The 60,948-nt window shown below is 41.8% G+C and overlaps 5 protein-coding genes and 1 long non-coding RNA gene across 6 annotated transcripts in view; 3 read left to right on the forward strand and 3 right to left on the reverse strand.

The window, feature by feature from the left end:
- Positions 1-537, forward strand: part of LOC115728099 (histone H4) — a 621-nt gene extending 84 nt beyond the window's left edge. The window contains exon 1 of the mRNA XM_030658431.2: positions 1-537. This exon is cut by the window's left edge and continues 84 nt beyond it. Within this exon, the coding sequence (XP_030514291.1) occupies positions 29-340 (312 nt within the window). The 5' untranslated portion in view covers positions 1-28 and the 3' untranslated portion in view covers positions 341-537.
- On the reverse strand, positions 403-4,448 carry LOC115728097 (probable receptor-like protein kinase At2g39360). The gene is made up of 2 exons (XM_048284592.1): positions 4,248-4,448; positions 403-4,060 (listed from the first exon to the last, which is right to left on the reverse strand). Exon 2 carries the CDS (start codon positions 3,972-3,974, stop codon positions 1,494-1,496), a length of 2,481 nt encoding a protein of 826 aa, XP_048140549.1. The 5' UTR covers positions 3,975-4,060; positions 4,248-4,448; the 3' UTR covers positions 403-1,493.
- Positions 4,449-10,052: 5,604 nt separating this feature from the next.
- LOC125316383 lies at positions 10,053-29,386 on the reverse strand. Its single transcript, XR_007199608.1, has 4 exons — positions 29,376-29,386; positions 16,921-16,928; positions 15,125-15,134; positions 10,053-10,188 (listed from the first exon to the last, which is right to left on the reverse strand). It is a non-coding gene; the product is annotated as an uncharacterized LOC125316383 (long non-coding RNA).
- An 8,009-nt stretch (positions 29,387-37,395) lies between these two features.
- Positions 37,396-39,481, forward strand: LOC125316382 (40S ribosomal protein S15a-2-like). The gene is made up of 3 exons (XM_048284595.1): positions 37,396-37,643; positions 38,784-38,944; positions 39,140-39,481. The coding sequence occupies exons 1-3, from the start codon at positions 37,514-37,516 to the stop codon at positions 39,236-39,238; spliced, it is 390 nt and encodes a 129-aa protein (XP_048140552.1). The 5' UTR covers positions 37,396-37,513; the 3' UTR covers positions 39,239-39,481.
- A 5,474-nt stretch (positions 39,482-44,955) lies between these two features.
- Positions 44,956-46,173, forward strand: LOC115726544 (probable membrane-associated kinase regulator 4). The gene has a single exon (XM_030656458.2). The coding sequence runs from the start codon at positions 45,028-45,030 to the stop codon at positions 46,123-46,125; it is 1,098 nt and encodes a 365-aa protein (XP_030512318.2). The 5' UTR covers positions 44,956-45,027; the 3' UTR covers positions 46,126-46,173.
- Positions 46,174-56,144: 9,971 nt separating this feature from the next.
- LOC115726542 (ankyrin repeat-containing protein ITN1) lies at positions 56,145-60,673 on the reverse strand. The gene is made up of 4 exons (XM_030656456.2): positions 60,427-60,673; positions 59,105-59,605; positions 58,183-58,592; positions 56,145-57,652 (listed from the first exon to the last, which is right to left on the reverse strand). The coding sequence occupies exons 1-4, from the start codon at positions 60,446-60,448 to the stop codon at positions 56,822-56,824; spliced, it is 1,764 nt and encodes a 587-aa protein (XP_030512316.1). The 5' UTR covers positions 60,449-60,673; the 3' UTR covers positions 56,145-56,821.
- Between the last annotated feature and the right edge of the window lie 275 nt (positions 60,674-60,948).

A 60,948-nucleotide genomic window follows, 5' to 3' on the forward strand; every position in this document is an offset into this window, starting at 1 on the left:
GCGTTTCGCGGCGAGGAGAAGAGCGAGAATGTCGGGGCGCGGGAAGGGAGGGAAGGGGCTGGGCAAGGGAGGCGCGAAGCGGCACCGGAAGGTCCTCCGCGACAACATCCAGGGGATCACGAAGCCGGCGATCCGCCGCCTGGCCCGGCGGGGCGGCGTGAAGCGCATCAGCGGGCTGATCTACGAGGAGACTCGCGGTGTACTCAAGATCTTCCTCGAGAACGTGATCAGGGACGCCGTCACCTACACCGAGCACGCCCGCCGCAAGACGGTGACGGCGATGGACGTCGTCTACGCGCTCAAGAGGCAGGGCCGGACTCTCTATGGGTTCGGCGGTTAGGGCGGGTTTGAGGGTGGTTAGCGAGGGAAAAAGCAAGTCTTGCTGTCAAGAAGGAGGAAGGAGGGAAGTTTTCTCTTTAGGCTGTAGATTGGGAGTGAAATTAGGGTTTCGGTGGGGATTGGATTCTTGTTTTTTGAAGGGTAATCTTGTAAAGAAAGGATCTTTGAATGGAATTGGAATGGGTGGGATTTGAGAGATACTGTTTGTCCATAGTTCTGTGTGTGTACTGTAAACTTTCCCTTAAGCTTAAAAAGCTTCATTTCACGGCATTTTCTGATTTCTGGTGATGTTGTTCTTGCTTGATTCTAATCCGGAAGAAGATCCGCTGTACTCGATTCAAGCACATTCTTCTCCCTCACTAGTTAAATGGGCATTTGAGCAAGGAAATCTAATCCTAACTGCAGTAATGAATTGAAGAAATCGAAATGGATGGTTGGTTCAAATTTGCAGTGAGCTCCACCTTTCCTCTTTGCAGTAACTGCTGCAATGGCTTGCTTTTGGGTTTCAGATCACTCATCCTGAAGTTGCAGAAGTCAAAGACGGAGCTTAAGATTACCTGCTGCCTAAAGTGAAATTCACTATAAGGAAATTGAAAGAGGAGAAATTGAAGCCTTCCCTTGGTAATGCAACAATCTCTTCATGTAATACACGACCGAAATCCGACTACTTTCAACCATTCCGAATTTCCTAACAAGTATTACAAAGTTCCTGAGCGCCTGATGCGCCATTCGCCTGGCAATTTCCTCTCCTCTTGCGTCCGCAATGGCATCATATTCGCGCTTGCTGCAAGGCGAACTGATATGGGCTTTACTTCATCTTTTGGTCTTCTTTGTTACTAGAAGATGAACCTGGCCTTCTGATTTGAATTCCTAACTTCCAGGTTGGCAAAACCCATCACCAGTGTTCTTTTCCTCTATTCATACAAGAAGAAAAGGGTATCCTGAAGCTGAAATTTTCTGGAAAAAATTTGGAAAAAAACAAAGATTGCACCTAAAGGAGAGTACTATGTCCAACGTCTATTACAAATGATGCTCATATTTGTATAATTCGTGAAGTGAAATGTCATGTTGACACTAGCATCCAAATCTGGAATGCTGCTGCACATCAGAGGCTCCATTTGAAGCAGACCTGGTAGAAGGTTCGCACCCAGGGTCTACCTCATTTCCTCTTTCACCATATTAGCGAAAACTTTGCTCATCGAGACTCCCGCGAGATTGCCTAGGCTTCCCCTGCTAAATTGAGTGGTCGATGCACTAGTAGTAGTCTCCTGATAACCGACCCAATCTGCTTTTGGGACTAGCCCATCTTCGTCGCTTTGTTTCTCTTCCTTTACTTGGAGTTGAAGTGCACTCCCCAGGTTCCACAACACATCTCCCATCGAAGGCCGATTGAGACCACTTTTGGCTAAGCACTTTTCAGCAATCTCCATGAACTTCCAGAGGGACTCTTCACTTGCTTGATCCACAAGATAAGTGTCTATAGATTCTTGGATCCGCCCTCTTTCTCGCCACTTCATCGCCCACTCTACTAAATTCACCTTTTCTCTAGGAAGCGATGGATCGATAACTGCTCTACCACAAAGGATTTCAAGCATCACGACCCCGAATGAGTAGACATCTGATTTTTCCGTGAGCTGTTGCCTGGTCAGGTATTCAGGATCCAGATATCCGAAGCTCCCTTTCACAGCTGTGCTCACATGTGTCTGGTCTATCTCAGGACCGCTCTTTGAGAGCCCGAAATCAGCAACCTTAGCCATCAAATTCTCATCCAATAGGATATTTGCCGACTTGACATCACGATGGATGATTGCCTTTGTGTAGCCGGTGTGAAGGTAGTGAATTCCTTTAGCTGACCCAATGCAAATCTCCAGCCGTTGCTTCCAACTCAGCACAGGAAGATCCGAACAGTACAGATGACTCTTAAGGGTCCCATTTTCCATGAATTCATAGATAATGATCATCTCGTTCCGTTCGTCGCAATACCCAATCAGCGACACCAGATGGCGGTGACGAAACTGAGACAACATCTCGATTTCTGTACGGAACTCCGTCAGGCCCTGTCGCGACTTAGATTGCCCCCTCTTCACTGCCACCTTAGTCCCATCTCTGAAAATTCCCTTGTAGACCTTGCCGAAACCTCCTGTTCCTATAATCAAATCTTCGCTAAAATTATTTGTAGCCTCTTCAATCGCTGTGAATGGGTAGCGATAACGGAACTTTGAGGTGGAAAATACTGCCAAGCCGTTCGAGTGCGTATCTCCTGTCTGGTTCATGTTCATGACAAAATTGTCCTCCTCCTTTGAGTGACCCACAACTGCTAGCTTTCTCCTTCTTCTGCAGACTAAGAAGAGCACTAAAACGAAGACAAGAAGGATGGAAATCCCGCCGGACAAGCCGGTGATCAGAATGATTTTGCTTCTCGAATTTGTCTTTGAAGAACCGTTCTCGGAATCTGAAGTTTCAAGACTCCCCTGAGAATTACTTATCTTCATGATCTCTAGCCCGTTGAGGATGGCCATGGGGTAGTAACTACTCTCAGAAGAAGGGCCAACACTAACACTCATTGCACTACTACTGATGGAACTTGTAATCACATCAAAAAAATACGGGGTGCCGATGATGTTGGATGTCAGTGTGCTGAGATCGAAATTTGCGTAGGCAAACCAGGAATTGATGTAGACATTGAAAAAGAACGGCCCAAGAGAAGAATTCACAATGTCGCAGAAGTGGAATCGGACTAGATAGTCGAATCCAGCATCGACACTGAAGAGCCAAGTTAAATTGGCGTTAAGGCGAGGGTCACGGTCCGAATCCAACTTGGTGGCTGTCCCATAGACCGAAGCAGGAGCAATGTTCTCAGTAACATGCCCATTCTTATAGGTGACAGCATCAATGTTCGACACAGTTGATACCGCGCTGTGCTTCAAAAACGTGTCATCCGAGACCCAAAGACGCCACAACGTATCCTTCTGCGGATGCACAGTTTCATTGCCCATGTTCACTCTCAAAACAGTCTCTAGTGCCTGATTCTGCAGATTGTGCTTGACTCCAGGCGTTTCGACGACACCGGCACTGTCAGGAATCAGCTCAATCGGGAGAGAAATGACTTCCAAAGCATTCACGAAGGCAAAAGAACCGCTATTGGGCATGAAAGTAAGAACGAGCTGATTAGTGGTGATGTTGAATGAATATTCCTTTACAACCGAGCCCTTGTCTAACTGGTAATCCTTGAGAAGGGTGAAATTCTGTGCGTGGACGGAGAATTTGGCCGTGCTCAGATTGTACTCTCCAAAGACAAAAGGGAAGAAATAGAGGCGAATCAAGTGCCTGCCCTTTTCCTTTATCGGAAACGTGTAACGGGAGGCTTGGTCGAAGATCCTTGCGGTCAGATACAGAGTCGAATCATAAGAGGATGAGAGAGAACTCACGTTCGTGCTAGCGAGAATGTTTTGCGTAGTCGAAAGTATGTCGGAGTAGAAGTTATCAGCCAAAAAGGTGCGATTACCTATGGATGAATTCCTGGGGGATCCACAATCTATCAGATAATTATCCACAGGAACAAATCCTGAAGCTACACAAATCAAGCAGAAGAGGTATGAGCATGAGAGGATCAACTCAAGGCTCAGATTCCTCATCTTTGGCACAACTCGGAGAGGTGGATAACCAAAAGGGGCTATACAAAATGATCGCGGAACGATTCCCAGGACACGGATTCGCAGAACTTGATCATCACAGGCAGTCGGATACGTTCAAATATCACCAGTTAAAGGTAACACAGCTGAAAAAAGGAATTCGAGGGGCACGAACCAATATGCGAATTCGGTATCTCCCTACAACTTCTCCAGTGGCAAGGCTTCGAATTCGATGAAGAGCTGCGAAGGGCTATCAAGAAAGGATGGAAAGATCACCCGAGCTGACATCAACCTGGAGAGAGATGCAACAGGACTCCAACTAAAGAAAAGCAAACTGGGCTCCCCCCTCTTCAGCTGATTGATCAAAGTGAATAACAAAAAGCAAGAACCCGCAAGTCAGTGCCGACAAAGCACAACCACCATAACAAATACAATTGACAGCAGCCCGCGTTGTTCCCCTTTGTTCATTTGCTCATCCTCTGTTGACTTACTTGACAAATTCTTGGATTTGGAAAGAAAAAGGAGTAAAGAAGAACAAACCAATCATGGGAAAAAGCAGAAAGTTAGTGATAAAGTTCAACGCGTTTGTTACCGGACTATGAAAAGGACAGCTATGGAGAGATGGCTCCCTCACCTTCAGCTTCTCCACGTGAAGAGGAGAGTTGTTCAACGTTCGACTCCATTGGTGTCTGCATCTGATTTTTCTTTTCTTGAATCGTTGCAACTTGCATGGTCCATGAATCAATCTTTCTTGGTTTAGGTGAACTTTGATGGGTCAATCTCACAGCCTATGGTCTAGGAGTGCAGCCACTTTCTTTGACCTTAATTTCAATATCTATCTTAAAAGAGAGAGAGAGAGAAAAAAAAAAAAAAGAACTCAATGTATTGAGATTAAGGAATCGATTGTGTCATTCACGCCATTTGTTCACCCCATAATTTTTATCTGGCTCTAACTTAAATATCATAACTTTTTAATCGATTACTTGATTGTCAAAAATTTTATGAAATGTTCACCACAAGTGTCGGAAGTCTTACATGACAGAATACTTGTGACAAACGTTTTTTTAGATATTATGGTACTCAAGCAATCGATTGAAACGTTATAACATTAAAGTGATTGATTGAAATATTATGGAAATCGAATAATCGCTTAAAAAATTCTGATATTCAAGTAGGCGCCATTCAGAAATCGTGGCACTTGTGGCGTCATTGTCATAAGCAAATTATGACATTTTCACACCATTCTTGTGGTTTCATGTTTGACTTTATACAAACCAAAACATGTCAAGTTGCATAGCGGCGGCGTTATTAGTACCAAAACCAAATGCGATCAGTAGTGGGGTTCTGCTTCTATATGATTGTAGCTTGTGGTAACAAACGTTTCAATTACTTGTCCACGAAGATCAAATTCGGATTCACATTGGACACCTAACACGTGGAGAAAAATATGGACACTTCTCTTGAGGTCATGCTTCTAGATGCATTGAACGATAGTAATGATCTTGTAAGCTCGAAGATAGGATTTCAACCAAGGACCGCTTCAATATTAACAAGGTGAAGCGATTGCTATTCTCGAGTAACATTTTTCAGGATAAAATTGTTCAAAAAGTCCTAAATCTATTGTACTTTAGCCAACTCAGTTCTAAAACTTTTAATTTTGTCAATTGAGTATTAAACATTTTCACTTTTTGATAATTGGGTCCATCCGGCCAATTTTATTTGGAAATCACGCACGTGGATACCAACTTTCCTACATAGCACACATGTTGACCATTTTATTTTTATAGCATTTGAGTATTTTCTAAATTTTTGTCTTCTTTTTCCTTTTTTTTTTCTTTGGTTTTTTCTTCTTAATATCATCGGCGAGGCCGGGCCTCACCTTCTATACGGGTTTTAGTGAGTTTTTAAAAACTCATGAGTAAACTTAACAATAATATTTTGGATGTATGAGATGAAACCAATTATGCATAAGGACTCTATATAAGTGTTATAACTTTCGTACAATGCTCATTTGAGTGCCATTTTTTTTTTCGATTTCTTGAATCCCTTGACTTTTTTATTACTTGAGTGCCGCAACTTTTCAATCGATCTTTTGAGTGTCATAACTTTTAAAAAGCGTTCACCCTAGTATCAAAAATCCAATGTGATATGGCACTCATGATGAGTGTTTTAAAAAAGTTATGATACTCAAATAATCGATTGAAAAATTACGTGACACCCGGACAATGGAAAAAAAAGAGTCACGGTATTTAAGTAAGCACCATACAAAAATTATAACACATAATTGTTCAAAAAAAATTATGGCATTTTGATGAGCATCGTATTAAAAACTGCGACACTCAAAGTGTTAGGAATCATCCACTATACATCATGAAAAACTATAACCTTCTGTAAGCACTAAGTACCAATTGGAAAAATTGGTACAGGAGCAAGCCAACGAAAGCCAATTCAAAAGCCAAACGATTGACTTGATATGATTATGCCGGGGGAGCACGAGCATGTCGGGACGAAGCTTCCTTATATTTCCATCACGATCGCAAATTGTTTGAATATGCAGAGACATGACATCGTACTGGCTGGCTGACTTGTCTTGTCTGTGCGCATTACGCGGTTTCCCACAACCACCTGACCACTCTCTGCGCAATTATCGGACCCGGACGTGCGTCTTGCGACCCCGTGGAATCTGCTGATCCAGGGGCCAGCGCACAGATTTTGAGCTTGCTCGATTTGTCCGTCTCCCGCTAAGCACGAATTGAAAGGATCATGTAGTTCACAATTTGCTTTTCGTGAAAAGTGAGGGCGCGCACGACTATACTTTTATAGCAGATATTTTATTCTAAAAGTACTTTTAAAGCATAAATTCATTTGGCAACTTTTAAAACAGAAAATTATTTGATTACACAACTTTATTTTTTTACTTTTAAAATATATTTTTTTTGCTCCAGAAATAATTTTGCAGCAAGAAATTAAAAAAAATTTAGTTCTCTCTGGAAGTTAAAATTAGGAGTAAAAATAAAATAAAAATCAACTTATCGTCAGAAATTAATTTCTAGAGCAGAAGTGTTATCATGCGGAAGTTGCTACGATTGCATTTCATGGAGAGAAAATATGACAAATTATTTACGAATTTAAATCTGTTATACAACGTGATTCTTGAATTATTGATCTATTTAAGAAAAGTGATCCAAGATTCGTTTGATTTTGTGCATCTGATTCAACATTATCTCGACTTGTGGATTCTTTTTCTTCTTGATTTCTATTCTCTAATTCAATCAATTTTTTTTTCACTCGAAAATAGAAAAAGATCCCTTTTATTCTTTCTAGCGATGTTTTTATTTTCACTAACATTTTCATTAAAAATTAAAAGAAGTAATTGGATTGATATGATCCACGGTTTCATAATATGTGTCATAAAATATCACAAATTCTGGAAAGAATCAAAGTTTTAGATTAGATATGGGACGACTTAGTATTTCTTCATTCATTCTCATCCAATCAAAAAGATCTTTTTTTTTTATGCCGTAATTCCCTCATCTTGGGAGACTTTAAGATGAAAAAGAAGTATGATCCATGAACTTTAACCCGATGCGTAATATCGCCCTTGAATTTTTAATTTATTTAATGTGACCTTTTGAATTTTTTGTATATGTTCAATTTGTTTTAAGGACCATATGAGAATGTTCAATATTTGTCATTTCATTGATTCAAATTGACGGAAAGTGTGATTAGTGAGCTTCCAATCATGTAAATTTAGACGGTGGACTAAACAAAAGATTACACATGGACTACCCACGTAAGATATTCACCTAAAGTAAGAATATAATAATTTCTCTAATTTGTTTGATTTGGAAAAATGATTATCCATGTTAGTTGATTATTATATCCTAATTTGAGCTGAATATCTTACGTTTACTCGTACCATTGTCTTTTTGTTCACCGACCATACCTATCGGCTTAAAACCCAAATCGGCAAATTTAGTTAACTTGACTTAATGAAAGGACAATATTGAATGTTTTCATATAATCTACAAACTATATTGAACATTTACTAAAAATTCAATAACCCAAAATTAAATAAATTAAAAGTTGATGGAGTATATTATCTATTGGGCCAAAATTTATGAATTATTTGTGTAATTATTCCTTTCATAAATGAGATCAGGTGAACGACAGGTGAAGTGATACTTTCGGAAAGGAGTACGGTCTCATCCTCATGCTCCCATCCCCAACTTCTTTGACCATCCAGCACGTTATAGGATGTAACCCCATGCATACATTTCTAGGATTCATCTAGCAGGTATGGAATTATTTTACACCATCAAAAACCAAATAGCCCTTCATTAGCGAATCTCTAACAACCTAAATTACCGAATCCACCAAAAACCTAAGACCCGAAATATCCAAGCGCGAATCTCTAACAACCTAACAACCTACCCGACCCGGGTCGGGTTTCGTGTTTTCTCTCTCTCTATGTGTGTGTGTGTGTTTTTTTTTTTTTTTGGCTGAACGACTAAGTTCTATTGGAGTGTAATGCATATTGTAGTTGAAATTCGTAATTGTGACCTAACAATCTAGTGCTACTTATAATTGAGGTTAACATGCCAATGTACTTGATTGGGTACATATGACTTGCACATTGAACGAGAGGACTGTGCCTTCCGATATTCAAAACAACTGAAGCTAAATATGGCGAGATTGTCCTATAAATAATCAGCAAAACACGTCACAAGCTGAGGCCAACCGCACTTCTTGAATGACTGATAAATGCTGAGAATTCTAGTGATTCCTGATGAGCCTAACAATTTTATGAAGTCAATGAAAGAACACAGCCCCATTAGAAAACAATGTTGGCTAAGTGAAGAGAACTTACTCCACACAGATCCGAGGCTGAGCAGCATTGTTCTGGCAACCACAAGCATGTTGGACAGGATACCACAGTGTCATTGTAAAATGATGACAGTGAGAAACAGCAAGTGGATATTCTTTAGGATTCAAAGAGACTTTTAGGATAGACTAATCCATGATATTTCTAAAGCATAGACTAATACATGATATTTAGGATTCAAAGAGACTTTTAGGATAGACTAATCCATGATATTTCTAAAGCATAGACTAATACATGATATTTAGGATTCAAAGAGATGTTCACAAAGTTCTACTCCAACAAAAAGAAACTACTTCATCGTTGACTTTGATACTTGGAACTGCACTTTGCAAAGAACCACCACCGGCATACCACCATCTTGACTGCAAGCCCAAAGGAAACTACGTCGTACAACGGAAGTGACCATGAACTAGATAAATCCACTAGCTATTGGTTAGTAGTAAATGGAACTCTGCTGAATTTAAACAACATATTGAGGGAACATGCTTCGTTCATGCAAATTCAAAGTATTAACAATTTTTCTCATAAGAAAACTTTTACAACTTTACCATCTTTACCAATTCTTTTGTCAATGGAACATCATATGTGTGTCCCACAAAAACAATAACCTGGTAAATATCAATTGCTATAGGTACAGCACCTAAAGCTGAATAAAATATTAATAAATCAAGCATTGTACGCACCAGGAGGAATTCTCGCAGATCTACCTCAACATAACAACTTATGCCATTTATTGCCAGCCACTAAATTTGGCCAAGCTCTTTTTAATGCAATATCACATGCCACGATGTTTAAATAGAGGTGGCAATCTTCTCTTAGGAGAATCAAATGCACAACTCAACCAAACTTTGAACATGCTATTCCCACAGAGAAGTTTCAAACTGGTTTAACACAAAATATGTACAAAGTAAATTCATAATAAGAATATCGACAAAAAAAATCACAATAGGAACAAAAAATTGGATTAATAAGTACCAATCTCCAACTTCATCAATCATCAAGAGAAATCAATGTTGAGTTTGGTTCCATGGTCGTAGTTGGCAACTCTACATTTTAAATTCACGATGAAAATGAGAACTAACGTATACTTTGCATTAGCATTGTGTAAATATTCTACAGCCATATTTTTTCACCTGACTCAAAAGATTTCGAGCTCTTCTAAGTGTTTCTCAATCGAAAGTGGAAGCAGCGTAGATCATAACCAATCTTGAGCACATATAAGAGCCTCCACCATGCTTGGGGTCAACGAGCTACGAAACACATCAAGCACACGACCTCTTGTGCTAAATGCGGTCTCTAATGCTACGGTCAAGATGGGCACGGCCAAAATATCTTTGAGCAATTGAAAGAAAGGATAGGATATCTCAAAGAATTTACTTTCCACCAACTCAAGAGATCAGAGTTAGCGTTATAACGTTCATATCCTTCCTCCAAATACTGGTCCAATTCATATTTTTCTTCAAAATAGTGTCGTCCAGTTTGGCTAAGATACTTTGTAGTCATAAAATTAGCACCAACCATAGAAGACTTTAAAGTGCTTATCATCTTTGTGTTCTTTAGCCTCAAGTTTTTTTGGGGGCATACACCAAAGAGGTATCGCACGTCATAGATGTTATTATTTTATCTCGTAAAGTTTCCGCCTAGTTGCTTTCATAAACATCATTAATCATCTATTTCATATATTGCCACTTATGTCGCAGGTCAACTACGCAAGCAATGAACAAGGTAAGATTGATGTTGTTCACATTGCCAAAATACTCATTAAATTTGATTTTCATTCTCTTAGTCATTTCTTGTAAACTTTGATCCTCATTCTCACAATACCCGTCAATGATTCCATGAATCCCATACACATCCTTCGCCATATCATTACTAGAGACATAAGAAAGAGCCCAAAACTTTTAAAGTCATATCATAAAACAACTTTAAGAAATGAAGAAAATGACAAGCATACTCCCAATTATCACTAGTGGGCAACTTTTTCGCCTTGGAAAGCTCTTCAACAAATTTGCTATCTTGAAATTCCAATGAGCTGAAGCTGTTTGAAACTTTAAAGCTGCTTCCAGCATCATGTCTGTCAAGTTCCAACGAGTCTCCACATCCAAACACACAAGACACTTGGACTCAATATTCTCTAGCTGACTTAAAAAGTCTAAGCGTCACAGAAGAAGACCTCACATAACGTACAGCCGAACATTTTCTCACAATAAAATCATTTTTGTCTTTCAACCCCTCTCTCACAATCAAACTCAATATATGAGCATAACACCTCACATGGAGTAACTCACCTCTCAATACTGAAGAATTCCTCGCGTTAAGTATCTTTTTCAAATATTGAATTCCTAAGTCATTTGAGCTCGTATTATCCATGGTGATACAAAAAACGCTTTGAATCTCCCCCTCAATCAAGCATTTCTCAACCGTTTTTCCTGTTATCTTGGCAGAATGACCAGGATTTGACAAAAATTCAATATTTTCTTGTGTAACTTCCAATCGACATCAATAAAATGAGCAGTGAGACACATATAACTCAAATTTTGACAAGATGTCCATGTGTCGGTTGTGCGATAGACTCTTGGAGATGTCTCGGAGAAATATTTCTTTAATTTACTTCTTTCCTCCAAGTATAACTTGTAATACTCATGCCTCAAAGTGTTTTGCAATGGGATTAAAAACTTCGGCTCGATTCTATACACAAATAGCCAAAATCCCCCATTGTCTACGAGCTTGAAAGGTAATTCACCTATAAGAAGCATGGTTGCTAGGTCTTTTCGACTTGCATCTTGGTCAAATTTCCATGGACTAGAAACTACCAACACCAACAATTTGACCCAAGGCTCTTTTTTGCCTCTTCTCGACATTTGCATGAAGGTATTCGTTACATCTAGATAAATGACGATGCATCTAACTAGTTCCTTCACCACTAGCACAACCAGTATGGGCCCCACAATATGAACATTCAGCCTTTTGTGGATCGGGAATCTGTTTTAAGTGCCCACACACTATAGATCTTGTCCTTTTTCTCGTGACATTAGAAGCACTCTGTTTCAGACATCTAGCAATCCTTCTGTCTATGAAACTTAGAACCTGTAAATTATAATTTCAAAAATAATATCTCAGACAAAAGAGCAAACTTGATCATAAGAGACACTGAAATTTGAGAGAATTAAAGGTAATTGACATAGCACAACCACAAGCTTTAGGTGTAACCCGACAAAGGTCAAAAGATTCACAGTTTAAGTATCCTAACACTGTCGGAACTGTACAGCTTGAGTGCAATCAAAAGAAATGGCTCCTTAGCGCGAATGATTTTTTCCATGGCAATAATTGTCTCTACTAATCTAACAAAGTTCTTAAAGGGGGACTGTATCAAAAGTAGCAAGAAGTGAACATTCCTCACAAGCAAAGAATTGACATCATGTTAACTCTACAAGAAGAAGACAAAAACTAAAATTAATTGTAAACATCATGTTAAGGCCCAGACAAACCAAACTAAAATAAGCTAAATATATTGGAGAGATTAAGAAGTACTTCTATGCTTCAGCATCTAGCCTGTTGGGCAGACAAAAGTGAAGTCCAATGGGTAGAAGAAAAGAATCACGTACTTCTACTCTGACAGCTTTACCTGAAATGCAGAATACATATGCAAAATAAGAAGAACTTTCATGAGAGGCTGCATAATTTTTTTCTCCAGGAATCTATCGGTTAAATCTCACAGTTCTAACTGTAAAAAAACCAATAAAATGCTTGAGGACTCCAGGAAGTCTTCATTTGAATAACCTACATTGACGAACTCTGGACCAAAGACAGCCTCTGCCTCAAAATTTGGTGCCGCATTTCCAACAAGTGAAAATCAATGATATGTTGAATAAGTATCACAAAGTAAACAAGAGCTTGGACAATTCAGTGAGTACGAACAATTGCCTACTCAAAATGACAATGTAATTGAAGTTACCCCAAATCTGCTGGAGTGTAAAAGTATCTCTTGTCCAAAGAAGGTCAAAACAACCAGAGGGGTACAAAAAAAAACATAGTAAACAATTCGCCTCTAGAAGTTTACGAAATACCCAATTTGACATTTCAGTGTGCCTACGTAAACTCGCACTGGACATTGGGAACGAGACAAAGAGAAGGACGAATCTCGAGTCGACGAAAGACCGCCGAATAAAACGAAGCCTATGGAGAGCGTGATTCGACATTGAAATAGATTTGGCAGCTCGGGAAGTGGGCGCAACACATGCATCGCATCGCAGAGACGTGAATCATCATCACCTGCTCAGAAGTTTGCGCTGTAACTGGGGAAATGGAGAAGACTCGCAACGAAAATCCAACCCCTCCCGATTGAAGATTTGCCACTGTTGGGTGGGAGAGTGGCTGCTTATGGCGACTTGGGTGGGCGGGAAGCTTCTGGCGACTTCTTCAGAATCGAGGCTGAGTAAAAGGAAGGAGCCGAACTAATTTCGTGGAGGAGAGTCGATGCCGAGGATGTGCTGCTGCGCGACGTTTGATTTCTGGGTGGAGGTGAGCAAGGCTGTGCATTTGTCCTGAGGGTACGTGGAGGCCAGGCCCGGGCCCCGGCGCCTGGGACCGGGGCCACCTGGATAAACTCGGGCGTTGACGCCAAGGTCCCGGGCCGGCCCTCGATGGACTCACGTTCGGCCGCCGGATCAGCAGCCCGGTCTTGATGGACCTGAGCCCGGGCACTTGTACCCGAGTCCCGGGCCCCACCTCGGTTGACCCAAGCCTGGGCCTAGGTCCCTACGAAGCCCGGCCGCCGGGGACCTGGAACAGCGGAACGGGCCTCTATAGACCGGGGCTGGGGTGCCGAAGTGTCGGGCACGGGCACGAGGCTCTCGGGCTTGGTTTTGATTGGATCCAAGACTCTTGCACGTGCTCGGGCTCGAGGGTTGTCAATTTGAGCTTGGGACTCCGATGCACGTGCCGGGATATTTAACAATATCAACTCGAGCTCCGTACAAATCACTAGGTATAAAAGTCCCAACTCGTCGATCATTTATTGGAAAACATTGTCACATCGCAGCAACTCCAAAATCTTTTGGTCGATCGGACATCATTGACAACACAGAGCAGCTGCTCGTAGATTATTTAGTTATTGGGATAATCAACCACTCTTTCTTTTTCAACACCCCCAATGTGCAAGATGCTGTCATTTTCCATCTCTTCCTTCCTTGCCGTTGCTATGAATACTCTCTCCTTCATCAATCGAGCCACCCCGCAAGCCAAACTATGCCTTGCCGCGGGAGAAACGCCAATCTTCCCTATGATCGTCTCCCGCACAGTCCCCGTCGGTTCATTGTTGTCTATCCGTTGACACTTAAAATAATCCAAGAAAGACTCGTGACGAGCACGTGAGGAGGCGATAATCAGCCACGGGAAGGAACACCGAAGCAATGTACGTACCAATCAGAAAGGTACCACGTGTCGAGGTAAACTCGGGCGCCACTTCCTTCTAGAGCAAGAAAAAGCGCACGGAGGGAGGCCACGATCGAGGCGGTTGGCGGTAATCCCCACGAGGTAAAAAGAAAAGGCGCGAAGACCGGGAAACCGTCATCCACGTGGCTTATGGAAAAGAGCAAAGCGTGGGGCCAAAGGAAGAAACCATTCAACAGTTACCAAAGAGCTTGCCTATAAATACCTCGCAATAACAAGATACGGACACACAACAAATCCACAACACTTGCATTTTCAAACTAGCTCTTAGCCTCTAGCCTTTAGCCTAGCCTAGCTATAGTTTTAGATTCCCGTCGTCGATTCAATTCCGGCGAGCATTATATCCAGAGTTAGGTGTCGTCAATTAGATTCCGACGTCTACTCACCGGGTTGAGCATCGTCGATTGAATTCCGGTATTGCACCTTTCACCCATCTTGTCCGATGGCGTCGATTCAATTCCGGTATTGTGTCCTACAATCCCCCGTTCGGTGCTGTTGATTAAATTCCAGCATTGTGTCCTATATCATCCCCGGTCCTGTCGATTCAATTCCAGGGTTGCGTCGAAATTTGTTACCTACTACTATTGTGCATATTGGGCCGTCGAAGTTGTCGAAAGCTTGTTTGTAACACGCCTTTTGTGTAAATCTATTGCATTTGACACTCTCTGTCCAAATCTGACCCATAACTCCTTTTCGGAAAATGAACGGATTAAGTTCGATAAAAGATTCTCGCGTTAGTAACCCTTTTTTTTTTTTTGCCATAGTCATTTTGGGCCTAGAACCAATAACCAAGAAAGCCACGTCGAAGGATTTCGACGCGCAACAATCTTTTTTGGCACGCACGGTGGGACATTTGGTGTCGGTTCGAGAAAAGTGCTATGCCACGCACACGAGGACGTAACAACTTAGACGGTGGTGGAGACGAGCCCCGTGAAGAGATACAACGAATGGAGTCATCCACGGCTCATCAAGAGGACGTCGAGGTCTCTCGATAGAACGTCGAGGGACCGAGGAGAAATCCGGAAATGACGTCTGTCATGTTAACATCGATAAGGCGTACCATCGAAGAAGTCCAGAACGAGTTTGCTAATTACATGGTCCAACAAATGACCGAGGTTGTCGGGCCATTAATCATCAACAAGTATCACGAATGTGCCTCGGGACAGCATGGGATTACAATTAACCCACCTCATGTTCAAGAAGGGAATGGTTCCATACCGGCAACAAGTGGCGGGTTACCAGCAATGACACCACCAAATGTAGGCCCTGAGGGACAGAATACTCGGCCTTTAGCGCATGCGCGGATTCTACAATGAGGGGAAGCGTTACCGGCCAACGAACCTAGACCTCCGGTAAATGCGCACACGGGTATGTTCCCTAGACATCCTATTTGACAAGATATACCTGCGGATACTGTTATGTTTCTGGGACACCCCGGTCGACAAGACGAGAATATTGCTTGTCGGGAGGTTGTTGCCCAGCATAACCCCGTCCCTGTCAATGAACAACCTGCACCCATGATCATCGAAAATCAGGGCGCAAGCCCCTTTAGGGGGCAATGGCATGCTAGGGGGCATGACCAATTTCCCCAAGTCAGAGGGCCAAGGCGGTTTGGACATCGGGCTATACGACCTGGATATCACGAGATGAATCGGGCTCTACAACCACCAGGTCCCGAGCCTATGTTTCAATTTGTGGTGCAACTTATGTATCATGCACCATAACCTGGATATCAAATGCCATATCAACCGTAGTACCATCAGCCGGTGTTCGACCGGACACTCGTATACATTGACCAAATGGTAGGATACCGGGCTAATGTTTACCGAAAACCGTACCCAGATTGGATGGATACGATCCCGTATCCAAGAGGATTTAAAATACCCGAATTCACACTGTTTACTGGCGAGGATGATCAGCCCACATATGAACATATCAACCGTTTTTTAGCACTATGTGGAGATGCTACACATGCGGATCACTGGAAATTAAGGCTCTTTCCATTATCTTTGTCGAAAACAGCCTTTACATGGTATACCGCACTACCACCCAATTCGGTGTTGATATGGGAGCAGATGGAACGTTTGTTTCATGGCCGGTTTCAAAGGGCGGTGTCGAACTTGTCAAGAGCGGATTTGTCAACAATGAAGCAAATGACAAACGAGACGGTCGACCGCTTTATTGCAAGGTTTAAACGGGCTAGGAACAAATGCTTAGTTCCTTTACCGTAAAAGACGTTCGCCGAGTTTGCTTTCAACGGATTGAAATTCGAAATACGAGATAGGATGGTGGGGCATCCATGTGCGGATCTGTTCGAATTATCCACGATGGCAACAAAGCACGAGAGTCCGCTCAAGGAAAAAGACAAAAGGCATACCCGAAGAGGAGATGTAAGTTTTGTCGAGCCACCTGATTTCGACGAAGAATTAACGGATCCTGTCGAAGTGGCCATCGCCCAATTAACCATCGATAAGCCATACACTTGCCAAGCACTAAAGCCAGCAAGGATGAAAGAAAAGTCAGCCATAATGGCTAAAGCAAAAGAGGCAGTGTACTATTCATTCGATGCGAATCGGACGGAAGAAATTTTCGACATATTGCTTGGTGACGGACAAATCAAGCTAACTGAAGGACAGAAGATACCGTCCAAAGAAGAATTAGCAGGGAAGAAGTATCGCAAATGGCACCATTCATGGAGCCATAACACATCAGATTGTTTAGTCCTTAAAAAGAACATTCAAGAAGCAATTCGACAAGGAAATATCAAATTCGGCGAGGACAAAGGGAAGTCCCCACTGGATGTAGACATTGATCCTTTTCAAGTAATGACTGGAATTGTGTCTTTAAAGCGATTGAATAAAGGGCATACGTCAACAAATTTATGCGCTCATTGCAGGTGAAAATTGGGAAACATGAGTACACCCGAGGAAGGGTACCAAAAGAGCGGTCGAATTAGTCGGAGGGACAAGGCGCCTTTTCACATCGAAAGTGCCGGACCTCGGAGAAATCCCAACCATCGGAGAATTTACAAGTCATTTAAGTAGAAATACGATGAAGGGGATCCTACAATTGGTACTTTAGGTGAGCCAAGTGGCAAGTTTGATTATTACGTGAGCTGTGGTCCACCACCCCCACATCCTCAAGAAAGAGTCTATTATGGATGGGGAAAGGAGTTCGACAGAAATTTTCGACGAGGCCCCCATGAGCCACGTCATCGACGCACTCTTAAGATACCGGGCGACCCTGTAGAGGGATCGTGGTATAAGGTGACGGAGGACCAAGAAAAGGAGAAAATTTTGACCCGAACTTAGAAGAGAAAGGTGCAAAGAAAGAATATGGTCCGCATACTACGGCAATAGGAGATTTCGGCAAGTCATGGGTCGGTGCCAACAGCGCTTAACCACACCAAACTGCGTAGGACAAGAAATCTGATTTGGCAGCGACGACTTGAAGAGACACACCCGGCTCAAGAAAAAGAGGACAAAGGTACAAAGCCAGAGAAAATATCTACGTCTAAGTCCCGGTTTAAAACCCCTGTTAGCAGGTCAGTATCCCCTCTAAGCTCTTGTATGGTACGAGTTAAATTACCACGCGAGTTTCGATTTGAGTCGACCTCGACTTACGACGGCGACAAGGAAACGACGCAAGAAAAGGAAGGGGCTCGTTTTTGCTTCAGCGATGAAGAAACCATGGAATTCGGAAAACCCATGGAAGATCTCTCAAATCATTTGAGGTCGCTCAATATAAATGCCAAGATCAACGGGCGGCCAGTAATGAAAGTACTCGTAGATGGGGTCAACGCTAAATCTCATTCCATACCGCTTCTTCAAGAAAATAGGAAGGAATGATGACGAAATAATCCCATCGAATATACAGCTGTCTGATTTCACCGGTGAAATTACTCAAGTAAAGGGAGTATATGTCGCTGACCCGACCGTTGGATCTAAAACATCGAGGACGTCCTTCTGCGTCGTCGACGCCGACGGGTCTTATAACTTGTTGTTGGGACGGGATTGGATACATGGAAACCAATGTGTACCATCAACATTTCACCGTATGCCGACATTCCGGAATGGGGACAAAGTAGAATATGTAAAAGCAAATCCTCGGACTTGTGTGACCTGGACCCGTATATCCGGTAGGGACAAGGTGATGCCGGATGATTGCCTTCACGTATCTAAGCCGCTCGAAGCGGACTCAAGAGATATTGCATTCTGCCATTTCGACAAAGGGAGCACCGAGTGGATCCCGAGAAAGGAACCGGTGGAACCAATCGACCCTTTTTCCGATGGAAGCTCAATCATTTGCACAAAACCTCGCTAAGAGGTATGCGGCCTATAGGGCCGAGCAAAATGATCAAGCTAGACAGCTTGCAGATGACATTCTAGATTTCGAAGAATTCCCAATTAAGGAGGAAGAAAAAGTAATTCAAGCTCAAGACCCACTGGAAGAAGTCAATCTCGGAGATGAGGCTTGCCCTCAACCTACTTATGTGAGCCAACTACTCGATCGGCGATGCAAGGTTCAAATGGTAAATTTATTAAAGAAATATAAGGATTGTTTTGCCTGGAATTACCACGAGATGCCTGGCCTTTCGAGAAATATAGTGGAGCATCAATTGCCAATTAAGAAGGGATTTCGACCACACCAACAGGCCGCTAGAATGTTCGCTCCCGAAGTAATCCTTAAAATTAAGGAGGAAATTGAGCGTCTCCTTTCGGTCGGATTCATAAGATCAGCAAGGTATGTCGAATGGTTGTCGAATATTGTGCCTGTCAAGAATAAGAATGGCAAACTCCGAGTGTGTGTTGATTTCCGCGACCTCAATGCGGCCACCCCGAAAGATGAGTACCGGATGCCCATGGCCGATATGTTAATCGATTCGACCTCCAACAATGAAATGATGTCCCTCATGGACGGACATTCCGGGTACAATCAGATATTTATAGCGGCAGAGGATGTTCACAAGACAGCATTCGGATGCCCCGAGGCCATTGGTACATTCGAATGGGTCGTCATGCCTTTCGGATTGAAGAATGCCGGTGCTACGTATCAAAGGGCAATGAATTACATTTTCCACGATATGATTGGGGAATACATGGAGGTTTATATCGATGACGTCATCGTTAAGACAGACCAGGTAAGTCATCCGAATCACCTAGAGCAAGCTTTTGAGAGAATGCGCAAATTTAAGTTAAAGATGAATCCTTTGAAATGTGCTTTCGGGATAAAAGCTGGCAATTTCCTTAGTTTTTTGGTTCATCAAAGAGGTATAGAAGTAGACATGAATAAAGATAAGGCTATTCTAGAATTTCCATCTCCCGATAATAAAAAACAGCTGCAAATGTTAATCGGGAAATTAAATTTCTTGCGACGTTGTATAGCTAACCTCTCGGGAAAAATCGAAGTTTTCTCCCCGTTGCTCAAATTAAAGAATGAGCAAGAGTTTGTGTGGGAAGAGAGACATCAAGTGGCTTTCGACGGGTTAAAAGAGTATCTCATTAAGCCACCAAAGGCTGGACGGCCACCGAAGCCGTACTTATCGCCCGCCGATACAACGATAGGGAGTATGATGGCTCAAGAAAACGATGATGGGAAAGAGCAGGCCGTGTACTACATGAGTAGGATGCTCAACGACGCCGAGACGAGATATACGTCCATCGAAAAACTATGTTTATCATTGTACTATGCCTGTACAAAATTACGGCATTATATCTTGCCGACTACGGTACATGTAATTTGCAAAACAGACGTGATTAAGTATATGTTGTCCAGGCCAATCATTAGGGGCCGGATTGCAAAATGGGCGTTTACTCTGATAGAAATCGATCTAATTTATGTGCCGCTCAAAGCAGTAAAAAGGCGGGCAATATCCGATTTTATTATCGAATACCCATTAGGTTTAAAAGTCGAGGATGATGAAAATTATCTTGGTATTGCACCTTGGATATTTCGATGGATCGGTGGCATCCGGTTCAGCAAGTGCGGGAATCATGGTTATATCACCTTTTCGACGGAAAACAAAACTCATATTCGGGCTTGACTTTGAATGCTAAAATAACCAAGCCGAATATGAAGCCACGATCGTGGGACCGAATGTTTTAATTGACATGGGGATCAGGTCAATTAAAGTGAAGGGCGATTCTCAGCCGGTGATCAAACAGCTGAACGATGAGTATCAATGTTTGAATGAAAACATTATTAGACATCATCGCCTGGCAAAATAATTGTTGTCGAAATTCGTCGAATACGAGCTAATCTATGTCAAGAGGAGTGAAAATTCAGAAGCTAATGAATTGGCTCAAATGGCGTCGGGATATCACATATCGAAGGAACTAGCGGACCACATCATTACTCGGGTAAGGACCTTACCATCGATAGATACTCGGGTAATGATGATTGAGCAATCTGAAAGCTCGGGAGAAACCGGCGGCCAACAAGATTGGAGAATCCCTTTGGTAAACTACTTGAAAAACCCGGGTTGCGCAAGTAAGGACTTTAAAAGAAAAGCCCTAAAATATCTATTGATCGACAACGAGTTGTATCGAAAGACGATCGACGGATTGCTTCTCAAGTGCTTGGGGCATGAGGAAGCGATCTTGGGTCATGACGGAAGTCTATGAAGGGATACGTAGTGCGCATCGAGCTGGATTGAAAACGAAGTGGTTGTTAAGGCGACATGGATATTTTTGGCCAACAATCACCCAAGACTGCATTGACTACGCGAAATGGTGTCAATCATGTCAAAGGCATGGACCAATCCAGCAAGTACCTGCCGCACCGATGAACCCAATTATTAAACCGTGGCCTTTTCGGGGTTGGGCAATGGACATAATAGGGAAAATTTACCCTCCCTCGTCGAAGAATCACGGTTTCATTTTAGTGGCCACAGATTACTTCACAAAATGGGTCGAAGCGGTGTCGTACAAAAGCGTGACACAAAAAACAGTTAAGGAGTTCATCGAAGAGCGTATTATTCATCGATTTGGGATTCCAGAGACTATCACTGCCGACCAAGGGACAGTCTTCACGGGCCAAGAAATACTGGATTTTACTAAGTCGAGGGGTATTAAGATGATTCATTCGACGCCCTACTATGCCCATGCTAATGGCCAAGCAGAGGCTTCCAATAAAATAATCATCGGATTGATTAAAAAGCATTTGGAGGACAACCCAAGGGAATGTGACTCACTGTTGTCGACGGTGTTATGGGCTTATCAAACCTCCAAAAGATCGAGCACCGGAGTCACTCCTTATATGCCGACATATGGACAAGAGGCAGTGTTACCCCTGGAGATTACGGTGCAATCATTAAGAGTAAAACTCCAAGATGGTATGGCTAAAGAGCGATACGATGAAATGATGTACGCCAACATTGATGAATTAGGAGAGAACCGAGCCACAACCTTGGAAAAATTAATGGTTCGGAAGCGAAGGGTTGCCAAGGCTTACAACAAACACGTGAAAGCTAAGCATTTCGACGTGGGAGACTTGGTGTGGAAAACTATTTTGCCTATGAACCTCGATAGCGAGAAGTTTGGCAAGTGGTCGTCAAAGTGGGAAGGACCATATTTGATAACGGACGCCCTCCCGGGGAATGCGTACCGAGTAATGGAGATCGATGGAAGGGAACTACAACGTTCGATTAACGGGAAGTATTTGAAAAAGTTCTATCCATCGATGTAGGAAATGAGAGAAGAAAGCGAGGAGTAAGAAAGTTCAATTCCATTCATTCAAAAAACCTTTTTACATTCTTCCTCTCTTTCTCTCTCTTTCTCTTTCCTTCTTTCTCTCTCTCTCTCTCTTCCTCTTGCTCGCTCGCCCCAGCAGACCCTTACTGGAAGTGCTCCCTGAAACGAACCACGAAGCCCTGCAGGTGGCACTCTAACTTGGCGTTCTCTTCCCTCGCGCGGTGGTGAGCTTCGACTAACTCCTCCAATGCCGCCTCCGGCTTGTCCTTCTCGTGCTCCAGCCCCTGAAGGTGCTCCTTCGACCCTGCGAGAAGACCATTGGTAGAGTCCAACACGGCCTTCAGACCCTCCAAAGGGACCCCAATGGAAGCCAAGGAACGGGTTTCGTAGGCTTCAGCCGGTTCATGTTCCTGCTGCTCGGATTCCGTCAAAGGCCTTCGCAGGTGTCGGTGGGCTGGCGGTCGGGCGGTCGGAAACAATGTTCCGAAGTTGGAGAATGCTAGCGTGAGAGGCATGGAGGGCTTCTTGGATGTTGCAGAGTTCCTTATGCACCACCTCTCCGTTCTCGATCTCTTCGATCTTACACCAAACTTCATATTCGGTGAGATCGTGCTGAGACATGGTCGCCGTATTCCGGCAAAACTTTTCCAGCCCATAGTCGAAGAGTGTGATGAACTCTTCGTAGTCCGACTGGAACGGGTGGTCGGAGGGAAGATTTTGGGGCACGGAGCGGTTGAGCAGGGCGTGTAGCTTATCAAGAGCCCGTGGTTTCACCACCAGCATGGTATAGGTGTAACTCGGAAGGGAGATAATCTCCCTCCGGATAGCCGAGAACTCATGGCTGAAGTATGTAGGGGGAGATGAAGCCGAAGAAGAAGACGCACGCTCCATTAAGGTTTTGAGAAGTTTTCTCTAAGAATGAAAGGCAGAAGGGTTTGGATGAGTACCCATTCCAGGCAAGAGGTCCTATTTATAAATAAAAGCCAAGGAACGGTTCATCCCACGATGCTAAGTATCCGCCCACGACCTTCCGATGATCGAGGCGGTAAAGTTAGTGGACGGTTATCGAGGCGAGGAGGTATATCGCGATTGGTGAAGCACATAAGTAACCATAATGACGCGAGTGGCGGGTTTCCCGCTGGCTATTAACCACGTCGAACCGTCATGACGATTTGAATTTAGAAGGAGAATCGAAAACGACGTCTTTCATTAAATGCCGCATGGAAAAAGGATGATCTGGAGAAGATCATGTCATGATGAACTTTGGAGAATTGACACTAAGACCGGCAGTTCAATGATAGAATAAGATGATAAGGACAGGTGACATTAATGGGGGACTAGCAACAGCGGACTACAACACGTGCCGTTCAAGACTCAAGACGAAACTATAAAGTTGCATTTCACTGTTGCAATTGGCGTCAACAATTGCCTCCTTTCGATGATTGGCCTGCATCATATCAAGGTGCGGTGATTCGCAAATTGCCTCTTGCTGTTTGATTGCCTTCAATTATGCGGATAGTACTTGCGGGGTGGTACAACCGTCACTTTCCAAGGTATCAAGAACACTGCGTTGATAAGCCAACTCGTTGTCAGCAAGGAGAGAATCCATTTCCAACTTGTCGATGATCGCTAGCTCACACTGTCGTGTCCTGAAGGACCTTAAAGTTGAGCCAAATGTGAGGAGAAGTTCATTAATGGCAAATCCAAGGGCACGACATTGGATCGGATAGGGCAAATGAGCCGGGAAAGCGAGGAGAGCTTTGATCTCGTCATCAACAGATGCTTTGTTACATATATCGGCATATCCTCCTCCTAGTAAATCATGCGGGCGTAACCACTTGCCGCGAAGATATGGATAGTCACAGCGAAGAATATTCGATGGGCCAGGTGAGGCACTCGCCATGTTCATATGAACAACCCATGATTTGTTGGGTAGGTCATCCGTGCGGCCGTCGGAAGCCGGTGAATCATTTGGAGAGGAAGTTAGATCAATACTTACATCAAGCGAGAATGCAAAGAAGTACCCACTTTCATTATCGAGTTGTTTATATCAACAAGGGGTTTACCTTCATCGATTGGTTGCTCAAGTATAATGCTCGGTATAAGGAAAGAAACAGGTCTTCTTAGAGGATGCAGCAAGCCTAATGAGTTTCAACAGACTTTCGGAAGAACGTCCATCTGACCGGTTGAGAACAAAGAGGAGCGATAGGAGAGCCACCACTTGTCTAAAAATAAGGTACTACAAGGATGGCCAGAGAAGTCGACAAATACAAAGCGTCCGAGAACAGCATGTACAACTTCGATATGGCCCATCATGTCGGTTACCTTTTCCTTGCAACCAGAAAAGGGGAAATTCATGGAATACACCACCGGCATTGGAATCCCCCGAGTAAGCCCAAATTGGCGAGCACAATAATGAGGGTTATAAATCTCGAATCCCGATGAGAATTTGCCGCCACCAGACAAATTCATGGCTAAGTCAGCTGGGACTAACCCGCTCATCCGGAAAAGACGAGAATCGAGATCTCTGCTGGAGGAGCTATAGACATCATTATCGACGGGCAGCCTGGAAATATCAAAGCTGGTGAGAGACAACGGTTCAATAAGGAAGTCATACAAAGGGGTAAGGTCGTCGGGAGCACGGTGAAGGGTCTGATTGAACGCCATGGGCACATTGTTCCTTTTAATTTTCGATGACTCGGTTGTCGAAGTGAGCGCTTGATCAAAAAACATATAAGGAAAGTATATTCGGAGCCAATGATGCGGAATCCATAAAGGACCGGAAAAGGGGGCGGGATGTTTGTCCATCAGCGAAGATTGAGCATCCGATAACCCCAGATATAATGCAGCCAGGAACATCCGGCCTAGGTCAATATCAACACCACATGCCGGTTCATAGGCCATATCAAGGAATTCCGAGGAAATTCGACATGTGGGGAGACAAAAGACATATTTGCAAAGCCAACACGGAAGGAAGGCTGTATGTTCCCCGAGAAGAATGAGTCCCGAAGATTTAGCATGACGATCCATGAATTCGCCATATGGCGGGTCAAGGACAATAGGACATCTATCCTGGCTTGTGCCCGGATGGTAGCTGCCTCTCATTCTAGTCGTTTGTACCGGTTGTAAAACCGATGGTCGAAGGTTAGATATGAAGAAAATCTATAGTTACTCGACAACCAAGCAGAGGTACAAATGATAGATTGCTCAAAGGGTAAGATTTCTTTAGAACAGAGGGGAAAGCAATTAATCAGTAAAGAAGGAGGTGGCAAACTTGTGAGATGCGGACCCAAAATTATGTGACCATTCTTGGGTTGGTGATTCATGAAGGATAAGGAAAGTTCCCTTTTGACCTCATTGTGAGAAAAAGCCTCGAAGCGCGACAAGCAAGGAGCTGCGCGAGTACTCATGTAAACTCTATAGCAAAGTTTGTGCGGATTGGCATTTGGAGGCAATCATTATTTATAAGGGATTCTAAAGTAACCGACTCGGGATTGTGATGGCGATTACTCGGACGTGGGCAATTACATGGATCGTGGCGGAATGCAATACGGAAAATAAGGAGGAAAAAAGGGGAAATTTTATTAACAAATATCGGGATACAAGGCCGTCTTGATCCCCTCAAGCAACTCACAGAGTAAACGTTCAAACTTCTTATTTTTATCCATATACATATTCCTAGTGCGACGTCGATCTATTTCTGCCTGCACAACCCGAGCACAATCGGCTCATTTCTTCTCTTCTAAGGAAGGCGCGAACGTTTTCGGTTGATCTTCTATGGAGGATCGACGGGGAAATCTTGTCGATCGTTGACTTCGAGTCTCCTTTAGTTCTCTCTCTATCGCTAGCCTCTGTTGCTCCAGGGCGGCTTCCTTCTCGTCTAAAGCGCCGAGCTCGTCAATAGCGAATTGAAGGGACCGTTCTCCTTGAGTCACACGTTGCCCCGCTTCTTGGGTCTCGGAGCTAGGAGAAAAGAGCCGATCGGGGAAATTCGACAGAGCAAGCATCTTGTCCCGACACCGTCGAAAATGCACGAAGGGAGTAGGAAAGTGTTCCAAGAATACTTTCAGCCGGCGAACTAGACCCACGGGAAGCTTCGCGCTGACTTCCTCTTTGACCGACCACTCCATCACAGATTGGATGCTTTGAATATTCGATGGGTTGTCGACAAAGGAGGCCACCCCTGAATGAACAAGGTCTAAGGAGCAAGACAGCATAATTCCCAGTTTGCTGAAAATCTCCGAGTCGGGCGAGTTGTTTGATTGAGGCATACTCGGGTGATCTGAAGAACGAGAAGATCCAGCAAGATAGGTTTGAACGTCTTCGACGGGCGACGTAAGAAGAGAAGCAGCGGGAAGATCCCAAATAACATTTGCAGATGAAGGGTCTTCAAGTGTTGAGGGACCTTCAGCTATTAAAGGAGCTTCGACCATCGGGGCCGAGACAATGGCAATGGTCGGCGAAGAAGGTTCCCTTTGAGGCTTTGTAGGCAAAGGAGCCGTAGGTTCAGACGAACCTCCAGCAACGGTAATGTTGCTGGACCCCCCAACGATTGGATCAAGATCCACCAAAGGATCTTCAGGACGAGCGATTGGAGACGCTTCGACGTGCTGAGGGACTATTGGAGACTCCACCGGAGATTTGCTCTTCTTCGCTCCCATCTTTCGCCGTTTAAGAGAAGTGAGCGTCTCCTCATCAGCTTCGTCATCGGAATCGTCACCTAACAGCGAAAGTAAAGCAAAAATCACCCCGGGCCGGTAATACTAAGAAAATTAGGAAGAAAGAAACTCACCAGAAAAAATCGTCGGACGTTTGCGACCACCGATTGAGAGAGCTCTCGGTTGCACCCTTTTCCCAGTTTTCTTTAAGGCATGACCAAAGGATCGTATCCAGGCTACTCGAAGGATGGATGAGATGGCATCTTCGAAAGGGCTTTTGAAGGCAAAGGATGTCCACCAGGTCGTAAACTTCGAAGTCACGCCGGGACTAGAACGAAGTGCTGATGGGATGTCCCCCGAAAATCGCCGATACATCATGGTTGTAACTTCGGCAAAGCAGGTGAACGGTCCATCGATCTTGATATTATAGATCTTCTTGTCCATCGATGAGAAATCCATGAGATAAGGGATAGACATAGGCACTGCCTGTCGAAGACCGAACCGCCTGGCACAATATTGAGGAGAATATGGTTCAAAACCAGGATAGAACCTTCCCTTAAGACATAGCCGGATTGGAAGGTCTCGAGGGAATAGGACAAAGGTCTAAAAGTCACGCTGGTTGAACCGTTTTAAGGTTCGAGAGTTGAAACAAGAATTGAATTCGCTTGAGCGGTAAGGAAAGAAATCTATTCGATCGGCTTCATAAGACTGAGGCTGTCGAAGGAAGAATCGAAAAGGTTGAACATCACCGGGGACTTTCGAGGGGGCAGCTTGGAGTAGTCGTATACCAAGCTTCAAAGGAACCATGTTAGGGTTGACGGAAGGGACGCTCTCAAACATGAAAGGGAAATAGAATGCGACCCAGGCTTGAAGAATCCAGAGCGGACTGACAAAGACACCATCCTCTTCGGAATTCGACATTAGTCGAGCAGCATAAGAAATACTCATGTACAGAGACGCCAGAGCAAGAGGGCCAAGAGCAACAAGATTCCCTTTTACCAAAAGTAAGGCAAGGTCATAATAGTCCTTAGACACTTTGAGGGTTGGGCTAAAGAATAGATACTTCGACAGCCAAAAAAGAAGAAAAGTTGTTCGTTCTTCGAAGGAAACATCCCCAGATGTTTTACAATGGGCATCGATGAACTTCCCATAAGCAAGAGTATCGTCAGAAATGGGGCAATCTTTGGTTTTTCCCAAATTCTTGACCGAGGCCCCATAGGGAGAGAGACCGGCTATGGCAAAGGTATCTAGAAGGGTTACAGACATGGGACCCCACGGGAAGAAAAAACAATTGATAGAGGAGGACCAGAAGCTTGTGACGGACCCCGGTAAGCCTTTATTCAAATTGTGGGACAACATGCTGATCTCAATTGCTGTCCTGATCCGCGCCGTTTCCTAGAGACCAACCGTTGGAATATCCTCTTGAAGCCTTTGGAACCAAGTATAAGCCCCGTCATCAAATGACGGAAAACTCCTAAATCGCTGAGCCGGCATGGACCAAATGTCCTTTAGTAGATAGGCTTGAATGGGAAGCTGCTCATCGGCCCGCATTGGGAAGCAAGATTGAAGAGATGATGGAATGTGGTGGTGATCATGGAGACCGGGCCCGAGAATGAGACCGGCATGCTCTCGTTGAGTGTTCAACAACTTGAGGAAACAGTGATCAACATCATCACTATTGATGATCCCATCGAAGCGGACGATGAACTGGTGAGGAAGGAACTCGGGGGTTTCGGTTACCATGAAAGCTTGGAATGCTCATAAAAAGGGGTTTAGGGTTTAAGGAAAACCGCTGATGAAGAAAGACGACAATTGAGAGCTTTTTTAAGATCCTTAAAAGCGAGATGAAGAAAAGACAGTGCACGGTACGAAGTCGAAAAGGTTGCGTTTTGGAAAAAGAGATCAAGGGGAAAGCGTAATCATCATTTGTACATTTGGAGATTACCGAACTAGAGGAAGATATTTTAAAAGAGGTAAATCTTCGATTTACATCTTTTAAAGGGGGCATATGTTGACACTTAAAATAATCCAATAAAGACTCGTGACGAGCACGTGAGGAGGCGATAATCAGCTACGGGAAGGATCACCGAAGCAAGGTACGTACCAATTAGAAAGGTGCCACGTGTCGAGGTAAACTCCGGCGCCACTTCCTTCTAGAGCAAGAAAAAGCGCACGGAGGGAGGCCACGATCGAGGCGGTTGGCGGTAATCCCCACGAGGTAAAAAGAAAAGGCGCGAAGATTGAGAAACCGTCATCCACGTGGCTTATGGAAAAGAGCAAAGCGTGGGGCCAAAGGAAGAAACCGTTCAGCAGTTACCAAAGAGCTTGCCTATAAATGCCTCGCAATAGCAAGATACAGACACACAACAAATCCACAACACTTGCATTTTCAAACTAGCTCTTAGCCTCTAGCCTTTAGCTTAGCCTAGCTATAGTTTTAGATTCCCGTCGTCGATTCAATTCCGGCGAGCATCATATCCAGAGTTAGGTGTCGTCGATTAGATTCCGACGTCTACTCACCAGGTTCAATACCGTCGATTGAATTTCGGTATTGCACCCTTCACCCATCTTGTCCAATACCGTCGATTCAATTCCGGTATTGTGTCCTACAATCCCCCGTCCGGTGCTGTTGATTAAATTCCAGCATTGTGTCCTACATCATCCCCGATCCTGTCGATTCAATTCTAGGGTCGCGTCGAAATTTGTTACCTACTGTTACTATTGTGCATATTGGGTTGTCGAAGTTGTCGAAAGCCTGTTTGTAACACGCCTTTTGTGTAAATCTACTGCATTTAACACTCTCTGTCCAAAATCGACCCGTAACTCCTTTTCGGAAAACGAACGGATTAAGTTCGATAAAAGATTCTCGCGTTAGTAACCCTTTTTTTTGGGCCATAGTCATTTTGAGCCTAGAACCCATAACCAGCAAAGCCCCGTCGAAGGATTTCGACGCGCAACACTATCACCACATTCCCGGTTTCCAGTATACAATCATGGTCGGAGAAACTTATCTGCAACTTCATAAGAAGCGAGCGGCTAATTGATTACCGTAGATTTGGTCAAGATAGCAACTGATTGACATGCAAGAGTTTAAAAACCAAAAATTCATGTAGTTAATTTTTACGAATGAATCGAATTCCCCCAGGTAGGTAAGAACTTCAAATATTAACTCTATTATGATCCATAGAAAGACGGAAAAAAATCTGAAAGTAAGTGATGACAGCATAATAGTGAAGTTCCAACTACAAATCATAGGAGGGCCTCACTTTGACTTTTAATCTTGTCTTTTCCATCTTTGCAATTTGTGGCTGAGATTTGACCATATTAGCTTTCTAATCAGATAGCACCGTGATGCATGCATTTTCCTCACATTTGGATTTCCAAACAAAACCCCAAAATCGACAAGACCATTCTACCCTTCAAACCTTAAACCATTCTTGCCTTGCCCCTCTTTTTCTCGCCCTGCTCTCTTCCGGGCCTTGGATGGGCTCGACCCGGGATCAAGGTTCGTTGGCATTGGGCTCAACTCAAGGTATGCTAGTGACTCGACCTCTGGTTGAACCAAGCTTGACTTGAGCTCGACCGATCCGGGTCAAGCTCGACGATCAAGGTTAAGTTGAAAGCTGGAGTGATGATCGATGGCTCATGGCTCGGTTGGGGTGGCCGGTGGCAAACCGGCAATGAAAAGGTCGGTGTCGGCGAGGCTAAGGGAAAGAGGGGCTAAGTAGTAAGTCGGTTAGGGTTTTGGCCAAGTGGTTTTCATTGTAAGTGGATTTGAAATGGCGGAAGAGGCAAAATCCGAAGGAAAATGACAATTCATAAATAATTTGAAACGCTGATAGTAGGTTTTCGGTTAGTGTGCATTATTATCACAAGTGTCGTATCCCCGTTCCATTTCCCAATGCTAACCGGTATTCGGATGTGTGCGCCTCATTTGCCAAAAAGAATAGATATACTCATCTAAGAAAATAATAATAAAAAAACAATTGATCGCAAAAATGTAATCTGGAAAATTTGCATGATCAATAACCGAAAGAAAAGAATAAACCGTGGCACAAATACTTTGTGTCATGAAAAAATCTAAACTTATACATTTGTGACATATACCTTCTTGGACAAGTTCAGGGTTTTATATGACACAATAAAAAGTTCGGGGAATTTGTATCATAATGGAAAAGCTTAGTGTTTTTAATGACGCACCACAAAAATTGGAGTATTTGCGTTGTAATGGGCATAGTTTCTTATTGATATTGGTATCTATGGAGGAAAAAAAAATCAATATCACTAAAGATAGGCAGAAGTACACATGGAGTTCCAGTATTTATGTGTATAGTTCGCTTTGGTGTCAATATATTTTTATTTTTTGGATCACCTAAGTGCTAATTCTTTTGAAAAACGATTATTTAAATGTTACCTCCGGTGAACGTCATTGGAAATCTTATGTGGCTCACTAGAGTATCCTAGTCACCAAAAGAAAAAACCAAAAATTAAAAAGAAAATTCCACATAGTATTAAAAAATTAAAAAATTGAAATCGGAGGTTGCACCGGCGAGGGTCGCCGAGTTAAGCGAGGCCAGCATCGCCAAGCGACGGCCAAGGCCATGCAACCCCTCGCCGACCTCACTGAGGCCGGCGTCGCCTTGCCTTGACGGGGCTTAATCTTGCCTAGATCTGCGAGGTAGAGCCCTCGCCAGCCACCAACGAGGGTCGCTGGCCCATCTCCCACCCTCACCGTCCATTGCCAGCGGTGGTGGGGTGGTAGCGGGGAGGGCTGTGCAACCCCTCACCGCTGCAATATCCGATTTCTTTTTTTATGTATATTTTTAGCTTATTTTCTAGTTATTTAGCTTTTTTTTAAAAATCAATATTAAGTGGAAATTGTTTTTAATTTTTGGCTTTTTCTTTTGCCATGTGCACTTCTTTTTTTTAAAAACAAATCCACGTAATATTAAAAAATTAATAAAAAATGTCACGTGTACTGTTTGATCGAAATTGGCACTTAAGTGATCTTTTCTAGCCAGAATTGACACTTAAGTGATTATTTTTAATCCGATTTGGAGCTTAAGCAATCCAAAAAAAGGTATTGGTAGCAAAGTGAGCGCCGTATATAAATTTTTGTTTTTTGGATCACCTAAGTGCCAATTCTTTTGAAAAACGATTATTTAAATGTTACCTCCGGTGAACGTTGTTGGAAATCTTATGTGGCTTGCCGGAGTATCCCATCCACCAAAACAAAAAGCCAAAAATTAAAAAGAAAATTCCACATAGTATTAAAAAAATTAAAAAATAAGCTAAATAACTAAAATTAAAAAATAAAAAATTGAAATCAAAGGTTGCACTGGCGAGGGTCGCCGAGTCGAGCGAGGCCAACATCGCCAAGCGACTGCCAAGGCCGGGCGACCCCTCGGGCGAGGCCGGTGTCGCCCTGCCTTGATGGGGCTCAATCTTGCCCAGATCTGCGAGATCTAGCCCTCGCCAATCACCGACGAGGGTCGTTGGCCCATCTCCCACCCTCACCGTCCATTGCCAGCGGTGGTGGGGCGGCGGCGGGGAGGGATGTGCAACCCCTCATCGCTGCAACATCCGATTTCTTTTTTATGTATATTTTTAGCTTATTTTCTAATTATTTAGCTTTTTAAAAAAAATCAATATTACGTGCAAATTGTTTTTAATTTTTGGCTTTTTCTTTTGCCATGTGCACTACCTTTTTTTAAAAACAGATCCACGTAATATTAAAAAATTAATAAAAAATAGCACGTGTACTGTTTGACCGAAATTGACACTTAAGTGATCTTTTCTAGCCGAAATTGGTACTTAAGTGATTATTTTTAATCTGATTTGGAACTTAAGAGCTCCAAAAAAAGGTATTGGTGGCAAAGTGAGCGCCGTATATAAATATTGACACTCCATGTGTCCTTTTGCCACTAAAGATATGCAATTCGTAGCTTATAAATGACTTACACAATGTGATAAAAAAATCACTTACACAAAACCCACAAAAGTTAGCCATAGATGTTGATCTTTATACTCATAAGTAATACTTTTTATATAAAGATTAAAATAATGAAAAACCCCAAATTAATACACATGTGACAACTTTACCTAAACTAATTTTTTTACCACAAAAAATTTTAAATTGGTACACATGTGACAAATTTACCCTCTATTAGTTTCTGTTAAATTGGGTTAATACCACGAAGAATTCAAAATTGATACAACTATGACAAACGGAGAGTAAAAATCTCAAACTCATACACCTGTCAATTGCCATGTGTCATCTAACTTAGGAATTTGATAGCAAAATTTAACGAAAAATAATAGATAGTATATTGTCATAAGTTATTAGTTTATGATTTTTGGTGATCAAAATATTAGTTTGAACAGGCGTATTAGTTTGGGATAACCCCTTTAAATAACAATCAACAAAACTCTAATACCAACTTTGGGCTAACAAAGCAACCTAGAGGAAAGTGAATAAATTGTACTAATAAATTTGAAGATTATGCAGAAATCAACAACCAATACTCGGGAATAAGGAGAAATAGATAATACCATTATGTGGTGAAGCTCATGTGTAACAAATTGAATAAGAACAATTAACAAAATGGCACACAACAAATTATAGTGGTTCAACTTTATCCCCAAATCTATGTCCACTCTTCAAACTAATAGCCTCAACCTGGGTTGGAACACACTAGTAATCACCAAGGTAAGTTACAATTAGCAAGTACCAATCCTATCAGAAGATAGATCATACAATCATGACTCAAGTATTGCTATCATACACTTAAGCTGTGTTTAGTTGTCCAGACATTTTTGCTAGATAGGATAATGTTAAATAGGACAAGAATAGGATAGGATTTTAAATATCCCATCTGATGTTTGTTGACGCTCAGATATAACATGAAGTCAAATAAATATTATCTAAACGAGTGTTTGATTTGCAGGATTAAAATTAAAAAGCAAATAATGGAAATCATAAATATTATTCATCCTTCTACAACCCACTACCCATGTCGGACGCCGCTCTTCCCCATGACTTTGAGGACGCCAATGAGGACACCTTCTCCTTCTACCTTTCGTCGCCCTTGACCAACTCAAGGGATTCTGTCCGCTCTACCTCTAACTTCGCTGCTTCGAGACACCCCCGAGTTCGAGTTCTCTGTCAGTCTCGCCATCTCCGCCTTCCTCTTCTATGGTCAATCCATCCCCTTCGAGGAGTGTGAATACGGCTTCAACAGCCGCCTCAATAGCTTCAGTCGATGCGGCGCGCAAATCCTGTTTAGCCCAGTCACTCAGCGAATTTCCAGGCGGGTCAACACCTTGAAATAGATAACAATGATCTTCTCCAGCCCTGTTCGACTGCAATCCAGCACCTTGTGCCCTCGCCCCCACCCGATGCCCAGCACTGGCGACTTTCCAGTGATCACAACAAGCAACTCCCACAATTGCCAATAGCAGCCAACATCGTCGTGCCCGAAGCTTCATAGACAAACCTTCGGTCGTTCTTTGATCTCCAGAAAATTCACGACCAATTTACTAGCCTCACCAATCAAATTTAATTCAGTTGCGGATTGTTCATGGAGTTGAGTGACATAAGGAAGAGGCAAGATCGGCGAGCTTTGGCACCGCTTTTCTCGGCGGTCAAAAACAGGAAGCAGGTCGTTTCCCATAGGAGGAGCGATGGGCATTGAAGTCTGATGATGGTGGTGCTAGGCAAAATAGAGGTAGACTGATGTGGGGGAAATAAACATGGTTTTTTCTTTTATCAGTTTTTCTTACTTCACGTATCCTATTCGGGTCTATCCCACCCCGTAGGTGGGATTTTTTTATCTGGACTATATTTGGGCTATATCCAATCATATCCGGATTTTGTGTCACTCCAAACACTAGATAGTCTAGAAGTTATCCAATCTGGAGTTCTATCCGGCCCAACAAATGCTGCTTTAATGCTCGATTACAATGGAGCAAGAACACTCTACTGAAAAACTTCTAAGAACGGAATTTGATTTATTTCATCTGTTCCATGACCAAAACTGGGGTTACATGTTACACCACTATTTAATCATAAAGAATGCAACAATTAACACTTTCACTTGTTTTCTTTTCGTCATACCCTTTTTGGCTTCAATACTCCTCTTTGTTATAGACATCTTTAATCTTTTCATTGGAAAACGTCTCGAGAAGCAAAGAGCCATTAGGAGTCGGGAGCTGCTGTTCTAAAACAGGACTGCCCATACAGCTTTTTTTTTTTTTTTTTTTTTGGTGAACATCAGCAAAGGTTTCCAAAATAGGTTCTGCCATTACTGTAACATGGACGGTCACCATGAAAATTTCAACAAAAGTTGTTTCTAATTCTTTGATGATTTTTTTTTTGATTTTTCTGCTGCGCTGTTCCAATTGCCAACAATTTTATACGTACTTTTGTCTCTAATGATCATCCTCATACGAATGTTACACCAGCATCGTTAATGACTTGATATTATCACACATGCTACTCAAAATCATAATGAGTAAATTATCACCATTTAGTTGATGTCGTTTACGGCCAGGCCGTACGAAAGTGACGTGTGTGATCTGATTTCGAAGGAAGTTGCTAAAAAAAATTAGCTATCAGACATCTCATGATGACGAGCTAATAATTACAGAATCACCAAATTCTTAAGAACACAATGTCATATTTAATTTGTTCAAGCTGAGCTTTATGTTAATTATGGATATCATCACAATCCTTTAGATAGCATCCCACATTTATTGTAGTAGATATTAAATTAAGGATAATTTTGGAATCATCAAAATTTTTAGAGATGTTTCTCCAACATATTCAATAGTTAATATGTACCTTTGAGGGACATTATCTTTGGATAAAAGAAAGAGGTCAATTATTTCGAAAAAAATTGCACTGAGGGGGGGCAAAAAACTTAAGATTTGGGATACATTTTTCAAAATAATGACTGCTTCCGAAAATGAATAAGGGAAAAGTATTCTCATCCCACACGAAAATAGTTAGGCATAAATAATTATAAATAATGAAAAAAATTTACATTAGTTAATTAAGCGATATTATCAATCATTTTTCAAATTTTTTTTTTCATGTTCTGAATTTTCCTTGAAAAAAAAAACACCATAGAAATATCGATTCCTTTGCATCGTTTTAAAATTTATATCAATAGCAACTTTTTTTCATGTTCCTGTAAAGCAACCTAGGAGTTTTGGTTTCCTAAAAAAAAAAAAAACAAAACAAAACTGAGGTTGTAATATCTCAGAAAAAAGGGATTAAAAAAAAAAGAGAAGCCAAAAATAGAAAAGGAAAAAAAAGAAAAAAAAAGTTAATACTATGAAAAATCTCAAATTGGCACATATGTAACAAGTTTACCCCAAATTATTTTTTGACCACGAAAAATTTCAAACAAGTACACCAGTGACAAATTTACCAAAAACTATCTTTTTTACCACAAAAAATTCAAAACTAATACACCTATAACTAACTTACCCCAAATTAATTTTTTGACCACGAAAAATCCAAATTGGTATATCTATGACAAATCTACTATAAACTAATATTTTTACCAACAAAAAGCCCTAAACTAGTACACCTATGACAAATTTACTCTCCATCGGTGTTTGCTAAATTGGACTAATATCACGAAAAATCTCAATTTGATACACCTATGACAAGCACTAGGTAAAAGTTTTAAATTGGTACACCCGTCAATTGCCATATGTCATTCAACTCAATAATTTGACTGTAAAATTTAAACAAAAATAAACAGAGGGTAAATTTAACACAAGTGTACTAGTTTGGGGTAAATTTATGACAAACATACTAGTTTGGGATTTTTTGTGGTCAGAAAAATAATTTGGAATAAATTTATCACAAGTGTGCCGGTTTAGATGTTTTAGAGGTAAAATAATTAGTTTATGGTAAATTTGTTACAATGTACCAGTTTTGAGTTTTTCGTGGTATTTCCCTAAAAAAAAGGAAATTCCGAACTTTCTAAGGCTCCATTTATTTCATGAAAAATGAATGATTTAAAAAACATTCTCCTAAAAATGATCGCTTGTATTGCTTAAAAAATTAGCAAAAAATATATTTTCTTTAATGACAACAATTTATATCTAAACACTTTGTGTGAATGATAAACATATTTTCTGTTCATTTATTTTTGTAACCTATATAAGCAACCATCCATAGAAAAATTAATATTTTTCAAAATTATTCATTTTCCGCAAAACAAACGGAGCATAAGTGAAAATGTCTATTCTATCTTGTTTTTTTGGAGGGTGCTTCAGTGAATTTCCCTTCATGACATCCGTAACGCGACTTGACAATGAACATGTAGAACTTTACAGGATATGATGTGCTTTTGGTTTTCGTCTATGGAGACCGGAAGCGCGATTTGAATCATCTAATCTAAATTTTTGACAACAATACCGATGTTAGGTTGAGACGAGACGAGACGAGGACGAGGATGTGATGATTTGCGGGCGAGGAATGGTGAATATGAGAAGGAGGCGGGGGCCAAATTCATAGGGAAAAAACTTGGAGTTTCTCTTTTGCCCACCCATGACCGTTTGGGGCCACAAGGCCCATTATATTTAACATTGGGCCTAAAAGGCCGAATGAAATAAGATATTGGGCCTGAGAGCAAGGCCCAAACGGGCCAGTGCTCTCACGGTAACGAATTTACGATAGAGGCCTTGAAGGTTCGCGAAAATATCTAAAGTGCCACGTCAAGGTGGAGAGCGAGAACGGAAAGCCCTCGCTGCTCGCCGCGGGTCTGCGACTGCGATTTCTGTCGCGGAGGTTTTGCTAAGCCTCCGGTCGCTCGTGAGCAGAGAGAGAGAGAGAGAGAGATGGGACGAAGGATACTGAACGATGCGTTGAGGACGATGGTGAACGCAGAGAGGAGAGGGAAGGCCATGGTGGAGCTGCGACCCATTTCCAATGTGGTCTCTTCTTTTCTCAAGATCATGAAGGACCGAGGTTGCGTTTCTACTCCTTTAGCCTCCTCCTTCTCTTTGCTCTCTGTTTCTTTCTGGGATTGTTTTTGTCAATCGAAGATTTTCTCTTCAATTGCCTCACTGTGCGATTTCCTTTATTCGATTACTTCGTAGTGGACGATGCGCTCAATATTTGATATTTCAGTGTGGAGGGGAGTGGTGTCGTTGTCCTCATCGAGCAAGAATAAGCGGAGCGTGTTAAGAGTTTGCTCTGTGTGAGACTGCTTCGTGGGTGTCCACTGAAGAGGAGTATGCACATTGCTTAGCGTTGTCTTGTGCTCGTAGAGTATGTAGTTTGAGCTGCAGCTGCTGACAATCGGAGGATAGTTCTGCACTTCAATTTAGAGTGATTAGGTCTTCACACGTTCGTGACTTTGTGGTTGGACAATGCATAAGAAGTAACAGGAGAAGGGTTTTGCGAAAAATATGATTTTGAGGGATGATGGGATCTAGGCTGCTACTATAAACTTGGTCGACTGACTTTATAACAGTTTTATGTTGTGGACGAGACATGTTTCCGGAACTGACCAACTTAAGGGACTAACTAGAGCTTGGAAGAAATTGGCCATGTTGAGAACCATGGTGCATTTGAAAATGTCAGCGATCTTACTTCAAGTTTATCTAGCATTTTTTCTCGAGCTTTTTAGTAAACAAGGCTTCAACTTTATTCCTTTGGTTGGAATTTATGGAGAGGAAGGATTCATTACTACAAAGATATGTCAGTGAAGTGCTTTAAGGTCGGGTGGTAACATCAACTGTCTATATGCTTGCGTAAAAGAACTACCATAGATCGATTGGTTGTTCTTGTAATGTTTTTCTTCGGGCTGAATGGTGGTAGGATTGAAGGCGGACCAGTTGGAGAAATTTATAAGTTTATGATTGAGTAAAGAAAGATGGGACGATTTTCATCTGTCTCTCTTTCAAGTGAAGCTTGATTGTGTGACCAAGTTTGTTAACTAATTCTATTGCTGGCCCATATACTACTTTAATTCAGCTGACTTACTAATTATGAGAATCTGTTTGGGGCTTGCCAGATCTATTGAGAAAATCTTTATGTAGTGAGATTTTTTTTGAAGGGCTGGTTAGTATATCAACGTTTTCTGTTTTGGTTTTGTTTCCTTAGGATATGTGAAGAGTTTCCAAGTTCATGATCCCCACCGGGTGGGGAGGATAACTGTCGAATTGCAGGGCCGCATAAAAGATTGCAAAGCTCTCACTTACCGGCAAGATATCAAGGCTAGAGATATTGAGCAGTTTAGGTTGAAAATGCTACCAACACGTCAGGTACTTGAAAATTTGACTTCTTGTCTGGTCTACTTCTTGATGGATGCAAGTTTATTGATGGTAATGTCTTGGATGGTAGAAGCTAGTTCTTGTGCTAGGGTGCAGTTGACACACTTGTTTTTAGCTGAAAGAAATCTTTGGTAATTGATTGTTTGCTCTCTCTGTCTCTGTCTCTTCTCTCTGTCTCTCTCTCAGTGGGGTTATGTTGTTATTACAACACCTGATGGCCTTCTGGACCATGAAGAAGCCACAAGAAGGAACTTGGGAGGCCAAGTAATTGGTTTTTTTCATTAACCATAGTGTGCTCTCCAAATACAAGATGGATCCCGAAGTGATTAACAAGAGAAGACAATGCTGTTGGGCAATAAGGCAATGATTTATAATCTGTCTACATGCACTGATGAACTCGATTCAAGCTTCAAACTGTTTTTGTTGTATTAGTTTTAGATATGATGAATGGCAAATGACCATGGTTTCTCATTGTCTTAAAGACATTTCACCATTTCTTATGATTATTTGACTGGTTTGACGTTTTTTGTAAGCAGGACTTGGTTCTCGATTCACAAAATGAACATGATAATCCCACAATCATGTATGCCTGAAGGAAGCCAAGTGCAAGTGCTTAATTGGGCTTTGTTGAGGGCGAGCTGATATAGCACTCGGGCTAAACATAAGTACATGAGAAGCATGTAACTACGTTTAGGCTAAGATCCGTATAGTGGATATGTTTTGATAAATGACATATGCTCTTATGGAAAGGGAAATCTGCTATTGCATGTAAGTCATACTACATGTGCTATATTTGATTGATAAGGGAGAAGATTATAATTATCTCTATTTACTCATTGTGTGAGTTCTTAAGGTAATTTATGAATTTATTACCTCATTTTGTACCCTATGTTACTTCTGACTATGTTCTCAAAGTGATGCATCAATGTTGCTACTTTATCATGTTACCAACGGTCATGAAATTAATATGGCTTTATTGAACGTGTCTAGGAAAGCAGTTTTTCTAAAATGGAGAGAAACATGAGTGCGAAGGAAGATTGTTGTTTTATATCTACACATGTATTTACTGATTGACCAATTATATCGCCTTTTGTGGGTGCAAATATAATTGTAAATGGCAAAATGAAACCGTCAAGTGTCAATATTTGTATATAGCGTTCACTTTGGTGCCAATATTTTTTTTTATCACTTAAGTGTTAATTTTTTTGAAAAATGATTATTTAAGTGCCAACTCTAGTGAAATCATTGGAATTTTTTGCTGTTGGCACTAAAATGATTGTTTTTTTTTTTTTTCGATTTGGCACTTAAGTGGTCCAACAGTCTATGCTGGAAGCGTGTGTGAGTGAAACAATAAGTCATGATTAATTGTGTACTTGCTTTATGTGACACATTAGCTGAATTATTTACAACATGAAGCTAGAGAAAATTTGTTATGCATGGAATATATTGGTAGCGAATGGAGAGATTACAATCATCTTCAAAAGTTCAGTCTAAAAAATGGAATTATATTGATCTGTCTAGGTAGTTAATTTCAATGCTTCTGGAAACAAACCAACGTTAGCAAACTCCAAGGTTCTGGTTAACTTTCTTGTTGAATTTAGAGATGGTATCACCATCGTAACTTAATTATAACCTGCCTTTACAAGTCCAGCAGATAGCCGTTCAATGTCAGTTCTTCCTTACATTCTCTTAAGTATCAAAATCATTTGCTCACTTAATCCGAAGGGCAAAATATATGCACTGAAAATCTCTTGGGAACCTGTCTTGTTTATCTATTACAACCGTGAGTTCGTCATTCCATTTTTTTTTCCTTCACTTTTCCTTAGAATGTCAGCTCTGCATTAGAATGTTGCTGTTCTTGTCTGATTTCTGCACTTGTACAAATGATACATATGAGCTTTGTGTGAGATCTGTGACCCAGCGATGTTTTTCTTTGTCTTGAGTGAAGAGTTGCTAGAATTGCTTGTCTAGTCCGGCTTGTAAATATCTTTGAACTTGGGCTGTCGATAGGGTGCGCAGGTTTCACAGGGGATAGGTCATTTGCCTTAATCCTGGAACCTACCTCATTGTTATTGACTCCAAGTTTTCGGAACTTGAAGACTACCTTGTAGGCTCTTGGAATCACCTTAGAACACGGGTTCCAGGATACCTTGTATCCTTTTCAGAAACAAACTTGTTGAGGTAGTTATTAATGCATTGTACATTCAACAAAAAACGTACGGATTGCATGATAAAATACATGTTCAGGTATTATAGTCACATAGCCCTAACACGATAGCGACATCGAGAGTAGAAGACAGAAAAAAATCAATTTCCATCTATCGTTATGATATAAGAGTTTACATGAAAGCTTGTCTCAATTTATTGAGAGCATAAATTGGAATGTCTCGTCATAGACATGGCCAACACTCATAGAGAGGGAGGTAATGTGCAGTTACAGATTTGTTCCCTCTAATAGAATTGGGGAACGGAATCAACTAGAACTTCCTCACATATAAAGGTGGAAAATCTCACAAACGAAAAAATAGTCATTGACAATAAAGCATACATGTGGTTATTGGATAAGCGTAAAGATTTTCTCACTCAATTCACTCTAGCAAGTCATCCTGAAGGGCCTGAACCTTTCAACATGGTAACACATGCCCCTTGTGCAGTGCCGGGCAGTATGACTAAAATTTTGAAACCCAACTATATTGAACGGTTCTGAAAATTTGGAATTTGGAACCTACTTTGCAAGCTTTGGTATGCACCCTAAAAACCTACTCTAACTATGCCAGTACTATAGGGTTTGCAAGCTTCACAGTTTCTCCTGCACATCCCTGGTTGTGGAGACTTACAGAATTGTAGGGTTGTGATCCTTAGTTGTTTTGAACTGGTGATTTGTTTTATCTGTTAAAGGGCTAGAGAAACAGCAATTTGCATGCCATGAATAGACTATAGTACAGTGTTCTTTTCTTTTCTCTTTGGGTTCTTAAGAATATGTATCTCTAAAAGGTTCTTTTGAAGACTTGTGAAAAGGGTTGCTGGCTCCTTGTAGCTATTACAATCTTTGATCTAAGCTTTTGGCTCACTTTTCAGATACCCAGTACCGACGGCTAAGGATGGTAGTAGTGGCGTTGGGGCACGCTGATGGTGATCGTAGATAGTGTTCGGTAGTAGACGTATCCCTTGAAATCTTCCCGGTGTACTTTTGTTTATTTGATAAGAGGAAGTTGTAAATAACCTGATATTTATTTTAATATATTAAGTATTTGGTTACGAGTGTTTTGTTATTTTATTGATTGTGGTACATGTAGTGAACCCTACAAAAGGTCATATCCTATTGGGCGTACTTGCCGTTTGTTTTCATGCACTTGTGATTGTATGGCCGCTGATTGTCTCTAGTTTATAGCTTCCGCATCCGTTTCTCTCTCTCTCTCTCTCTCTCTCTCTCTCTCTAAGCAGAGCGCGTTAGTAGTAAGTACGGTTGACGCCTTGGGACGTCACACTTGGGAAACTTCGCACCAAAAAGCTTTGTGAACTGGTTTTTGGAATGTTCGCACCAAATGTGAGGGAAAGTTTGCACAAAAAGTTGTTCGAATTAGTTTTCGTGCAAGTTTACCGCTGGTTGGTTGCTGGGCAATGGACCCCCTTCAATCTAATTGCAAGGAGGCTCCCTAATTTTGTGGGGTTGTTGGGTCATTCAGAATTGCTCTGTTTTTTGGGATTTGGGAGCATATTTAACTTGCTTTTGTTTGGCTTATGAGCAGGAAAGGGTCATTTCCAAATGAAAAGCCAATTTCATAAAACTGCATGCATCTGTTCTCACATGTTGGCAGCTACTACTAGCCAATTGCAGTTATCTCAATTTATGAAAAATATTGACAAATATGTGAAAAATATGAGTGGGTGACTAGACCCAATCCTTCCAGCAGACCTAATGTATGCTTCTTATCTTCCTCTGATGGTTTGGGGTGATAGTGTCAAGCAAAAGATCTTAAACCAGAGGAGTGTCCACTGTTCACACAACAAAAGAGCACTGAAAAATAAAGAGGACGACCCATCATATATGCTAAAGCCAATGGAGCTGCTAGAGTTTGGTGGTAGCTGTTGTCATCATTCCAATTCAGTAGATCTACCTTAAAGACTTATGGCAATGTATGAGTCTAAATCAATGAGTAAAGGATTTCAGTTTCCATCTTTCATGAGATAGTCAGATGTGATTCATCAAAGATGAAGAAGGTAGTCAGCTTTAGCTGTTGGTTCCAGTAAAAGACAGTCATGGAAGGAGAAATCGTTCCGACCACCCTGTTAACTATACAAATGAATGTTTGTATACAACTGCACAGGTCACCTTGCATGTTTGGTTCTTTGATTCCTCATTTTGATTTCGTTGAACCTTCTGATGTTAAGTTGGTGCTGTAATGAATGAATAGTATCTCGACATTCTCTTTTGGTTGTGCCGGCTCTAGAGCAGAGCAGTTTACTTGCACAGAAAGACTCCAAACTTGATTATCCGCATCTTTTTTTTCCTTGGTAAAGTTCTTGTCCTACGATTCAGAGGAGTCTAGGTCGTCCCTGATTGCCGCACCAGCCACTCTTCCTTTTGCCTGGTGGAAATGTGTCGATGCAGCAAGCGTGGAAAATTTTCTCCCTACAGTGTCCTGCTGTTTTGCCATTGCTTTTCTAATGGCAGAGACGTATTACAGGTGTTAAAAACAAGTGCTCTTTAAGATCTGATTGCTTTGAGTAATGATGTTTGGCCCTTGTTGTTATTGCTCCTGCATAAGGAGGATTAATCTGGTACTAACAAAGAGAAAGGACAGGAGAAACTTAAACCTGTAATCAATCTACACAAAAAGACAATTGTCAAAAGACAAGGGATGATTAATCTAATAAAGAACTCACAAAGGAGTTAAATCCAAACCCAGGAATCCAGCAAAAGTACATAAACCAGGGAAAGTGACAACCTACCTCGGCTGATTTGTCTTTATTGGTTAAAAGAGTACATAGAAAAGAGGGTAACAAATGTTATGATCCTCGGGGCAGGCAGAGCAGAAAACCAGGAACAAGACATGGACCTGTCTAAAATTCAAACAGTGCGCAAGATCCGAGAAAGTATTCTATTATTTACTTAAGCATGCTCTCAAGGCAATAATCTCTTTTTTTTAGAGGTGGATCTGATGTACAGAAGGGTCTTGCTTACAAGTGAAGAGTGACATTTTTTATGGATGTTGGGCACATTTCTTGAGTCCTACTCAGATGCACTATACCAATTTGAAATTAGCTTCTTTGCATTTTGTCTTGTTATCACAACATCTTTGTTTGCCTCATTGTTATGCAATAAACAGTGACAATTAAAAATAAAAAAAAAAAATCAAGAATGTGGGGTCAGCAAGGTGGTTCTGCTTTAACATTTAATTTTATCAAGAGCCCTTTTTCTAATTTCTTCTTTTTGGGAGCAGAGTCAGCTAATAACTAAACAAAATCAGACTGATTATGAGTGCCAATACTAAATTCAAAGGCTTTATGATCTTATATTCTGTTAAAATAGCTTCTGATCGTGGGGTTTAGAAAATGGCCCCACACATCAAAAGCTGTCGATGATATCAAATTCACTTCACTGCCTTGTGATGGATTCTGCCTGTAGTGGGGGAGATGGTGCATGCTCACATCACAGAAGCTTTCCAAGTATTTCCTTTTGGTGTCCAAAGGCAAGAAAAGAAAGAGACAGGAGTCCTGCAACAGCAATAACTGAAAAAACAATGAGTCAAGACAAGTTGCCATACATGGTGAGTGGAAAACACAAGAAGAGAGAATCCATCAGGACAACTCTCACAATTCCATGTATTATGTGGAAGCACTAAGACAAAGTTCCTGATCTCTCTCTCTCTCTCTCTTCCCCCTTTATTAGATGCACATTTCTTCCCTCTAACAAGCCACTATATCTGTGCACTGTTCCACATATCCTAGAGTGCAAGTCTCTCTCTCTCTCTCCCTCCCTCCTTTATTAGATGCACATTTCTTCCCTCTAACAAACCACTATATCTGTGTACTGTTCCACATATCCTAGAGGGCAAGTGAGCCCATCTGCCATGGACATGAACCTTCTGTCTCCTGGCCATGCAGATGATGACTACATCGACATGGAAGTCAACTCATTCTCCAATTTCCTCTCCCACTCGATCGCCTCTCCCCAACATCCTCGAGAGTTCGAGTTCCAGATGTCTTCGATCTCTCTAGAGAAAGAGACAACCACTTCGCCAGCTGACGAGCTGTTCTACAAAGGAAAACTCCTCCCCCTTCACCTCCCTCCTTGTCTGGAGATAGTAGAGAAGTTCCTCCAACACTCTAATCCGTGTTACGACGATGGAAGAAATACATATGAGGAACATTACAGCACTCCATTGGTGACTAACCCTACCACCCCAACTACTATGAGTACCCCGTTTGAGTCGTGCAACATATCACCATCCGAGTCGTGTAGGGTCAGTACAGAGCTGACCCGGGAAGAGTATATCACCGAGCACTTGACCGAGATGGATGACTCCATTAGAGAAAATCCAAAGAAGTCCTGGACGAGAAAGATTAAGTTGATCAAGCAGTCCTCACTTGGTTCCAAGCTTAAGGCTTCTCGCGCTTACATCAAGTCCTTGTTCGGCAGATCGGGTTGCTCGGATGACACTTACGCAGGAAAAGCTAAAGCTTCAGGTGAAGATTCAGCTCTTAAAGAGAGAGATTCCTCAAGTAATTGCGAGAAGGTGGCCAAGAGAAACCCATTTGGCCAAATCTACAGGTGCAAGAATCAAAGTTCAACTTCATTGCAGAGACACCTGAATGAAGAGAAGACAACCGACGATGGAGTTGGGGGTCATAGGAGGTCTTTTTCCGTCTCTATTAAATGGCATTCCCCCAACAAGATTTCATCATCCTCCTCATCATCTAAATCATCTTCGTCCTCGTTCTCCAAAAGTTCAAATGGGTTTAATGAGTTGCAGTTCCTCAGGAGAAGCAGCAGCGTGAAATCCGAGATGGAAAGCCCAATCCAGGGAGCGATAGCACATTGCAAACGGTCTCAACAGTTCTTCCATTCCAGAAGAACCGCGGGAGAAGTCGGGTTTCTATCGCTATCAACGTCAAGAATTTCTGTTAGCGAGGATCATGAAAAGACCAGTTACCATTTGAGGGGATGAGAGAAAGAGAGAACAAGGACAAAGCAAACTTTTGATTGAATTTTCATGTGTTCCTTCTTCTTCTTCTATGATCATGTCAATGACGAATATGCTTTTTACTTTAGGAAGCACAACAAAGCAAACTTTTGATTGAATTTTCATGTGTTCCTTCTTCTTCTATGATCATGTTGATGACGAGCATGCTTTTTACTTTAGGAAGCACAACAAAGCAAACTTTTGATTGAATTTTCATGTGTTCCTTCTTCTTCTATGATCATGTTGATGACGAGTATGCTTTTTACTTTAGGAAGCACAGCTTCCTGCATTGTAATATCGCAAGGAAGTTTCTCAATGTGCCTAAACTTTTCACTTTCTGGCAGTAATGGAGATCAGGAGTCACCGCACAATTTCCCAGCAGTTAATGAAAGTCAAAATGATCAATTTCAAAAGAATAAGGACAGGCCTAACTTTGCAATAAGAAACACAAGTAGGGAGGAAGTATCCGCCTAAGTCCTGAAACCGTACTACTTTTAGAGTTGAGACGCCAATGGCTGATGGAGAGTCATTGTTCTAGTTAAGCAGAAAAAGATGCTGATAGTTTGGAGTCAGACCGTCGCAAAGAAATTCAAACCAGAAATCGTTAAAACCTCTCAAGACATGATGACCGCCTCGAAAAAGCCACGGAAATAAACTAATCCTTTCCTTCAAAGTGAAGCTTGTTACAAAACTCCAAGGGCCCTCTCTCCTCCTTTCTGTTGAAAGATTAATAGAAAGAGGAAGGTGAGATTCGTTTCTTTCGATCATGAAACCATATGAATAATCTTGAGGCAGACTATCTTTCCCCAAGTAGACTCAACTTTGAGCACTGGAACCTCATGATCAAAGTAACAGAGCAAGATCAGGATTATGAGTGCAGCACCACCACTATGTCACAAAACAACAACCAACGGAGTCCCGAATTCGTTGATGTTAACAGACGCTCGCTTACACGACAAAATCATTTCTTCGCCGACCAATATAACATGTAAAGCCGAGGGGAAGCAATACTTGGCAACAAAACTATGCAACCACCAAGTTAACCGCAACGGAAAAGGCTCTCCACATCTTGAAGGAAAGAAAGAAGAAAAGAGGATGATAAGTTCTTTTTGAGCGCAGACAGAAAGCTGTTCAGTCGCCTTACTTTCTGTTTTCTTGGCACAGCTCAAGTTGATTGAGGATGACCCAGACCCTTAAACTAAGTATGCATGTCAGTGGGATACGTGACAGGATTAGAGCCCAAAAGAAATTTAGCCATAAAGACTAGTATGATGCTGTTGAGCACTGATGGACGCTGATAACCATATTGTAGACAGGCGTTTCCCCACTCAGTTTATTTCTGTCTGTTAAAGGAAGTCGGAAAGATAGAGGTTAAACTACCAAAAACCTGAAATTGATATACGTATAATAAATTTATCTCAAACTAATTTTTTAACCACGGAAATTCCCAAATTGGTACACATGTGATAAATTTGCCCCAAACTAATTTTTTTTACCAAAAAAACTCTAAACTTCTATATATTTGTGATAAATTTATCCTCCTTTAATTTCGATTAAATTGGGTTAATACCACCAAAAATCTAAAACTGGTATACGTGTGGCGGATGGAGGGTAAAAACCCCAAACACACCCGTAAAATGTCACATATTATCCAACTCAGTAATTTGATGATAAAATTCGAGGGAAATTAACGGAGGGTAAATTTATCACAGGAATACTAGCTTTGGGTTCTTCGTGGTCAAAAAAATTAATTTAGACTAAATTTGTCATAGGATGTAAATAACGACTTTCTTTTTGGGAAGAATCAGCCTAATCCTTTATTAACAAGTGAAGATGCGGTTAATCTCATTATTCTCCCGCAAACAATCGGGAGGCTGCTCATTTTACTGCCATATAACTTCCACAAGAGTTGACCTTTGTCTTGCTGATTACACCCCCACAAACTCACTATCGGGCATATGTCACGGAGCAAGGTTTTTGTGATCGACCACATAATCCGGAAGAACCACCGGACTTAAATTGCCTTGGTCTCTAGGGTATTCTAGAGTATTCTTAGGGCAAGCGATAGGATAAATGTACTAATATTTTAGAAGTCTCGTCTTTAATGTCGGTAATACTTAGATGAAGAGACACATTCTTAGCCACTAAATCAAGAGTCGATCAACAGTAGTAAGAAGAGGTCGTCTTCCCCTCATTTGTATCCACCCAAGACTCCCAGAATTTCTCTCTCTAAACACTTTCTCTCTCTATGATTAGAGTAAATGAGTGAGCGATCCCGGAAAGTCTTTAACTCTGGCACTTATCCAAGGGAGCCTAAGTCGTTGCATGGATCAATCCTAAAAAGTCGGCCTGTGACAAGTGATATTAGAGCAAAGTAGAGGAGAGCTATTCATAGGGATGGAGGATCACATCGGATCGAGAGAATGTCGAACCAAGAAGTTGCTCAAGTTGTCATGGACGGAAAGGCTCCTCAAGAGAAGGTCGCCCAAACAAAGGTACGTGGAGATCAAAGAAGAGACATGTTTCGTCGGACACCACAGCCGCGATCGATGAGAAGCTCACAAGAATGTGAACTGCCATGATAGAATTTATCAATGAACTCAACGAGGTAAGAGGGTGAATAAATGAGGTCAAAGAGATGCTTTGCCAAGAGTTTACTATTGTAGCGAATCAAGCCATGATTCCGTTACACTTAAAGGATGAAGCTCTCGAAGTCTCGATGGAAGCCTTGAAGAAGGAAGTCCTAGAGATCAAAGAGAACAAATCCCACCAAGCTGAGATTGAAGCTTTGAGGGTGGAGGTCCAACAACTCAAGACCAAGCTAGCCTTGTGCAAGACTAATATCGCAAATGGTGCCCGTTCAAATGGCACCCAAGCTAGAGATGTCGAAGACCAAGGAGTTCAAGGGCAACCGATCCGCCAAAGAAGTGGACAACTTCGTTTGGCAATTGAGCTTGCTACGGGCTTCTTGTTGAGTGAACTTAGGTCCCGAAACTCCTTGACCAAATTATCCCATGTGTTGATGCGATCGCCACCTCTCTTGGTCTCATCACATACATCAAAGCATGGTGTTATCAGTTAGGAACATAGAAGCTTTTCGTACATTGGCCAATTCATCATGGATTCCAACGGTGTCGAATGAGTTTACCGAGCTCGAACTCCAAATTCCCAATCTTGAGGAGGAGGAGGCTAGCATGGATGGATTGAAGCCATGGGCCTAACTCGAGCTGAAGCGAAGGGATATTCAAAGTATTTCAAGGGCACTCTTTGTAGCCGAGTCTCTCATCGACTTCTCCAAAGCCGAACCATCCAAGTCCAAAGGGAATGGGTGGAGAAAGGATTACCACCACGATGAAGAAGAAGGCAAATCCAACCTTAGCAACAAGGAAACCGGCCCAAGGCAACTTCAACAACAAAGATAAGTTCAAGACGTCGCCACCACCCCCATGCTTCATGTGCAATGGATGGCATTGGACCTAGGTGTGTCCAAAGAAGAAAAAAAATCAATGGTCTCGTTGCCAAAGAAGATGATGAGCCAAAAGAAGAGAGAAGAGAAGTGTGACTTGGAACCGAAACTCACATGGACTCAACCACTGCCCAAGAAGTCTTCCACTGCGACATGTTTGCCATTCTTGGAAGTCGAGATACGCAACAAATCGTTACGTGCCTTGGTTGACATAGGTGCATCAAACTTGTTCATGTCATGCGAAGTAACAGAGAGTTTGGAACTTCGCGTGGAGCCAATCGGACATTGATTCAAGGCGAAAGCTCGAGATGATGCTCCAGCCATGGGTGTTCCTTGAGACGTAGAACTGCAAATCGGTGAATGGAAGAACAAGCTCACGTTCGAGGTAATCTCACATGATGAATGTGATCTAATCTTAGGTTTGCAATTCTTTGATAGTGCAGGGGCGATGATTGAAATGAGAACTGTCACACCCTAGTTCCTATAAGAATAGGGCAATGACACGGCCATCCTTTCACTCAAAGAATGCAGCCTCAAAATGAAACACTGCTAAACCCGATATCAATATATATGTGATAAAAAAGTTCATGCGGTTACATGATATGAGCTTCCCATAATCTTCAAACAAGCCTATACTTACATTCATCAAAAGAGCTATCTCCAAAGATCAACACACCTACGTATACTTCATAACAAAAATTCTCCTACCCAAAAATCCTTATGCTAACGTTATTCTCACGTCCTACTAGCGACTCGCTAAATCTCAAAGACAAAAAAGATGAAAGGAGTGAGCTAACATGGCTCGATGAATAATATATTTCTTCTAAGTGGATCAAACAATCACTATGCATATTTAATATTCAAAATGTAAGATATTTACATCAAGCTCGAAACATATCAAACATATATGATGAAAACAAGTTATATATTATCTTAATATAATATATTCGTAGCAAAAGTATCCATATTAGATGATAACATCAAAGTATACATCAATGGTCTAATTCCACTTATCAATCCCGTCAAAACACATATCAATGGTCTATCCATTGACTAATCTCATCAAATCACATGCCAATGGTCTATCCATTGGCCAATCTCATGTTCAAGATTCTAACCATGGTCACGTATAACGCCCGTGATAAAAGATGACCAAAATTCCCCCATTGGCAAGGTCTCCACTTACAATGCCAATGGCTCGGCCCACAAGGATATCATAAGTAGTATGCGCATACCCACAAACCCCTCAACCTAGTTCACGGCTATCTTGAGCACCACATAATCAAACAACAGCATATTCCTCATAACCAAAATGTAGCAGAATCAACTCAAAACCAGCAGCACAAATTGTTCGCAAACCGTATCAAATAGAACAAAACAACCGTAAATGTTTGATCCTGTTTTATGCAACAAATAATGCTATTTCCTCAAATCATAACATACTTAGCATTATCATTTTTGAAATATGAGTTTACAAATATAAAGAAGAAATGGTATCACTCACCTGACAACGCCAAAAGCAAACTATAAAGCTTGCTCTGATCGATACGCTCGAAACCCTATCAAATATATGAAAAACAATATCAAAAACTAAGTAATATGCTGCCCTAAAGCATAACTCAAATGAAAAAGGCCTATTTGTCGTTAAAGCAATATCCACGCATCAACAAAACAATCGCCCGTAGCCAATACGCATGTTGTCCACTATGCGCAGCTTGCGCGACAAACTTAAACGGACTGTAATTCCTCACCCGAGCTCCGATTTAGACGAACTTGTAGTCTAAAGAAAGATCTTTTAATGTACTACAAAAGCCCCAACATGGCTTGACAAGAATCTATTCGAAAATTGGCAAGAACAGGCGCAATAGGTTCTGGTCGTGTACTGTTCACTGCACACGTCGAAATCTCTCAGGCCATATCTTTCTCCATCGAGCTCCGTTTTAAGTGATCTTATAGTCCACACGAAGCTTATTCGATGTACTACAAGATCCTTAATATAGCCAACCCAACCGAAAATCATAAACTAAAGAAATCATCCTTCAAAGTCTATTGTTTGCACTGTACTATAACGCACCGGATTTGAAAAAACACTTATTCCAAGCAAACCGTAATTCCAAATTGAGTTTTGTAAAGTCTCACGGTTCCACAACACCCTAAGATGTCATTCTCCTAATTGATCTAGACTTAACGACTCCAAAATCTGACTTCGTGGCTTAATTTTTTTATCAATCCGAATTTGAGCTCTAGTTACGAAAACCATTTCAATTAGATAAATGAGGAGTATGATCACTTATCTAACGTTGCGGCATATACCGAAATGAGCTCGATGAGACGTTTATGGCGGGTGGCGCACACGCGCGATCATTTCTTCTATTTTTCTCTCTCCCTTCTCCTTCTTTCTTTCCCTTCTCCTTTTGTTCCCCCCCCAACATGGCTTGACAAGAATCTATTTGAAAATTGGCAAGAACGGGCGCAACAGGTTCTGGTCGTGTACTGTTCACTTCGCACACGTCGAAATCTCTTAGGCCATATCTTCCTCCATCGAGCTCCGTTTTAAGTGATCTTATAGTCTACACGAAGCTTATTCGATGTACTACAAGATCCTTAATATAGCCAACCCAACCGAAAATCATAAACTAAAGAAATCATCCTTCAAAGTCTATTGTTTACACTGTCTTGTAGCGCACCAGATTTGAAAAAACACTTATTCCAAGCAAACCGTAATTCTAAATTGAGTTTTGTAAAGTCCCACAGTTCCACAACACCCTAAGATGTCATTCTCCTAATTGATCTAGACTTAACGACTCCAAAATCTGACTTTGTGGCTTAATTTTTTTATCAATCCGAATTTGAGCTCTAGTTACGAAAACCATTTCAATTAGATAAATGAGGAGTATGATCACTTATCTAACGTTGCGGCACATACCGAAACGAGCTCGATGAGACGTTTGTGGCGGGTGGCGCACACGCGCGATCATTTCTTGTATTTTGCTCTCTCTCCCTTCTCCTTCTTTCTTTCCCTTCTCCTTTTGTTTCATCAATCGTGCTCCCCCCCTTCCCTCCCTCTTACCTCATTTATTTGTTGAAAAAGATAGTGTTAGGTTTAGTTCTTGGGCTTTGGACAACAAGGGCTCGTTTTTTTTTTTTTTTGGCCCATTTATTACAAGAATTAATTCAATTATGATCACCAAGCCAAAATGCTAATCGGTGGTGCCTATGATTCACGGTTGATGGAGATCAAGTACTTCTTCATGATTCGACTCGTAGGGGAAAGACAGAGAGTTGAGACATTGGCGACCGAGCTAAGCACGAAGCCAAGACATTTGGAAAAGCTGAAGGTAGAGTTGGATTATCTCACGGCAACTCAACAAGCATTCCAATCCATGTGCTCTTTCCAAAGGTGGAAAGCTTGTCGATCAACATAGGAGGGGCCGAACCAAAGAAAGATTCACTTACAAATCACATTGCGATTCCGAAACCATGTAGTCATAAAAAAAGTCAAGAAACCAAAGACGTAGCAATCCAGACGACGGAAGAATTGCCAACTTTCAAAGAAATCAACCATTCAAAAGATGAACCCCGATCCGAAAGCACCTGTGCCTTGGTTGACACGGGTGCATCAAACTTGTTCATGTCATGTGAAGCAACAAAGAGTTTGGAACTTCGCGTGGAGCCAATCAGACATTGATTCAAGGCAGAAAACTCGAATGATGCTCCAGCCATGGGTATTGCTTGAGACGTGGAATTGCAAATCGGTGAATAGAAGAACTAGCTCATGTTCGAGGTAATCTCACATGATGAATGTGATCCAATGTTAAGTTTGCAAATCTTTGATAGTGTAGGGGCGATGATTGAAATGAGAACTAATTCAATCATGATCACTAACCCAAAATGTTGATCGGTGGTGCCTATTATTCACGGTTGACAGAGACCAAGTACTTCTTCATGATTCGACTCGTAGGGGAAAGAAAGAGAGTTGAGACACCGATGACCAAGCTAAGCACGAAGCCAAGACATTTGGAAAAGCTGAAGGTAGAGTTGGATTATCCCACGGCAACTCAACATAGCATTCCAATTCATGTGCTCTTTCCAAAGGTGGAAAGCTTGCCGATCAACATAGGAGGGGTTGAACCAAAGAAAGATTTGCTTACAAATCACATTGCGATTCCAAAACCATGTAGCCATAAAAAAAGTCAAGAAACCAAAGACGTAGCAATCCAGACGACGGAAGAATTGCCAACTTTCAAAGAAATCAACCATTCAAAAGATGAACCCCGATCCGAAAGCACTTGTGCCTTGGTTGACACGGGTGCATCAAACTTGTTCATGTCATGCAAAGTAACAAAGAGTTTGGAACTTCGTGTGGAGCCAATCGGACATTGATACAAGGCAGAAAACTCGGATGATGCCCTAGCCATGGGTGTTGCTTGAGACTTAGAACTGCAAATCGGTGAATGGAAGAACTAGCTCATGTTCGAGGTAATCTCACATGATGAATGTGATCCAATGTTAAGTTTGCAAATCTTTGATAGTGCAGGGGCGACGATTGAAATGAGAACTAATTTAATCGTGATCACCAACCCAAAATTTTGATCGGTGGTGCCTACGATTCATGGTTGACGGAGACCAAGTACTTCTTCATGATTCGACTCGTAGGGGAAAGATAGAGAGTTGAGATGCTCGCGCCCAAGATAAGCACGAAACCAAGACATTTGGAAAAGCCGAAGGTAGAGTTGGATTATCCCACGGCAACTCAACATAGCATTCCAATTCATGTGCTCTTTCCAGTGGTGGAAAGCTTGCCGATCAACATAGGAGGGGTTGAACCAAAGAAAGATTTGCTTGCAAATCACATTGCGATTACAAAACCATGAAGCCATAAAAAAGTCAAGAAACCAAAGACGTAGCAGTCCGTAAAACGGAAGAATCGCCAACTTCCAAAGAAATCAACCATTCAAAAGATGAACCCTAATCGAAAGCATCAAGGATGGCACTCGAATAAGTGGGGGAGAATGTCACGGACAGAGATTTTCGTGACCAACTATATAGCCCGAAAGAACCACAAGACTTAAAAGTGCCTTGATCTCTAAGGCTTTTAGTGTATTCTTAGGGGCTAGCGATACGATAAATGTACCGATATTCTAGAAGTCTCGTATTCAATATAAGTAGTTGTTAAATGGGAAAATGCATTCTTAGACACTAGATCAAGTGTCGATCAACGATTGTAAAGAGAGCTCTTCTTGTATTTATATCCATCCAACACTTAAAGCAATACAAAACATTTTCTCCCAAAGCTTCTCTCTATACTATTTGATCAATGAGCAAGCGATCCCCGAGAAAGACTTAGCTTAAGCGGTCCCTGGGAAAGGCTTAGATTAAGCGCCGCTTAGCTTAGGCGCTCTAACGGGAAAGGCTTAGCTTAAGCGTTGTTTAGCTTAGAAGCTCCAATGATGCAAGAAAGCCTAAGTCGCAGCAAGGAGCGATCCAAAAGGTCAGCCCAGTTACACGGCCATATATATAGGTCTTCCCACAATCACAAGGCAAAAAGTGTTAGCGGTCCGCCCTAGGAACTAATCAAGGTTGATGCTCTAACATTAGTTATAGATTAGGTTGTGTTGAAAAACGACTTTCGCTATACTTAGGTAGTCATAATATGTTGCTAGAGACTGTTTATGACTTATGGGCCAAAAAGAGTTTTGAGCACACTGCTAATATTTAATGAACCTCTTGGGTCGCACATAAAAGCGAACCGAATTCATGTTTTCTCTACGCCTTAATCTACTTAAGAAGTAGATTTTAATTTATTCTCTTATTCTAAATATCTATGCGATCATGCATGTTATTAGATAACGATTGAATGCACGATTGGAGATAGGTTGTTTAGCGGGCCCGAATCGCCCGGCCCTACTTCTTTATTACGCGTAAATATTGAGGCTATATATATAGACAAGGGAAAAATCCTAAATATGCTGATTGCAATAAAAAGAGTCTTATTCCGAAAGAGAATAGAAGGGGAAATACAGAGAATCGTTCTCTATTCTCATATCTCCGAGAGAGTCAAAAATCAAAGGCAATCTAGCGAGAGAAACTCCAATATCCGTAAGCTAGCACTTGGATTGTTGGAGACTTCGGTTCGTGTGTGTGGATACCGGTAGAGGCGCAACACTTGGGACACTGATCCAGACACAACCAATCGTCAATTTAACTTCGATCCGTAAAAAGTACACCTTGAATTTCAATTGATTTCAATATACACGCATGAATCCTATCTAGGATTTCGGTTTAGATTTATATTCCGCTGCATTTTGACAATCTCGAAACCCCATCAAAAAGAGCCTGTGATGGCTTCATGAGTTCTTTAATGGATGACAAGGACTAAACGAAAAACTTCGTCCAAGAGAGTAGTCAGGTTCAGGTACATACAGTGACTAGCAAACTCCAAGCTCCATATCATTCCTCATTGCATAGCGCTTCTAACGATCGAATAAACCTGATGATGCATCAACTAAACCGAAAGGTAAAGGCTTATGCATGTCGATGAAGTTAGAAAACAATTTTCTTCCAACAAAAGTAAGACTAGTTGACTATCAATGCCGCAACAGTTACAAAGAACCATTCATACTTTACAACCTACGTACCCGAGACCTGAAAATATCCATCCATGTGCGCTGCAGTTTTGGTCTCACACACGATCTCGAGTAACAAAGTTATCAAAGTTAGCCCATGTGGTAGGGCTGAAACAACACAACAGAACCCCAAGTCTTAAGTTTTAAGAAGAACGAACGGAAACAGAAATAGAGATTGATGATTCAAATGCTTGATAAAGATCAACATGCGGCCAAGCAATGACCACAAACTTGACGTGTCAAATAACTAGTCGTGCAGTCAACATGACATTAGCTGATAAGGGAAAGCCCAGAAAAATTGTGCTTCTGTTGCACTAGATCGTGCAGTGTCTTTTCGCCTGAGAGGCAGCTTCCAATAGGTGCACCGGCACATCACTTTTTTTTCACCACTTACCAGATGAGGAAGCATGCTGACCTTCAAATTCGACGATTGATTGATCCGATGTTAAGGAGAACCAATCTCTCGAGTACTAGTGCCTGACAAATACATGAATAAAGCATGCTGCACAGATCACACTTTCGATGACTACTTCATGTTCCTCATGGTTGCTCCCAACACTACTAGCCACAAAGCAGTGCATAGTCCTGTCTAAAGAGCATATATTCTATCAACCTCTGAGTTAGAGAAGTCGGAAGGAAGCCACGAAGTGGATCCACTTCTCCTGGCAGACTTCACCTTCTTCCTCATCGATCTGTTCCTCTTTGACTTCACAACATAGTATGTCATCGTACCGAGCACCCCAGCCATAATAACTCCGCCAACAGCCGTAACAAGGTCTGCAGCCCATGCGTGCCGCTTACCAACAACAATGTAGGAGGCGGCCATAAAACCTACTGAAGTGCACACAGAAGCCAACCACATCAACTTGTTAATAACTTCCACAACTCGCCTCTCTGCTTTCGTTTCACCCCTGACCAAAGTTATTTGGACCACGACAACAGCCAAAGATGTAAATAGAGCAATGGCATTGAAAATAAAGAATATTTTGAAAGAAATGCTGGACACCACCACAGCCATCCCATCATCATTGTCACCGCCAGGAACCGTAAATATAGCTGCAAAGGCAACTGTTGCAAATAGCACAGCCACCACGGTCACAGAGTTGGTGGCATTGTTGATCCCCTCACGATGGAGCTTCCTGAGCTCTTTAGATATGTTATGAACATTTTTATTGGTTCTTTTGGTTTGCTCAAGCTGCGTGTGGACATCTTTCTTGATTTCGGTCACAGTTTTCCTCAGTTCGTCTCTTGGTTGGTTTAGCTCATTAGCTCTGAGCGCACCGCGACGTCTAAGGCAATCTCTTATCTCAGAGGAATCTTCAGACAGGGGAAGTCCTTCAGCTATATCTAGAGGTGTTTTGTGGTCTCTAGTCAGTGCATTGACGTTTGTATCTGGAAGCATTAATAACTCATTCACAATCTGCAAAAGAAAGGTGAAGATCCTTGTTAGAACAAGAGAGAGAGAGAGAGAGAGAGAGAGAGAGAGAGAGCATACAGCAAGACAGGGCAGGGCAGGCAATAGAAGCAGTACATTTGGCACTAACACATAATAAAGTAGCATTTGACAACCTTTCACCTAGCAACATGTGGATAGCCAAAGCTCCAAGAAAAAGACAGCATTTGGTATCAAATTATGCAATTGATAAACCATCCGCACACCATGGAAGAGACACTCAAATGTATGATTATCACTAAACAAAATGATGCCTTTGAAACAACTTTGTCCTGGAGACCCCAAAAAAAAAAAAAAAAAAAACCACACACACACACAAAAACTTTGTCCACTTCAATAAGGAACTAGGGATTTCAGGAAAAAGATACCACTCATGCAAGAGAATTCTTAAACCCAGATGGTAGTACGATGGGTTTTAAGGAATTTATCAAACAATAAAGAATGTATATCCACTAACTCTTAACCGTGTCTTTAGAGTTCCTTTACAAAACATGTACCTCTGCTCTCTTTTTCCTGGTTGCCACATGCAATGCAGTGTGGCCAAATTTATCGGGAAGCATCACTATAGCAGCATCGGCCTCAAGAAGTAATCTCACAACCTCACAGCTTTGACCTTTCACAGCCATGTGTAGTGCTGTCTGCCCTTTCTTGTCTGTTCTCCGTGCCAGCTGGGGATCTTTGTCCAGTAAAGCTTTGACAATATCAACATGACCCTGCCGAGCAGCTAAATGTAGTGCATTTTTCCCATTGGTTCTAGTATTATCTATCAAACTGCAATCTTTTGCAAGAAGTTCGTTCACAACTGCTGTATGTCCCCTCGTAGCAGCAGAACTCAAAGGTGTCGAATTAGAGGGACCAAGTGTCTTGCTTAATCCAGGGTCATGATCCAAAAGCACTTGCACAATGGCTGCAAGAGAAAAACAACATGAGACTACTGGATATAGTTGACAATCATGTAATGGATAAGTGGTATTGGAACTTGGAAAGACACTAGGACAAGTCTTGAAAGGAAGTAGTATTGGAAATCAACATTAAGTATCAAGGATTATAGCCTATGAGAAGAAAAAGTCACGTTTGACTCCGAGGCTTATTTAGTCCATATATAATAACCACAGGTAGGTGAAGAGTTAGTGAAAGTTGGCTAAGTTGCACCATACTGCAAGATAGCGCTGCCTTCACGATAAAAGAACAAGTATTAGGTAGCAGCAATGGTTTCTCTAGTAAAGAAAAAGTTATATGCTTGATTCAGCAACATGTATATCTTAAAATCACTTCAAAGTACCTTTTCTTTCATGGGTTATGGAAGACAATCTAATGGTAGTCTTTAAAATCAATTTCTAGCTCTGGAGACTTAATTAAGCTTTTGAAGCAAAAGCTCCAACCTCAGAAACAAACTGATGGGTAGGTAGAAAGGCTTACCGTGGTGCCCTTGACTCGCAGCTATATGCAACGCATCAAACCCAGACCTATTCTTCTTCATAAGACAATCCGTATTCGAATACTGCAACAACTCCTTGACCACATCAAGGTGCCCTTTCTCTGCAGCGGTATACAAAGCTGTCTCCCCCAATTCGTTTACTTCATCGACCACTGCAGCCCTCACCTCCGCAACCTCTGCATCGAAATCTGTGCCACTCAAAGTCCCGACCATCTGCGAGTTGATATCATCAAGAATCTGTTTCACAGCAGCCAGATCACCCCGCTGGGCAGCCAAGTGGAGCTCAGTGTCATTGTGGCGGCCCGTAACCTGTTTTACATACTTTTTCTTCCCAGCCTGATCAATTCGTTTTCCAGAGTTGGATAACACAAGAGCAGGGCCAGTTGACGCTGATGATGGCGATGGAGACGGTGAGGGGTCTGCAGTGGCAATTTTGCTAGGTTCCACTGGCGCTATTCCCTTCTCTAAGTCCCTCTCAGCTCCTGTGGAGCCAATGAATGTAAAGCAAGCACTAATTAATCCAACAATTACACCCACCAAATTCCATCTTAATCTGTTTGTTAAAAGAAAATGATTTGAGAAGCCATATCCAAAAGGTAGACTTGAGGCATCCCCACCATCTAAATAATAACTTGCATTTACTATACCATTGAATTTACCTAAATCACAAAGATTTCAACCTCATTTTCACATCAGGTACGTCAGCTGAAACAATTAAGCATTGGGTATCAACAGGATCAGAGCTGAAAAGAAGACTCTGTGTTTCACCAAAGATTTCTTGGGCTTTTACTAAGCAGGAATTCTTCTCCAGAAATAGGAACCACGACCAACAAGATTTAAAAGTAAGCAGATAAACTCAATTGAAACTTATGCCAACAATTCGGGAATACTAAAACTACATTACACTGATCTTCTCCCAACAATTGACCCCAATTAAAGCGAAATTCAACCTCGATTACGGATAACGTCCCACGTTCGGAGTGGCAAGCAACCATACATACACTAGAAAGCAAGAGAACCGGAGCTAAAGCGAAGCGATACTACAGCTGGCCGAGCAAAGAGCTGCCCGAAAGTCACCGGGGAAGAGGACGAGCCTCGCAAACGACACAAACCCACGAGCTCATCTGACAACCACGACAGACGGAAATGGACAGGGAGACAAAAAATCGAAGAATCGATTCAAACAGCGGAACGAAGCGAATCCCGACGCGAGCGGGTAGCAGCGGAGCAAGCAAACAGAACCGAACTGAGTGTGTGTGTGTGTGTGTGTGTATGTGTGTGGGGGGGAGTGGCGAAACTTTACCTTCCTCGATCGAAGAAGCCATGATCGGAAGCGGTGGGCGGGGAGAGAAGCTCAGCGAAGCAGGAGAATCAGCGAGGAGAGACGTGAGCGAGGTGGGATCCGAGAGATGGGTCAATCTGCTCGTCTGAGCAAAGAGAAGGTGTTGTGGGGTGAGTCATCAGAAAAGGAAAAATGGGGACGGAGAAAGAGGACAACTGGTGGAGGACGAAGGGGAAGTTGCTCAGCAGCTTCAGCTTTGTTGCTTTTGGACAAATGTGGCCACGCAAGTCCTATACACGTATAGATTCCCATGTTTCATATAATCCTCCTATATTTTTTGACCTATATATCTACTACTAGTACGCATATCCCCATTATAATGATTGATTTAATAAAATCCCTCCTCGTTTTTTTTTTTAATCTATTTTTCCCGTTCCCTTTCAAATTTCTTCGTTATTTCAAGAGCTAATACCATAAAAATCTCGAACTAATACACATATGACAATTTTATTCTATGTTAGTTTTAATTAAATTTTACCGTCA

Source organism: Rhodamnia argentea, chromosome 8 (assembly GCF_020921035.1).
Source record: "Rhodamnia argentea isolate NSW1041297 chromosome 8, ASM2092103v1, whole genome shotgun sequence".
Classification (NCBI taxonomy): domain Eukaryota; kingdom Viridiplantae; phylum Streptophyta; class Magnoliopsida; order Myrtales; family Myrtaceae; genus Rhodamnia; species Rhodamnia argentea.

Excerpts from the sequence above, each read along its gene's own strand:
- LOC115726544 (XM_030656458.2), top strand. The coding sequence starts at position 45,028 with ATGGACATGAACCTTCTGTCTCCTGGCCATGCAGATGATGACTACATC.
- LOC115728097 (XM_048284592.1), bottom strand. The coding sequence starts at position 3,974 with ATGAGGAATCTGAGCCTTGAGTTGATCCTCTCATGCTCATACCTCTTC.
- LOC115726542 (XM_030656456.2), bottom strand. The coding sequence starts at position 60,448 with ATGGCTTCTTCGATCGAGGAAG. Across the intron at positions 59,606-60,426 it reads GGCTTCTTCGATCGAGGAAG|GAGCTGAGAGGGACTTAGAG; the intron begins GTAAAGTTTCGC and ends TTGGCTCCACAG. Across the intron at positions 58,593-59,104 it reads TGCGAGTCAAGGGCACCACG|CCATTGTGCAAGTGCTTTTG; the intron begins GTAAGCCTTTCT and ends TTTCTCTTGCAG.
- LOC125316382 (XM_048284595.1), top strand. The coding sequence starts at position 37,514 with ATGGGACGAAGGATACTGAACGATGCGTTGAGGACGATGGTGAACGCA. Across the intron at positions 37,644-38,783 it reads CAAGATCATGAAGGACCGAG|GATATGTGAAGAGTTTCCAA; the intron begins GTTGCGTTTCTA and ends TTGTTTCCTTAG. Across the intron at positions 38,945-39,139 it reads AAATGCTACCAACACGTCAG|TGGGGTTATGTTGTTATTAC; the intron begins GTACTTGAAAAT and ends TCTCTCTCTCAG.